Genomic DNA, 72,089 nt, shown 5'->3' with positions numbered 1-72,089 from the left:
ATAGGACTTACTCCAAACGTTGGAGACAAAAACGATACTTTACTCTAATTAATAAACATTACTATCGTATACCAAAGAGTACATACAATTTAATGAAAATTAATTCATAAAAAAAATTATCACAAAGAAGGTACTTTATTTGTTCCTTTTTAATTAAAGAAAAACACAGTTTATATCTTTTAGTCATTAACATATCGAAAATGATAAAATTAAAAGCAGAAACATATAAATAGTTTTTATTTTAAGATATTCATAGTCATAAACATGGAACATATTTGAGTAGTGTATAGCTTTTTGAAGATGAAAAAATGATTACATCATTCTTCACAAAAAACACGCTAACTGATTAATCTAGTACATTTTTTCATGAGTTATGTTGCAAAATAATTATTTAGACAAGCTAAGGAAGAATGATTCATGATTTAAAAACTATAATAAAAATAATTTACATAATTTCGAAAAAGGTTTAAAATCTTGTACTACAGATATGTACTAATAAATAATAAAGGTTTTTTCGATGATATTAAAGAGTACATGAGGATGATAAAGAATTAACTTAATGTTGAGAAAAATGCAAAATTGGGTTTAAATCCATTATTCACGTAGACCGATCATAATATAATGTCCATATTCAGTTGTAGTTTAAAGTTGAATCGGTTACCTTGATGATGTATCTATTATTTGTTTGAACAGTCTTTTTCTCTGCTTTGGCCTACTCTTGTCCATGAAGTTTACACAAGGGTCTTTTGATTCATTTGTGACAATGATGGTAGTTCTACCTCTTCTCTTGCTCGGCCTCCTACCTCTCCCTCTCGTAGACATAGTTTTTGTGATAATTGTTAACTCAAGTTAAAATTAACTAAGATTTCTCTCGTATGAAGAGATAAATTATAAAAACTTTTGACAATCTATGACCGAGGTGCTCCAAATTTATAGGGGCTACTGATTGAGTCTATGCCCAAAATTAGAATTTCAAAATTTGAACATTATACAAATCAATTTTAAAGTTTTGAAAATCAATTTGTTTTAAATCCATATATTTTTGCCCACATTTAAAAAACACACTAACTTTAAAATTTCTCAAAAACCGTACATGATACATGTCCTCTTTATGTTATAATGATCGCCAGAGGATAGGGTCCAAGAGGATCATCGACATTCTAAAATTATAGTATAAATTCAGTTTGTATTTTTAACAAGAAAAGATTTTAACATATATACAATGTCTATGGATATGATCATTGGATATATTTATATAACTGAAGTTTATATTTGTTTGATCTATGGATCATTATACTTACGTTTATATTTAAGTCTTTGTAAATTTTTTCAGTCGTTAATCACTTAATTAATTATCTTCCATCCAATAACTACCAAACTAACGGGATGCTTTATTGATCTCATACAACTAAAATATGAACTTGTTTAGGTTTTTTTTCACTAAAAAATTAAAACAACCAAGCAAAAAAGGAAATAAAGTATAAATGGACTAAGAAGACGCAGAACGATCCCTGTGAATATTTGTCTCAAACTCCTTCTAAGCATTAGTAGCTCTACATGTCGAGAATGCGATCTCAACGCTGTCTTTATCATGGTGTCCGCAATTGTGTTTGTATCTCGCAGAATCAATCAAAAGTCAACACGCCATTTCTAAATTATGATATACTTTAAACACCAAAAAATTTATACACCCAGTATTATGATGAGAATCGTTAACAATAGTGAAAATTTCTAGACAATTTGTTTCGCAAATTACATCCTTTTATTCTAAGTTATAGACCAACAAAATTTTTTCTCAAATATTGCAACTAGTTTATGGTATGTTGATTATTGTTGAAAACTAAGGTTTATTTTCTATTACATTATCACTAAAATAAATCTACCCTTATTTTTTATACGAATGAGATAAGACATTGATGACATAGCAGAATCAAGATTCCCTTTTAGCAGACAGTGTAAGACCGGAAATTAATTTTCTCCATTTTTTTAACACTTGAGAGAATAAAGTGTGATCTCTCACCTTTAATTTTATAAGTGGGATAAAAAATAAATAGGAGAGAGAGAGCAATGAAAGGTGAGATTAAACATTGGACACCATCCAGATTTTTAGAAAATAAATAATGAATTATTTATATTTATATATATATAATTTTATTTTTAGAAAGGTTATGAGACTTCGAATTTTAAATTAATTCAGTTTTATATAAATTTCAATTATAATTAGATATTTTTGATTTACTGAAATTAATAGTTTTCGTTTTAATTAAAATTCAAAGATTAGGTAATTGAAAATAAAAGAGAGTTTTGTATATAATTTAAATTGAAATAATTTAAAGTTTTGATTAATATTATGAACTAAAAAAATTTATTTATTTATCTATAATTTTAAATTAGAGTGTTTAATTACAAATAATTTATAATTTAAAAAATAAAATAATATTTTTAAAATTAATTATATTGATTAAATTTAGTTTTAAAATTAGAACTCTACTCAAACCCTAAATTCCAAATTCTAAATCCTAATTCACTAATCCTAACCTAACCGCCTCACCACCTCTCCGCCACTCACCTCTCTAACCCCACCCCTCACCCGGTACACACAAACACACCCACGAATACGCAGAGATGGATTAAGAGAGGAAAAGAAAAGGGAAACAGAATCAGGGAAGGAGAGAAGGGAAGGAGTGCCAAGGGAGTGAAGGATAAGAGAAGAGGAAGGAGTCGCGTCCTGTGCCTCGTCACGCCGTCGCGTCACCGCCGAGCTACGTCGTTCTGCCACTGCCTTCTTCATGCGCCATCGTCGAAGTCACTGGAGGGAGAGAAAGAGAGCTCACGATGCAGAAGGAGAGGAGAAGCCACCGTCGCGCGTTGATTCTGGTTTCGCCGCGCCATCTCGCCGTTGGGATCACAACCATCGTCGCCGTCGAAGCTGCGCGTGCATCCCTGGTTGCGCCGGCACCGAAGCTTGCTTCACCAACATCGACGCTGATCTGACCAGAAGAGAAGAGGGAGAATGACACGAGGAGAGAGAGACAGAAAGCATGCAGAGAGAGAGAAGGCGTCGCGGGGTGGTTTCCGCGGCCGTTTCTGCCGCCGCTGCTCTCGCCGCCATCACTGTCGGTGGAGCTCGCCACCGTTGGCGGTGAACCGGTGTCGTATCCTTGCTGCCCAGTGCCACTACTGCTCTGTTCCCACATTTTTTTCTTTGTTAAAGTAAGTACCTTTGTTTAGAAACCCTTACCGCTTACGAATATGTGTTCTGTTATAAGATCTGAGTTTTACACGATGTTAATATCTCAGGGATTGGGTTTCGGTTCTTGCATGCTATGTTTGATAAACTGTTGCTATTGCAAGGATGGTCCGAGTCTATGAAGCACGGACACTTTGTTTAATTGCCGTGTCGGTGTGTCGGACATATTTCGGACACGACGCACGGAGACACTCATCCGACACGTGTGTCTCCCGTGTCCAAACGTGTCCTGTCCAAAAAAACAAAAAAACAAGCCGGACACGGCCGGACATGGCCCAATGCCATTTTGGAACATCAATTTCACTTTCAGTCTTTCACCCTTCACTTTAACAAAAAGTTAAAAACCTAACCTTTCACCTCCACCCCTAAACCCGTCTCTGGCTCTGTGGCTCCAACCCACTCACCCTCTCCTCACCGCCAGTCTACCACCACCTCCAGCCATCGTCGCCACCTCCGGTCGTCACCATCGTGGATGTTCATTATCTCTCTCCACACCCACTCACTCTTAATCTCAGCATCTTCTCTTCACTGCCGTCACTTCTTCTGCGGTGCTTGTCATCGCCGTTCGCTGCCGTTCACTCCCCGGTTCGCCACCTCTTCATTGCCGTGTTCGCCACCTCCCCGGTCGCCACTTCTAACGTGACCGTTGCCCTGCTCTCGTGCTCTTCTGCATCCTCCATTTCAAGTAAGGGAGAATATTTATTTTTCCATCAATCAATTTTCTGGTTCTGTATTTCTATTTTTCTCTGACCTCTGTGCTTCTCTTTGGTTCTGATTTGTTTTGTCATTTTTGTGCTTCCATTTGATTTTGGATTTCTATTTTGTTATGTGCATCTCCTTGGTTTGGTTTTGTTTTGTGCTTCTGGAATTAGATATTGTTAGATACTTCTTTCATAATTTTTTACTTCTGCTATGAGAAGATTAGAAATTAGAAAGTAATAGAAAGACACAGAACTGATAGAAAAAAGACAAGAGGAAAAAAAACTGGATTGATTGTTAATTTATTTTTTAGCATACATAATATGGCAGTATTCAGCACTTATGTATATGAAGTGGAATATGCAGTGACTTGTAAGATTCCTAGAAATCAATTTATTTTGAGTTTTAGTGTAAATGTCTAGACTCTAGATAGCAATTTGTCTGTACTATAATTTGTTCTATATGCATTTATGTATATGCCGTTATTATATATATCATGGTTCTAATGCTAATCCTGATTCATAGCTTTAGGTTATGTTTCTCTTCTTAGTAATCATGTTCATATTGAAGGATTATTTGTTAAGGTTTTGTTGTGGTCATTGGTAATTCGCACCTTTTATAATATGTTTTTATTTGTTTCTTTTGTAGTAAACATTAAACAATAATAGCTGGGAATGAACTCAGCTTACTTACACAAATGTTTAGTATTATATAATAATTTTCTTTGGTTTTGTTTTCTCTTAATGCTTTTTTTGGTTCTGTTTTGCTCAAGAAATTGAATTATAAAAAAATAATTTTATTTCTTAAATTATTGTAGGATTGTGAGAGATGAGTTCAGAGAGTGTTCAAAATAATTTTGAAGAAAGTGTTGATAAGCCTTTATGGAAATTTGTAACAAAGAAAGATAAAATTGAAGGGGGCGGAAATCTTGAATTTCAATGTAAATTTTGCAAAGTTTTATTCAGTGGTTCTTATACTAGAGTAAGAGCACATTTATTGAAGATTTCAGGAAAAGGAATTAGATTTTGTGCAAAAGTTACATCAACAAAGCTTGAAGAACTTAAGAAACTTGATAGTGAAAGTACATTGTTGCATGAAAGTAAAAAGGCTAAGTCAATTCCTCTTCCACCCTTATCTAATGCAAGTGAAATTGATTCAAGAAAAAGAAGAGCTACTGGACCTTTAGAGAAAGCTTTTAATGTGAATGCAAGGGAGACTCTAGATTTACATATTGCTAGAATATTTTTTTCATCTGGATTACCTTTTCATCTAGCAAAAAATCCGTATTTTGTCAAAGCTTTTTCTTATGCTGCCAATAATTATATTGATGGTTATATTCCTCCTGGATATAATAAATTGAGGACAACTTTGCTTGAGAAAGAGAAGCAACATGTGGAGAGAATGTTAGAACCTACTAAGAATTCATGGAGTGGAAAGGGAGTGAGCATTGTAAGTGATGGATGGAGTGATCCCCAAAGGAGGCCTCTTCTTAATTTTATGGCTGTAACTGAAAGTGGGCCTATGTTTTTGAAAGCAGTAGATTGTTCAGATGAGATCAAAGACAAGGATTATGTTGCAAAGCAAATAAGAGATGTCATAAGAGAAGTCGGTCTCTCAAATGTAGTGCAGATTGTGACTGATAATGCGCCAGTTTGTAAAGCGGCTGGTTTATTGATTGAAGCTGAATTTCCATCTGTTTTTTGGACTCCTTGTGTTGTTCATACTCTCAACCTTGCTTTAAAGGACATTTGTGCAGCTAAGAATACAGAGAAGAATAATTTTGTTTATCAAGAATGCTCATGGATTACTCAAATTGCTGACGATGTTTCTTTTATAAAAAATTTTATTGTTAATCATCATATGAGGTTATCTATTTTCAATGAATTTAATACATTGAAGTTGCTTAATGTTGCTCCTACTCGATTTGCTTCTACTATTGTGATGCTCAAAAGATTTAGGTTGTTAAAGCAAGGCCTCAAAGAGATGGTTATAAGTGAGAAGTGGTCTTCATATAAGGAAGATAATATTGGCAGAGCTGAAGTTGTTACAGAAAAGATTTTGAGTGAAAATTGGTGGCAAAAAATTGATTATATTCTTGCTTTCACAAATCCTATTTATGATGTTTTAAGAAGTACAGACACAGATGCACCTACTCTTCATTTGGTCCATGATATGTGGGATTCAATGATCAAGAAAGTAAAAAGTGCTATATATCTCTATGAAAGAAAAGATGAACAAGAGTCATCGTCCTTCTACGATGTTGTGCACTCAATATTAGTTCAAAGATGGACAAAAAATATCACACCTATTCATTGTTTAGCACATTCATTGAATCCAAGGTAACTTTTTACATTTATTATTTATAACTTTAATTTATAAGTGAAGATAATTGAATCATTATTAATTTATGCTTAAACACTAATTATATAGGTATTATAGCCACCAATGGTTGAGAGAAGATCTTACACGAGTTTCTCCTCATCAAGATATTGAGATCACTAATGAGAGAGTTAAATGCTTGAAGAGGTATTTTCCTAATGAAGAAGAAAGGAGAAAGGTAAACATTGAATTTGCAAACTTTTCTGATGGTACAGGTGTCTTTGATGATTATGACTCTTTGAATGATAGAGGCATAGTTGATGCAAAGTCTTGGTGGCTAATTCATGGTAGTAAAGCAAAATTTCTTCAACCAATTGCTCTTAGGCTACTAGGGCAACCATCTTCATCTTCTTGTTGTGAAAGGAATTGGAGCACATATTCTTTTATCCATTCCCTGAAAAGAAACAAGTTAAAGCCTAAACGTCCAGAAAATTTAGTATTTGTCCACACTAATCTTCGTCTTCTTTCAAGAAAAACTCCACAATATAATAAAAGAGAAACTATGATGTGGGATATTGCTGGAGATGCTTTTTCACCAATTGATGAAGAAAATGGTGTTCTTGAAGTTGCTCACCTTTCTCTTGATGAACCGGAGTTGGAAAGAGTGACTTTTTCTAATGATGAAGATATCAACCATATATGATGGAGAAAGAATGACTTTAGATAACTTTTTTTTTGTGTACATGTGATGTACAAAATTCTTACTATCTTTATTAAGACATAGGAATTTAGAATTTTATCTTTTGAATACCTATACACTTTAGGAAAAATACATATCATATGGTTGTTTTTGAAAATATCTCTATTAAGACATATCTCTATTTAAATATATTATATTATTAATATATGTGTGTCTCTGTGTCCGACAACTTTTTAAAATTCGCGTGTCGCCGTGTCGCGTGTCGTGTCGTGTCCCGTGTCCGTGTCCGTGTCTGTGCTTCATAGGTCCGAGTTGACACTGCTGCTGTGAAATAAGGGTTTTAAAAGGAATTTTATCATGTGGTTATGTTGCGGTCGAGGTAGGGGATTTATTTTAAAATTAACTGTTTTAATTTATGAATGCCATTGAAGTTTAGTGAGTAACTGCAAATAATTTATAAATGTCTTGTTTAATTAATGGATGAAAATTGACAAAATTGAGATTGTTGGTGATTGTGAATATGATTGATTGTGATGAAATTGTGTTGAGATTGATTTGTGGCTGTGCTTGAGGATGATGATTGTTATTGCTTTTCTGATTATTTTAGAATTGTTGGAAATTCCGATTTTAGTTGATTATGTCAAGTTGGTTGCTATTGAATTGTTCATTTGATGACACTATGATGGTTGTTGATATTGGTTTATAACTAACTAGGTTTGGGTTTGAAAAGGGTTAAAGAATTTAAAGTTTGATTACTAAATTAATTTTCTTTAGATCAAAATTTTAAAGATAAAAATAGTAGTTTTGAAAACGAACTAGTAATTTGAAAGTGAACGAAATTGTGTGAGGCTAAACGCTAATTTTTGGGAAATTAATTATAACTTTTGACGTTGGACTGGGCTACTTTCAAAGAATGGTTGATGGAAATTCTGAATGTTATCTGATGAAAGAATGATAGTCGTTAAACTGGTTTTTGATGAGTTGTTTATTGCGATTCTATTGTTATGATAATTGCTGATGAAAAGGGCTGGTGATTTGTTGAAAAAGAGGGAACCCGAAAGGGTGGCATAGTCCGAGTTTTAGGCGAATTGCTGCTCAAATTTTTATAAAATTTGGGATCTTATTTGAAACGCTATTTTAAAAAGATTTTTATGAAAAGTTAAATTATTTGAGACTTATTTAGTTGGAAAAATATTTATTCTATTTTGAATTCGATTTATTAAGAAAAGTATAATGTTTTAAATTTTTTCTTTTGAGAAGGAATTTTCCTTTTAAGTTATGTTTTGAGTTTGGTTGATAAGAAAGAAAAGAAGAAGAACGAAAAGTAAAGGAAAGAGAGATAATTAAAGGGATATCTACCATAGTAGAGTAGAGAGCAAAGATTGAAAAGAAATTGAATGCTATTTGGGCCTTAGTGCCAAGTGTCTAGTGGGGACGGCGATACGTAACGATCACTTGACACTATAAGGACAGCTCAGTGAGGATGGTGATACGTAATGCTCACTGGAGACCGAAAGGAAGGTTACGGCTCAGTGCGGACGGCGATGCGTAATGCTCATTAGAGACCGAAAGGTAGTTCCCCCATGAGGACGGCAATACGTAACGCTCATGGAGGGGACGTTGGCTGAGATAAGGACGGCGATACGAGACGTTTATCTCAGGACCAGTGTCGGGAATCGGGCAACAAACTGACGCATGAGCTCATCGCTTGTATAGGACTAGACATGCATCATCCTTATTTGTGCATTTGCATTTGATTATGTTTGCTTATCTTGTTTCTCTGTGATTGTGCTGTTTGTCTTATTGCAATTTGTTTATGTGTTGATCTGTTTCTTGTGCTATTGTTTCTCTGTGATTGGGAACTGAGGTTGTGATTAAGATTTGCTTTAAGTTTGGAAATTTAAAGAAGGTAATTAATTATATAAAGTAAAAGTAAAAAGTATTTTCAAAGGTTTAACAAAATAATTTTATTGAGAAAGTTAATTGTTTGCATTATATTTATTACTTTTACGGTATTTTCATTTACTACTGAGAACGTGTGGTTTGTTCTTACTCCAAAATCTTCCACCATTTTAGTGACACAGATTTATTATTAACCAAGGTGAAGTAGTAGCACCAAAATCATTAAGCCATAAAAAATAAATGGCTTAAGAATAAAATACAGATACTCGTTTGAACCATCGTCGTAAAGGTACAAAAGTCCTCACAAGATGAACAATAAATATGAATATATATGCACACAAAATTATTTTTCAATGGAACATTAAGAAAAATAGAGCATCTCAACGTGTACACTCATGCACACACTAGCCTTTCTTATTTGAATAGTGGTAATTTTTTATTTTTTATTTACACTCCTATAGACATAATCAATAGCTCCCTCACTAACTATTCACTAGTTACTATATTATTAGGTTTGTAACATGTTAAAATTTCTAATTTGTTATTTTATTTTGTCTCTCAAATTGTATTTGATATCCCAATCCTTAAGAAATTTTAATCGAACATTTTAATTTTTCATAAGTTGAAATTATTAAATCAATCTCTAGTATTAGACAAAATCAATACTCATGCGAAAAGTTAAATATATCAACTTCTATTATTATTTAATAATAACTTAATCGTCTTTAAGAAATTTTAAAATTATTAATTCAATTCATTCACTTAAAATTTGTTAAGATTAAATTATTTGATTAAAAAAAATTATGAAACTATTAGAGATATGATGCTCTTCTAATTTAGCTCAAATGCCACCTAACATGCAACCATGTGTTTTTTTGGTGACTGAAATAAATTAAACAAAGAAAAACAAAAGAAACAAAACAAGGAACTGCTTAAATAGAGGGACAGTCCCGTTTAAGACTACTCTTAAACTCCTCCCAAGGTGAAAGAAGCTCCACATGCGAAAGTTGTAACTTCATCGCCATCTTTGCCATAGTATCTGCCACCGTGTTTGCATCTCTCATAATCAAACGAAAGTCAACACGCCAATTCCAATGCATGATATCTCTTATTTTGAGCACCAGTGGATCAATAAACCCAAAACCATCTTGAGTAACAAGATTAAATGCTTCCACACAATCCGTCTCACAAATAACATCTCGTTGACCCACATCCCAAGCTAAGAGATATCCTCTCCAAATAGCAAACAATTCTCCTTGAAGAATACTATTACTCTCAATCATTCCCAAACACCCCCTTTGCCAGCTCCCATTACAATCTCTAATAACACAAGCAAAACCAACACTATCACCCGAACCAAAATAACTGGCATCACAATTAATCTTAAAAGTACCAATGGATGGGGGATTCCAAAAACCATTTAGAGTAGAGGGAAGGGACATACGTTGTAATTCAAAAATATTTCTAAGCTCCTTTTCTGAAGTTAATGCCAGACAAATGACTTTTTCCGGAGGCCAAGTTTCATGGGGATTAAAGATGTCGTTATTCCTTGCTCGCCATATCCACCAAAGTCCCGAAAAGAACTTGAACGGGTGCTCTCTGCTATGATACAAGAACCAGTTCTTCAAATCCAAAGGATGACAAGGAATATCCAACCTTTGCCAGACAAGCTGAGCTTTTGGACAATCCCGAATACAATGTATAACCGATTCCTGGCTAGAAAGACATCTTGGACACCTATCCGATGACGACATCCCTCTTCTAAAGCGAAAACTTGCAGTAGGAAGAGCCTCCTTAAGACACAACCAAGCCAAAAACTTATGCTTTTCCGGAACAAGCTGACGCCAAAGCCAAAGCCAATTCTCCCTCTCCTCCCAACCAAACAGCTGCTTACATAACCACAAGTAACCATTGCGTGAGTCACAGACTTTGGCAGCAGACCCACTCCAATACCAACCCACTTCCGGACCTGCTTGTTCATCTGGATTGTAAGAGAGAATATTATCTTTCAGATTTTGAGATAAAGGAGAATAAAGAGTATCCAAATGCCACCTACCAACCGACCAAATATCCTGTATCCGGAGATTCGAATCAGAAATGTGGACATAATCCATCTCATTAGATAACCGTCCTTCTCTCCTCCAGCTAGAAAACCAAAAATTCTGGTTCAAATCTCCAATACACCAAGCAAACCCATCCTTCAACACTTTCCAAGCCTTGCAAAGACACCTCCAAATGGGAGAGTCCTTGTTCTTAGGATAACTAAAACAGTCATATAGAGATGATCGGTATTTGGCATCCAATAATTGGACCCATAGCTTGTTTGGCTGTTGGAAAAAAGTCCAAACTAGCTTCCCAAGAAGAGCAATATTTACACAATAAGGATCTCTAATCCCCAAACCTCCATATTTTTTTGGAGTAACCAGTACCTTCCAACTAACAAGATTCAATCCTCTTCCATCAACTTGTCCTTTCTAAAGAAAATTCCTCATCATAGACTCCAATTTACTAATGATTCCTTTGGGAAAAATAGAGACCTGCATCTGGTACGTGGGAATAGCAGCGGCAACAGAATTAACCAAGCAGAGTCTACCAGCCCGATTGAGTAAACTCCATTTCCAGCTTGCTAGCCTACTCCGAATCTTATCCAGGACACCATTGAAAGCTGAACGAGTCACCCTAGAATGGCTAAGGGTAACTCCAAGATACTTGCCCAAATCCTGGACAAATCTGATAGAGGATACCCCAGTGAAAACCTCTTTCCTTGTTGCAGAGACATTCTTGGAGCAAAGCGCTTTAGACTTCTCCACATTAATCTTCATCCCAGATGCTTTGCAAAAAGTCTCTAAAACCAACATCACATTTTGCACTTGTCTCTTTGTAGCTTTACAGAATAGAAGCAAGTCATCCGCAAACATTAAATGGGATATTCTTGGTCCCCCTCTAGAAATAGCAACCGGCTCCCACAAGCCCAAATCAACCTGATGACTAATAAAGCATGCCAGTCGCTCCATACACAACACAAAAAGATAGGGTGACATAGGGTCTCCTTGTCTAAGACCTCGGCTAGGAGTAAAGCCATTCAGACGACTCCCATTCCAAAGAATAGATAAGGAAGAAGCAGTGACACAATTCATAATCAAATTAAGTGTAGGAATAGGAAAACCAAAGCTCTTAAGGGTATGAGCTAAAAACCTCCAGTCAACTCTGTCATAAGCTTTCTCCAGATCAATCTTAAAGGCCAGTGTGCCTTTCTTTGATTTAGTCTTCTTCATAAAGTGGAGGACTTCTTGAGCAATAATGATGTTGTCAGGAGTTCCTCGTCCCGGAATAAATCCTCCTTGAAGCGGGCCAACAATCTCCGCAAGATGAGGACGAAGCCTATTAACAAGGACCTTCGTGATGATCTTGTAAACTACATTGCAGAGACTAATCGGCCTGAAATCTTTCATAGATACCGGTGATTCAACCTTTGGAATGAGAACCAGTAAAGTCTCCAACATTCTCGGATCAAGAGTAACACCGGAGAATGCCTGCTTAACCATCTTCCAAATATCAAGACCAATGATCTCCCAATATTCTTTGAAGAAGAAAGCTTGAAACCCATCCGAACCTGGAGCTTTAAAAGAGTTCATGTGAAAAACAGCTGTTTTGACTTCCTCCATAGTAACTGGTGCCGTAAGATTATTGCAAGCTTCCTCATTCAGAGAAGGAAGAGGCACATCACCAAGGCAACCCAAATCAACATCATCCAAATGACAGAATAAGCTTTTATAGAAAGACTCTGCTTCTTGACTCAGAACCTCTGGATCAGTTTCCCACACTCCATCCTTGAGAAAAAGGCCATGAATCTTATTATGCTTCCTTCGCGCAAGAGTTTGAATATGAAAGAATCTTGTATTCCTATCCCCGAACCTTACCCACTGCTCTCTGGACTTTTGGAACCATAGGAGCTCTTCTTGCACTAGAGTATTGGTGCACGAATTGTGAGTCACACTTTTCACAACGCGTACCACTAACCAGCAAGTGCACTAGGTCGTCCAAGTAATACCTTACGTGAGTAAGGGTCGAATCCCACGGAGATTGTTGGTTTGAAGCAATCTATGGTTATCTTGTAAATCTTAGTCAGGAAGTCAATTATGTTTATCAGTTGAATTGTGAATAACCAAGAGAGCATAAATTAAAGATTACTTATTGTGCAGTAATGGAGAATATGTTGGAGTTTTGGAGATGCTTTGTCTTCTGAATCTCTGCTTTCCTCTGTCTTCTGATTCACGCACGCACGTCCTCCTATGGCAAGCTGTGTGTTGGTGGATCACCGTTATCAATGGCTACCTTCCATCCTTCCAGTGAAAACTACGCTCACGCGCTCTGTCACAGCACGGCTAATCACCGGTTGGTTCTCGATCCGGTTGGAATAGGATTTACTATCCTTTTGCATCTGTCACTAATGCCCAGCCTTCAGGAGTTTGAAGCTCGTCACAGTCATTCAATCCTTGAATCCTACTCGGAATACCACAGACAAGGTTTAGACTTTCCGGATTCACATGAATGCCGCCATCAGTTCTAGCTTATACCACGGAGATTCTGATTAAGAGATCTCAGAGATACTCATTCAATCAGATATAGAACGGAGGTGGTTGTCAGGCACACGTTCATGGTTTGAGGAAGGTGATGAATGTCACTGATCATCACCTTCATCACAGTTAAGCGCGAATGAACATCTTAGATAGGAACAAGCGTGTTTGAATGGAAAACAGAAATACTTGCATTAATTCATCGAGACACAGCAGAGCTCCTCACCCCCAACAATGGGGTTTAGAGACTCATGCCGTTAGAGAATACAAAGTTTAGATCTGAAATGTCATGAGATACAAAATAAGTCTCTAAAAGTTGTTTAAATACTAAACTAGTAGCCTAGGTTTACAAAAATTGGATAAACTATGATGGATGATGCAGAGATCCACTTCTGGGGCCCACTTGGTGTGTGCTGGGGCCCACTTGGTGTGTGCTGGGGCTGAGACTTAAGTAATTCACGTGCAGAGGCCATTTGTGGAGTTGAACGCCAGTTTTTATGCCAGTTTGGGCGTTCAACTCCAGCTTTTGATCCTTTTCTGGCGCTGGACGCCAGAATTGGGCAGAGGACTGGCGTTGAACGCCAGTTTACGTCGTCTATTCTTGTGCAAAGTATGGACTATTATATATTGCTGGAAAGCCCTGGATGTCTACTTTCCAACGCACTTCGAAGCATGCCATTTCGAGTTCTGTAGCTCCAGAAAATTCACTTTGAGTGCAGGGAGGTCAGAATCCAACAGCATCAGCAGTCCTTTTTCAGCCTGAATCAGATTTTTGCTCAGCTCCTTCAATTTCAGCCAGAAAAATACCTGAAATTACAGAGAAACACACAACTCATAGTAAAGTCCAGAAATATGAATTTTTCCTAAAAACTAATAGAAATAGACTAACAACTAACTAAAACATACTCAAAATTATATGAAATTATCCCCAAAAAGCGTATAAAATATCCGCTCATCACAACACCAAACTTAAACTGTTGCTTGTCCTCAAGCAACTAGACAAATAAAATAGAAGACTAATAGGTTGAGAAGCAATAATATCTCAGAGTTTTTGATTGAAGCTCAGATCCTAATTAGATGAGCGGGGCTAGTAGCTTTTTGCTTCTGAACAGTTTTGGCATCTCACTTTATCCATTGAAGCTCAGAGTGATTGGCATCTATAGGAACTCAGAATTCAGATAGTGTTATTGATTCTCTTAGTTTAGTGTGATGATTCTTGAACACAGCTTCTTTATGAGTCTTGGCCGTGGCCCTAAGCACTTTGTTTTCCAGTATTACTACCGGATACATAAATGCCACAGACACATAACTGGGTGAACCTTTTCAAATTGTGACTCAGCTTTGCTAAAGTCCCCAATTAGAGGTGTCCAGAGTTCTTAAGCACACTCTTCTTTTTGCTTTGGACCTTGACTTTAACCGCTCAGTCTCAAGTTTTCACTTGACACCTGCACGCCACAAGCACATGGTTAGGGACAGCTTGGTTTAGCCGCTTAGACCAGGATTTAAGTCCTTTAGGCCCTCCTATCCACTGATGCTCAAAGCCTTGGGATCCTTTTTATTTGCCCTTGCCTTTTGGTTTTAAGAGCTTTTGGCTTTTTCTGCTTGCTTTTTTTTTTCTGCAAGCTTTGTTCTTTGCTGCTTTTTCTTGCTTCAAGAATCATTTTTATGATTTTCAGATTATCAATAACATGTCTCATGTTCATCATTCTTTCAAGAGCCAACATATTTAACAGTCTTAAACAACAAATTCAAAAGACATATGCACTGTTCAAGCATTCATTCAGAAGACAGAAAGTATTGCCACCACATTTAACCAATTAGAATTTCTTTTATTAAACTCGAAATTTTATTGCTTCTTATTCAAAAGATCTACTATTTTATTCATGTTTAATGATGATGAGAAAAATAAACTATAGCTTAATTGGAGATAAAATCAAATAGATACTAATTACTATTATATGACTTCTAAGGTAGACTTTTTATAAGGACACTGTCACAGAGTTAAGGCAGAAATTGGAAATTAACAACCTTTATTCTGGGGGTATGGGGGTTCCTCTGATCCTTGGGAGGCTTGGTATTATAGAAGACTTTTGGCGCTTCAGTTCCCTTAAGTCACGTCCCTGCTCCTCTTGTTCTTTAAACATATGGGTCAGCATTTGACTGTGTTCCTTCTGTTGTTTTATTATTTGCTCCATAGCTTCCTGTATCTTGGTGACAGACGTCTCAAGATATTCCCAATATTCCGCTTGAGGAATCTCTGGGAGGAATTCCTGTGCTCTCTTCTTGATAAGATCCTCCTGTGCTTGTTGTCTCTCCATTGATGCTTTGGTGATTGACTTTTCAATTAGGATATATTCAGTTATTCCCATCTTGACTCCAGCGTCCTTGCAGAGCAGAGAAATCACGCTTGGATAAGCCAACCTGGCCTCTTTTAAATTTTTGTTAGCAATCTTATAGAGCTCAGTTGAAATCAGCTGATGAACCTCCACTTCCTTTCCCATCATGATGCAATGAATCATCACTGCTCTTTTAACTGTGACTTCAGAACGGTTGCTAGTGGGCAACAGAGAACGCCCAATGAAGTCCAGCCATCCTCTGGCAACTGGTTTGAGATCCTCCCTCTTGAGTTAATTTGGGACGCCCTTTGTATTGGTGGTCCACCTGGCTCCAGGGATACATATGTCCTCTAGAATCTTATCCAGGCCAATGTCTACTCTCATCATCCTCCTGTTGAAGGAGTCTGGATGATCCTTTAGCTGAGGTAGCTTTAATATCTCTCTGATCTTGTCAGGGGTGGTATGAGCAATCTTTCCCCTGACCATGGTCCGAAATTCGTAGCAGGCAGTTCCAGATAGTCTTTGCTTGTCAGTCTGCCACATGTTAGCATAGAACTCCTGGACCATGTTCCTTCCTATTTTCGTTTCAGGATTAGCTAGGACTTCCCAGTTCCTGATTCGAATTTGCTCCTGGATCTCCGGATATTCGTCTTCTTTCAGATCGAATCTAACTTCCGGGATCACTGATCTCAGACCCATTACTTTAAGATAATGGTCTGAATGTTCTTTAGATAAGAACTTCCCTTGATTCCAAAGTGGTTTTGGAACGCTCTCTTTCTTGCCTCTTGGAGTGGATTGTTTTCCTTTGGGAGCCATGATCTTAGTGATCTCGAAAAAACACACCAAACTTAGAGGTTTGCTTGTCCTCAAGCAAAAGAAAAGAAAGGAGAGGGATAGAAGGAGATCGAGGGGCACTTGTTGATGGAGGAGGGGGGAGGCCGAACCCAATTTTAAAGGGGTGGGGGGGTGGCTTTTCGAAAAAATGGAAGAGATAAGATAAAAAGGTTGAGTTGAAAAAGATAAGATAGAAGATAGAGTTTAATTTTGAAAAGATAGGATAGATTTTTGAAAAAGATAAATCTGGATTTTGAAAAAGATAATATAAAAAAAAGATATTGAAAAGATTTTAGAGTGAAAAAGATAGATTTATTTTTGGAAAAGATTTGAAAAGAGTTGGATTGAATTTGCAAAGAGGGTGTGTGCTTATGAATTAAGATACATTTGATATTTTGAAAGTAGGATTTTTAGAAATCAGGGTTCTTGACATGTTTATGTAAATAAAATCATGTATTGAATCATAAAATTTTAAATTAGAATGGAAATACGTGTGGGATAAATGGATTTGGCTCCTCCCTGTCTTCCTGGCATTTGAACGCCCAAACACTGCTTGTTTTGGGCGTTCAACGCCCAAATGCTGATCTCCTGGGCGTTCAGCGCCCAGTTGCTGCCATTACTGGCGTTCAACGCCCAGATTGCTACCATTACTGGCGTTCAGCGCCCAGTGGATGCCCATTTTGGGCGCTGAACGCCCAAAATGCCCCTTTACTGGCGTTTTCTTGCCATTGAGCTCTTTTACTCTGTTTTGTGTGCCGATTCCTTCTGTAACCCTGTAAACTTATACAAATGATTCTGTACCTTAGTGTCAGTGAACTTTATATAAACAAATAAAAAATAAAAATAGGGCAAAAATGCTTAGAGGATTGATGCCCCATGGCTGGGTTGCCTCCCAGCAAGCGCTTCTTTATTGTCTTTAGCTGGACCTTGCTGAGCTTTTAATCTAGCTTCAGCCTTGAGCAGTCTTGCTCAATGTTGCCTTCAAGATAATGCTTGATTCTCTGTCCATTGACAACGAACTTCTTATCAGAATCAATATCTTGAAGCTCCACATAACCATATGGTGACACACTTGTAATCACGTATGGTCCCCTCCACCGGGATTTCAGTTTCCCGGGGAATAGCCTGAGTCTAGAGTTAAACAACAGGACCTTCTGTCCTGGTTCAAAGATTCTAGATGACAGCTTTCTGTCATGCCATTTTTTTTATTTTTCTTTATAAAGCTTGGCATTTTCGAAAGCTGTGAATCTGAATTCCTCTAGCTCATTTAGCTGGAGCAATCGTTTTTCTCCTGCTAATTTGGCATCAAAGTTTAGGAATCTGGTTGCCCAGTAGGCCTTATGTTCCAGTTCCACGGGCAAATGGCATGCCTTACCATACACGAGTTGGTATGGAGAGGTCCCTATAGGGGTCTTGAATGCTGTTCTGTAAGCCCACAGAGCATCATCCAAGCTCCTTGCCCAATCCTTTCTACGGGTATTTACTGTCCGTTCCAGGATTCTCTTTAATTCTCTGTTAGAGACTTCAGCTTGCCCATTGGTTTGTGGATGATATGGTGTGGCCACTTTGTGGCGAATTCCATACCGAACCATGGCAGAGTAAAGCTGTTTATTGCAGAAGTGAGTGCCCCCATCACTGATTAACACTCTAGGGACACCAAACCTGCTAAAGATATGTTTCTGGAGGAACTTCAGCACTGTTTTAGTATCATTGGTGGGTGTGGCAATAGCCTCAACCCATTTTGATACATAGTCAACTGCCACCAGAATATAAGTGTTTGAATATGATGGTGGAAAAGGTCCCATGAAGTCAATTCCCCATACGTCAAACAACTCAATTTCCAAGATTCCTTGTTGAGGCATGGCGTAACCATGAGGCAGATTACCAGCTCTTTGGCAACTGTCACAATTACGTACAAACTCTCGGGAATCTTTATAGAGTGTGGGCCAATAGAAGCCACATTGGAGGACCTTGGTGGCTGTTCGCTCACCTCCGAAATGGCCTCCATATTGAGATCCGTGGTAATGCCATAGGATTCTCTGTGCTTCCTCTCTGGGGACACACCTACGGATAATTCCGTCTGCACATCTCTTAAAGAGATAGGGTTCATCCCACAAGTAGTACTTTGCATCAGTGACTAATTTCTTCTTTTGTATTCTATTGTACTCCTTGGGTATGAACCGTGCAGCTTTATAGTTGGCAATATCGGCAAACCATGGTGCTTTCTGAATGGCAAATAGATGCTCATCAGGGAACGTCTCAGAGATCTCAAGAAAGGGGAGGGACGTCCCTTCCACTGGCTCTATCCGGGACAGATGATCAGCCACTTGGTTCTCTGTCCCTTTTCTGTCTCTTATTTCTATATCAAACTCTTGCAGAAGCAATACCCATCTGATGAGCCTGGGTTTTGAATCCTGCTTTGTGAGTAGATATTTAAGAGCAGCATGGTCAGTATACACAATCACTTTTGATCCTACTAAGTATGATCTGAACTTGTCAATGGCGTAAACCACTGCAAGTAGTTCTTTTTCTGTGGTTGTGTAATTTTTCTGGGCATCATTTAGAACGCGACTGGCATAATAAATGACATGCAGAAGCTTGTCATGCCTCTGTCCCAATACTGCACCAATGGCATGATCACTGGCATCACACATTAACTCAAATGGCAATGTCCAGTCTGGTGCAGAAATGACTGGTGCTGTGACCAGCTTAGCTTTCAGCGTTTCAAACGCCTGCAGGCATGCTGTGTCAAACACAAATGGCGTGTCAGCAGCTAGCAGATTGCTTAGAGGTTTTGTGATTTTTGAAAAATCCTTTATAAACCTCCTATAGAATCCTGCATGCCCCAGAAAGCTTCTGATTTCCTTAACATTGGCAGGTGGTGGTAATTTTTCAATTACCTCTATTTTTGCTTGATCCACCTCTATTCCCTTGTTTGAGATTTTATGCCCAAGAACAATTCCTTCAGTCACCATGAAGTGACACTTTTCCCAGTTTAAAACTAGGTTGGTTTCTTGGCATCTTTTTAGAACAAGTTTCAGGTGATCAAGACAGGAGCTGAATGAGTCTCCATATACTGAGAAGTCATCCATGAAGACTTCCAGAAATTTTTCCACCATGTCAGAGAAAATAGAGAGCATGCATCTCTGGAAGGTTGCAGGCGCATTACATAGCCCAAATGGCATCCTTCTATAAGCAAACACTCCAGATGGACATGTGAATGCTATTTTCTCTTGATCCTGGGGATTCACTGCAATCTGGTTATAGCCTGAATAGCCATCCAAAAAGCAGTAATAATCATGACCTGCTAGTCTCTCTAGCATCTGGTCTATGAATGGTAAAGGAAAATGATCCTTTCTGGTGGCTGTATTGAGCCTTCTGTAGTCAATACACATGCGCCACCCTGTAGCTGTTCTTGTAGGAACCAGTTCATTTTTTTCATTATGAATCACTGTCATGCCTCCCTTTTTTGGGACGACTTGAACAGGGCTTACCCAGGGGCTATCAGAAATGGGATAAATAATCCCAGCCTCTAGTAATTTGGTGACCTCTTTCTGCACCACTTCCTTCATGGCTGGATTTAGCCGCCTCTGTGGTTGAACCACTGGTTTGGCATTATCCTCCAATAGGATTTTGTGCATGCATCTAGCTGGGCTTATGCCCTTAAGGTCACCTATGGACCACCCAAGAGCTGTCTTGTGTGTCCTTAGCACTTGAATAAGTGCTTCCTCTTCCTGTGAATTTAAAGCAGAGCTTATGATCACTGGAAAAGTGTCACCTTCTCCCAGAAATGCGTATTTCAAGGATGGTGGTAGTGGCTTGAGCTCGGGTTTAGGAGGTTTTTCCTCTTTCAGAAGAAAGTTCAGAGGCTCTTTCATGTCCTCTGAATCCTCCAAATCAGGCTGAACATCTTTAAAGATGTCTTCCAACTCTGATTCGAGACTCTCAGCCATGTTGATCTCTTCTACCAAAGAGTCAATGAGATCAACTTTCATGCAGTCTGTTGATGTGTCTGGATGCTGCATGGCTTTGACAGTGTTCAACTTAAACTCATCATCATTGACTCTCAGGGTTATTTCCCCCTGTTGGACATCAATGAGGGATCGTCCAGTTGCTAGGAAGGGTCTTCCTAGAATGAGAGTAGCACTCTTGTGCTCCTCCATTTCCAGCACAACAAAGTCAGTGGGAAAGGCGAATGGCCCAACTCTGACAATCATGTCCTCAATCACGCCTGATGGGTATTTAGTGGAACCATCAGCAAGTTGGAGACATATCCGGGTTGGTTTAACTTCTTCAGTTAAGCCAAGCTTCCTGATAGTGGATGCAGGTATCAGGTTGATGCTTGCCCCAAGATCGCATAAAGCTGTCTTGGTGCAATCACCTTCTAATATGCATGGTATCAGAAAACTCCCAGGGTCTTTAAGCTTTTCAGGAAAGCTTTTCAGAATGACTGCACTGCATTCTTCAGTGAGGAGAACTCTTTCTGTTTCTCTCCACTCCTTTTTATGACTCAAGATCTCTTTCATGAACTTGGCATAAGAAGGTATTTGCTCAAGTGCCTCTGCAAATGGAATCTTTATTTCAAGAGTCCTTAGATAATCTGCAAAGCGAGCAAATTGCTTATCCTGCTCCTCTTTCCGGAGTTTTTGAGGATAAGGTATCTTGGCTTTATATTCCTCAACCTTAGTGGTTAAAGAAGCCTTTTTAGAGGGGTTGTTATCAGCACTTGTGTGTGTCTGATCCCTCACTGGCAATTGAGTGCCAGAGTCAGAAGCTGGAGTGACGTTAGACGCCAGCTCACTGTCTGTTCCTGGCGCCTGAACGCCAGAAATGTACCCATTTTGGGCGTTCAACGCTGGATTCTGCCCCATTTGGGCGTTCAACGCCAGATTCTTGCCCATTTCTGGCGTTGAACGCCAATCCTGCCTTGTTTCTGGCGCTGAACGCCAGTTTTGGGCATGGTCTGGGCGTTCAGCGCCAGCCTTCCACCCATTTTCTGGCGTTTTAGTGCCAGAATTATTTTTCCCTGGGCTCTTACTGTCCTCAGGTGAATCTTTGGTGGGTTGCTCATTTCTTGAATTTTTGATGCCTTGAGGTGGGGTATTTAATGTTTTCCCATTTCTTAATTGAACTGCTTGGCATTCTTCTGCTATTTGCCTTAATAGCTGCTGCTTTGTTTGCTTAAACTGTTCGTCCATATGTATATTAGCTATCCTTGTCTCCTGTAGCCTGTCCTTGAATTCAGCTAGCTGCTTTGTTAGAAAATCCAATTGCTGATTGAATTCAGCAGCTTGTTTTACAGTACTGAATTCAGCAGTTACTGTTTTAACCTCTTCATTCATGGAAGGGTTGCTGCTTAGATACAGATGCTGATTCCTAGCAACTGTATCAATGAGCTCTTGAGCCTCTTCAATTGTCTTTCTCATATGGAAGATCCACCAGCTGAGTAATCTAGAGACATCTGAGCTCCTTCTGCAAGCCCATAGTAGAAGATGTCTAACTGAACCCACTCTGAAAACATTTCGGAGGGGCATTTTCGTAGCATCTCTCTGTATCTCTCCCAGGCATCATAAAGAGATTCATTATCTCCTTGTTTAAAGCCTTGGATGTCCAGCCTTAGCTGTGTCATCCTTTTTGGAGGAAAATACTGATTCAGGAATTTTTCTGTTAGCTGTTTCTATGTTCTTATGCTGGCCTTAGGTTGGTTATTTAACCACCTCTTAGCTTGATCTTTTACAGCAAATGGAAACAGTAATAGTCTGTAGACATCCTGATCTATTTCCTTATCATGTACTGTGTCAGCAATTTGTAAAAATTGTGCCAGAAACTCTGTAGGTTCTTCCTGTGGAAGACCGAAATACTGGCAACTTTGCTGCACCATGATAATGAGCTGAGGATTCAACTCAAAGCTACTAACTCCAATGGAGGGTATGCATATGCTACTCCCATATGAAGCAGTAAAAGGGTTAGAATATGACCCCAGAGTCCTCCTGGACTGTTCATTTCCACTTATGTCCATGATGGATATATGGATATAACTTGGACTGATTTATCTTTTTATTTATTTTATTTTATAAGAAGTAAATACTTAAATAAAATAAAATAACTAAAAAGAATTTGAATTTTTGAAATTAAGATTTTTTTTTTCGTAAAAGAAAATAAAAATTAATTAGTTAACAAAAAAAAGAAATTTTTGAAAAAGAGGGAAGATATTTTCGAAAATTAGAGAGAGAGAGTTAGTTAGGTAGTTTTGAAAAAGTTAAGAAACAAACAAAAAGTTAGTTGGTTAGTTGAAACAAATTTTGAAAAGATAAGAAGTTAGGAAGTTAGAAGAGATATTTTGAAAAGATATTTTTGAATTTAGTGAGGAGAGAGAAAAAAAAAACAATAAGATAGTACAAGATTTAAAATTTTTAGATCTAATGCTCCTTGTTTTTGAAAATTTTGGAGGGAAAACACCAAGGAACACCAAACTTAAAAATTTTAAGATCAAGACACAAGGAAAACTCAAGAACACTTTGAAGACTCACAAGAACACAAGAACATGAAGAAAGAACACCAAACTTAAAATTTTTATAAAACCAAACCAAAATTTTCGAAAACCAAAGGGAGATCAACAAGAAAACACCAAACTTAAAGTTTGGCACAAGATTTAATAGAAAAAATATTATTTATGAAAAAGAAGGTTTTGAAAAGAATATAAAAGATTCTAACCCAATTATCAAGAACACAGATTAACGCTCTAGCCAAATGAGTTATGAAAATTTTCGAAAATTTTAAGAAAGATTATTTTTGAAAACACCAAACTTAAAGTTTGGCACAGGATTTAACAGAAAAATTATTTTTAAAAAAGGTTTTTAAAAAATGTGATAGCCAATTACCATGAACATAAACACCATGTTCTAATTAACTGAGCTATAAATTTAAAGTGTTTTAACAAGGGATAAATAATAAAAGACTCTAAACCAGAAAGAGAAAAAATTTCCTAATCTAAGCAACAAAATAAGCCGTTAGTTGTCCAAACACGAACAATCCCCGGCAACGGCGCCAAAAACTTGGTGCACGAATTGTGAGTCACACTTTTCACAATGCGTACCACTAACCAGCAAGTGCACTGGGTCGTCCAAGTAATACCTTACGTGAGTAAGGGTCGAATCCCACGGAGATTGTTGGTTTGAAGCAATCTATGGTTATCTTGTAAATCTTAGTCAGGAAGTCAATTATGTTTATCAGTTGAATTGTGAATAACCAAGAGAGCATAAATTAAAGATTACTTGTTGTGCAGTAATGGAGAATATGTTGGAGTTTTGGAGATGCTTTGTCTTCTGAATCTCTGCTTTCCTCTGTCTTCTGATTCACGCACGCACGTCCTCCTATGGCAAGCTGTGTGTTGGTGGATCACCGTTGTCAATGGCTACCTTCCATCCTTCCAGTGAAAACTACGCTCACGCGCTCTGTCACAGCACGGCTAATCACCGGTTGGTTCTCGATCCGGTTGGAATAGGATTTACTATCCTTTTGCATCTGTCACTAACGCCCAGCCTTCAGGAGTTTGAAGCTCGTCACAGTCATTCAATCCTTGAATCCTACTCGGAATACCACAGACAAGGTTTAGACTTTCCGGATTCTCATGAATGCCGCCATCAGTTCTAGCTTATACCACGGAGATTCTGATTAAGAGATCTCAGAGATACTCATTCAATCAGATATAGAACGGAGGTGGTTGTCAGGCACACGTTCATGGTTTGAGGAAGGTGATGAATGTCACTGATCATCACAGTTAAGCGCGAATGAACATCTTAGATAGGAACAAGCGTGTTTGAATGGAAAACAGAAATACTTGCATTAATTCATCGAGACACAGCAGAGCTCCTCACCCCCAACAATGGGGTTTAGAGACTCATGCCGTCAGAGAATACAAAGTTTAGATCTAAAATGTCATGAGATACAAAATAAGTCTCTAAAAGTTGTTTAAATACTAAACTAGTAGCCTAGGTTTACAAAAATTGGATAAACTATGATGGATGATGCAGAGATCCACTTCTGGGGCCCACTTGGTGTGTGCTGGGGCCCACTTTGTGTGTGCTGGGGCCCACTTTGTGTGTGCTGGGGCTGAGACTTAAGCAATTCACGTGCAGAGGCCATTTGTGGAGTTGAACGCCAGTTTTTATGCCAGTTTGGGCGTTCAACTCCAGCTTTTGATCCTTTTCTGGCGCTGGACACCAGAATTGGGCAGAGGACTGGCGTTGAACGCCAGTTTACGTCATCTATTCTTGTGCAAAGTATGGACTATTATATATTGCTGGAAAGCCCTGGATGTCTAATTTCCAACGCACTTGGAAGCATGCCATTTCGAGTTCTGTAGCTCCAGAAAATCCACTTTGAGTGCAGGGAGGTCAGAATCCAACAGCATCAGCAGTCCTTTTTCAGCCTGAATCAGATTTTTGCTCAGCTCCTTCAATTTTAGCCAGAAAAATACCTGAAATTACAGAGAAACACACAACTCATAGTAAAGTCCAGAAATATGAATTTTTCCTAAAAACTAATAGAAATAGACTAACAACTAACTAAAACATACTCAAAATTATATGAAATTATCCCCAAAAAGCGTATAAAATATCCGCTCATCAAGTATTATTATAATCATCAAGCAACTGTTGCTCTTTCTGACGCAAATAAATACTATCCACCACTTCCAAACGCTTTTGTAAATAATTAATCTGCTGCTCTAATTCACATTTCTTAACAAAAATGTTACCAAATACCTTCGAGTTAAACTCTAGTGAATTCTTCTGTACTTCTGAAAGCTTGCCATGAATTCCTCTATTACCAGACCACCATGACTGGTTCACAATATCTTTATACCCAGGATGAGTAGCCCAAGCAGCAACAAATCGGAAAGGTCGATTCCCTTTAGGCTGAGGACGACCTTTACAACGCACCAGAATAGGGCAATGATCAGACTGAAGCCTATTTAAAACTTCTGCATAAGCCTCTGGAAAGATAGATAACCAACTACTATTTATACAGACTCGATCAAGCTTTTTTGCCACGTCAACATAATTTTTCACCCTCCTGTACCAAGAAAATTGCCTCCCGATAGTCTTCAGATCAAACAAACTACTATCCCCTAATGAAGTAGCAAACATGTCTGCTCTTTGATGAGAAAATTGACAGCCCTTAGATTCATGAGAAAATTTGACTTCATTAAAATCACCAAGAACAATCCAAGGTCCTTGAAAAACCATAGATTGTGCAACAAGATAATCCCAAAGGAGAACCCTTTTATTAAATTGAGGACTGCCATAAATACCACTACACCTCCAAATTAAATTATCAAAGTGAACCTCAACAGTAACACCCTGATCAAAAGCATCAATGAACTTACAACAAACACCCTTCATAGAGGATAGAAACCAAATACCTCCCTTATGCCCCTCTGCCTCTACTATACCAACAGAGTGATACCCCAACCTTTTCCAAAATAATTTTAAATGCTGAAAAGGGGAGTGAGTTTCAACCACAATAAAGAAAACAGGTCTAAATTTCCTAACAAGTTCCTTACAATGCACCCGGGCTAACTTATTAGAAGCACCCCTAATATTCCAAACAATCATATTTAAACTATCCATAAATAATAGGGACAGAATAAATAAGAACATAAACTCTAAACAGAATCACCAACCTCAATAGGTGGTTTGTCCTGCGGTACTGGCACACTCTGATCCTCAATAATTGCCACCTTTGGACCCCCTGACACTGCACTTGCCATGCTTCCATCTACTAAGGTTTCCTCCGTTATGCCACCATTTTTATCAACTGGCGAGTTCTACAAGGAGGAAGGCCGAGGACGCTTCCGTAGAGAAATTCCACGACGTGCAGGAGTTCTGCACGATGGAGATGGCGCAATTTCATGTTTTTCTTGCTTCCCCATCCTAATGCCAGTTGATTTGCCTCCATCACCATGCAAATTGGGCCTTGGAACCCTTCTCGAACCAAACTTGTTCTGCTTTCTATCTTGGTCCTTCAAACCTGATGACTGGCCCATTGTAAATTTTTTCTTACGCAGCACTTGTTGCCAGCCCTCTCCATCATCCATGCATACCTCATTAACAAGACCATCAGGCACGTGAGGAGCCAATGATTTCGTAACCACATCCTTCCCTTTAACAACTCCTAATTTCTCACCCAAATCACGAGCTTCTAATTCAGCCTCTTTTTGAATCTCATGATTATTGTGTGGCACTAGTGTTGGGGCTTCATTATTTTTTCCATCACCAAAGGAATTTATGTTTCCTTCCAAGGACTCCTTCTCCATGCACAACGATTTATCATGCCCATACCGTGCACAAGTAGCACAAATCAACTGTAAACTCTCGTACTCCACTTCATAAGTCACACCCTCCACTATAATATGTTTGATTACAGGCAACTCAAGATTAATTTGAACACAAGCTCGGGCATATTTTCCTCTTTCTGCAAGCTTAGTAGCCAAATCTACTTTCACCGGAATCCCAATTGCAGAAGCAATTCGCAGCATTGCTTGTTCCTGGTAGCACCAAATTGGAAGTCCCGAGACTCGAATCCATACCAGGGTTGATCCAAAGGATTTTTCGCATGGCCTAAAATCCACATCCCATGGCTTTACTGCAACATAGTGACCGTCTATCAACCACGGGCCACCAAGAATGACTTTCTCACGATCCCCAGCAATATCAAATTTAACCAAAAAATATCCAAATCCCACATCCAACAAATCAAACCCTCCTTTGATGCGCCATACTATCCGGAGCTTATGCATGAGAGCCGTGTAGCCATAATACTTATCCAGCACCTTGATCACGACGGCTTCCTTATAAGGTTCAGCTAGACAGCTCTTTGCCTCCTTTGTAAAACTGACACTTGGTGGATGAGAATCACCCTGCTTACCTGTCACCGTCGCGATACCATCCCCAGATAAAGACCCTACTAATGCAAAGGCCTTAGACTTTTCTGCACCAATGACTTTATCTCTAAAAGAGACCTTGGATGGCTTTCCTAACCCCTCTCGAGAAGAACCCTCCTTAACACCGGATACACACCCACCCACGCTCTCCCCTTTATCTCTTCCGATGGCATGGCCATCTTCCTCACCGTGTTTCACCCTCAACCGCTCGCCCCCGCTTTCTCCTTCTCTCATTCTCTTTGAGTACGGAGTACGTACTCTTTCTCTGCTAAATGCAACCATGTGTTGAAAACGTACCATGGTCTTTAGAGATATCACGCTCTTCTAATTATAGTATACACTCTTAGGGTTTTTTTTTTCAACGTTTACTATTTTTTTTCAAAGCAATTTTTTTTTCAAAGCAATTACAGGTACACGATTGGAACGAATTGGAGAGATAAAAAAAAATTACAAAATAAAGTTGATTTTAAAGGTCCAGTAATTTATAAACATAATTTTAGTAGTGAAATTAACTTATTTGTTAACTAATATTATATATTCCTCTGAAATAATAAAAATTATAGAAAACTGATGTTTAACTTTTTTTTATTGAATGATCAATCTAGATTTTAATTTATCGTTAAATTAATCAAATAATTGATCCGAATTAAATTTAAAATTTAAATTAAAATTTGAAAGCCAACGTTTTTAAATTGAAATTTAAAAGTTTGCAATGTTGTGCAAAAAGTAATTTAAATTTGAAAATTATTGAAGTCCATCGTTGAAATCTTCTATCAAACTTTGTTTGTGTGTTTGCTGTAATTTAAAAATTTAAAAACTGAACTTAAACCTCCTATTATTTAGAAATTATTACTTTTTAAATTTCAAACGAGAGTGTAAAATACAAAACTCCAAATTTTTAAAAAATAAATAATGAATTATTTATGTTTATATGTTTGGTTTTATTTTTAGAAAGGTTATGAGACTTTGAGTTTTAAATTAATTTGGCTTCATATAAATTTCAATTATAATTAGATATTTTTGATTTACTGAAATTAATGGTTTTTGCTTAATTAAAATTCAAAGTTTTAGTAATCGAAGATAAAAGAGAGTTTTGTATATAATTTAAATTAAATAATTAAAAGTTTTGATTAATATTATGAACTAAAAAAAATTATTTATTTATCTATAATTTTAAATTAGAAGTATTTAATTAAAAATAATTTGTAATTTGAAAAATAAAATAGTATTCTTAAAATTAATTATACTGATTAAATTTGGTTTTAAATTAAAACTCTACTCAAACCCTAAATTCCCAATTCTAAATCCTAATTCCCAATTCACTAATCCTAACCCTAATTTTCACCCCCTCACCACCACTCACCCACTGCCTTTCCCTTCTCAATATACACACACACATACACTAAGAGAAAAACCCAAATCAGCCCCTGACAATTACCTCGAAAGACAACGAGGCCCCTGACAAAAAAAAATTCCAACCCGGCCCCTGACAAAAAAAAATAAACCCAACCCGGCCCCTGACAATTACTTCGAAAGGACAACGAGGCCCCTGTGCCAAAAAAAAAATCAATGTTATTTTTTTTGGCACAGGGGCTAATCAGTCCCCAAAAAAAATTATCAAGGGCCGGATTGGGTGTTTTTTTTTCTTGGAGGCCTCGTTGTCCTTTCGAGATAATTGTCAGGGGCCGGATGGGGTATTCACTCCATACACTAATGGTGGGAAGAAAAAGAAAGAAAGGGAAAGAGAAAAGGGAGGGACCGAAGGAGAAGAAGAGGAAGGAGGGGAGGAAGTTGCTGCCATGCTGCCGCGTCTATCTCGCCGTCGCGCCGCCACTGCACCACGTCATCGTCGGGAGTAGAACCGCGAGAGAGGAACGCGAGCCCGTGGTCGTGGAGAGGAGCCCGTTGTTGTGACGCTGGAGACGCGAGTCAGGGCCGAAAAGGGGGATGTTGCCGAGATTCCGTCATTTTTTCGTTGCTGCCGTTGATGGAGGATGCCGCTGACGAGAGGAGCCCGACACCGTCTCCGAGCTTCCGCCGCTGTCTGGATCATTGCGGTCAGAGCCGCCGCTGAAGGAAGGCCGTTCAGTCACCGTCATCAAGTTGCATGTGGCTGTTAGAGCTCCTTGTCACTGCTCATCGTCGGAAGTCACCGACAAAGTTGCGGTCACCCCATTCCACTATTCTTTTTAATTCTGTAAGTTGTCCTCATTCCAAAAACCTTCACTATTACCATTCTGTTTTCATGGTTATTGAGAACCTTGAGATATTAATGTATTAGGGCTGTGTAAATGCCACTGCAATTTGTTCGATGATATTGCTATTGTGGAGAGTTATTGGTGCGGCTAATGCCGCTGCTGTTGCTAAGCCGGTTTGAGGTTGTTGCTACTGCTGCGAGTTAGAACGAAGTTGGAGTCACACCTAACTTTGTGGGTCTCGACTAACTGAGGTAGGAGATTTTATTTTGAATTAATTGTTTTAAACTATGAATGCCATGGAAGTCTAGTGAGTATTTGCAAATAATTTATGATTGTTTAGAATGACTGAATGATGAGTTTGAGTTGTATTTGTGGCTGAATTTGATTGAATACTATGTAAAATGATTTTTCTTTTCTTGGTTTGGGGTTAATTTGGTATTGAAAATAAATCCGCACTTCGAACGATTTGAGATATTGGGAATGAGATTTATTGATTTATCAAAAAAGATTCTGAGGATTGGTAAAGATTTTGACATTCGAATGGGTTTGGTTTGTTGGTATTGAATTGAGATTTGAAAATGATTTCTGATATTGGAATTAGTTTGAGTTATTGGAAATGATTGAAAAGAGGTTGAGAATGGTTCGGTTGGGACCCTGAAAGTGTGGCATAGCCTGAATTTTAGAGAAAATATTGCCAAATTTTTATAAAATTTTAAAACTTTATTTAAAGTGTTATTTAAAAATATTATTTGATTTTGATTTATTACGAAAAGAGTTTTGTTTTCAATGCGATTTATTAAGAAAAGTATAATGTTTTAAACTTAATCTTTTGAGAAAGGATTTTGTTTTAAGTTATGTTTTGAGTTCGGTTTGATAAGAAAGAAAAAAAGAACGGAAAGTAAAGGAAAGAGAGATAATTAAAGGAATCTCTGCCATAGGAGAGTAGAGAACAAAAATTAAAGGAATATATTAATTAAAGGAATCTCTGCCACAGGAGAGTAGAGAAGAAAGATTAAAGAAAAAGCTTTGAAAGACTGTCTGCCACAGGAGAGCAATGCAACTTTGTTTGGGCCTTAGTGCCAAATGTATAGTTGGGATGCCCACACATTGAGAACTGTTTTCCAGATGTAAGCACATTGAAAGTCACACTGTATGCGGCCTAGCCGTAAGACTTATGTAAGCACACTGCATGCATCTGAAAAGCCTATCTGGGACTCGTGCCCGGGGTAATGTTGGGAGCGGGTAGGCAATCGACACATGAGCTCATGGCATGCATTAGGAATAGACATGCATCATGTTGCTTGCACATTTGCATTTGGTTGTGCTTGCTTGTATTACTTCTCTGTGATTGTGCTGTTTGACTTGTTTGTATGTTGGTTTGAATTCCTTACTTGTACTGTTAGTTCACATATGTATTGAGATGAGATGTTATAGTTGATAAATGATTATGTGGCTGAGAGATGGTTAGTATGATTAATTTTGTGATTAAAATCTGTTTTGAATTTAAAGTTTAAAGAAAAGTAATTATTTATCTAAAGTAGAAATAAAAGTATTTTCAGGGATTTAATAAAAATAGTTTTATTGAGTACATTAATTATTTGCATTATTTCATTACTTTTACGGCATTCCCATTCCCTACTGAGAACGTGTGGTTTGTTTTTATCCCAAAATCTTCCACCCTTTCAGTGACAGGTTCGAAGATTCAGTATGAAGCTGCGGACGATTAGTAGATTTACTTGTGGTACCTGTTGTTTTTATAGAGTTCCCTCGCCTTGTTACTTTAGCTTTTATTTTATCCAGAGAGATAGGTATTGTCTTCAAGATTTTATATTATTTGTATAGCATTTATTATTATTATTATTAATTATGTGATTATTATTATTTGAAGATTTTTGATATGTGATTTTAATTACTAAAAACAATTATATTAGAATTTTCTATAAAACTGAAACGCGATATCAAACTAAAGGCTCATTATTAATTAGTTAATAAGGAAAACAGGTTAGTAACTCCTTACTTTTGGTACGATCATGACGTGCTAAAAGTTAAGGTGTTACATAAAACATTATAAATAACTCTTCGAGTAATTTGTGTCAATACTAATCAGCATTTTCATTGAGTTGTTTTATATTTTTGTTATCCACCACCTTTCACTACTCACGTTACAAACAACGCGGCACCATGACTTTACAAACAACGCGGCACCATGACTGGTCGTGCAACTAGGAGTAGTTTAAAAAAGTCTTAACGTCAATTTTCTTTATATTTATTCGTTCCATACCATTACTGTTTTTTTATGTGTATGTATTAGCAATTATTTATCAAATTTTTTAATTGTTAATTTATTTAATTATCTATCTGACATTATTCATGTGTTTTTATTTTGAAGATTAAATTCAACATAAAAAATAAAGTGGAACAAAAAACCGCGCAGAATGAAGTCATAACCACTCAAGATGCTATTTGCGATGTATCTTTCAGGTAAATCTCAATTATGTATCCTTGATTAATATCGCAAATTATAAAAATAATAACTAAATTTTATATAATTCGTTCTAGGGTAGTATCGTTTACATTTTTTTACCTAAACCACTGTGGGTAGCGCGGTTTATGTGCAACTGACTATTCCCCACCGCTAGTATAATTAACATGTAACAATCTATCCCACACTACCAAAGTACAAATAAAAAGAATATACGTACGTTTTCTGAAGAAAACCATCCTATTATTTTTTAGTTAAAAGGTTGTGTTTTTCCAACATGATAAAAATAATTTATTTTATATTCTAAGATTAATAATGAATGTACTTGTATTGCTTTTAAAATGATTTACAATAACATGAGCATTTAGCATAATTTTAAAAATTTTAAAATAATAATAGGAAATTTATTTAAAATATTATAATTTAAATGTTTTAAATATATCTACTTGTATTTATTAATACGAATATATTTATTTAAATTAAACAATTAAACTAATAAGAGTACATATTTTTAAAAAATATTATTTTAAAAAAATATAATTGTATTTATTGTGTAGTTAAAATATAACTGTTTCAATTCGTTATATTTTTAAATTGACTAATTTAAATTAATGATATGAATACAATAATATGACTGTATATAACTTTATAAAAATAAGTTAAATAATTAATTTAAATTAAATCTATTTAAATTTTAAATAACACAATAAAAAATAAAATCCTAAAAAAAATTGTTATTTTTCTCTATTTTGAGAATTATTTTTTTTTCTTTTAAATTTACGATTGAATAAAAACCTATGATTAAACTGGTTTGATATACTATATAGTTTTGTTTATTCTTAACAATTTATAATATAATTTAGGTGTAAGAAAAATTTATGGTAAACATCTCATTACGATTTCTCAATTTAAATGGATCAATTTGTTTTTATAATAAAATATATATCTCAAGTGCTTAATCTAACATGATGGCTATACATAAATCCTAATAGATTTTTTATTTAAATAAAATAAAAGAGGATCAAATTTACTTGATTCTCCCAAATGAAAATCAAAAACGTGAATTTCTGAAATAAATTTAGGGAAACTCTAGGGGGCAGCAGATTTATTAAAATCTGGCCAGCATTTAGCCAGCAAAAGAAAAATGAGTGATTCTTCACCATTAGATGAAATCTCACACCATTAAATACACTATTGATGGCTAATTGATGGCTACAACTCACAAAATCTACTGCCCCCTAACACTCCTCATAAATTTATATATAAATCTGTTAAGGTAATATTTGTTAGATATTATATTGTACATCACATCCTAACACTATTTATGCATTGATAGCATTCTGGAATACAGCATAAGTTATGGCAGGGCATAGGGTGTCTCAGGATGTATATAAAACATGGTAAGGCATAAAGTTTTGTCTTTTTCTTTTTTTTCATCCTAAACCAGTATAGGTGAGCACATATACGTGCTACTAGCAAATCCATCCCAACCTAGCACGATTTACGTTTAATACATTATTTCAACTCACCTTAGCACGATTTATGTATATTCATCACTTATCTTACATAAACAAGTTTTCATAAATTTTATTTTATAATCAATTTTTCTACCAACAAACTTATCTCTACCTATTTTAATTTAATTTGTACATTAATTACTTAATAATTAAAAAAAATATTCACCAATTTTTTATGTTTAATCTCCGGTAACAATAATTTTTTTTCTTTATATAGTACTTTCAACAAGTTAGGTCAAACAAAAATTAAAATATAGTAATCTCATTGCTTTTTTATGTACAATATACTAACTTTTTTTTAATATATTCATAACGTTTAATATGGAGTATTATATTAAAAAAATATTATATAATTAATTATTTGGAGTACTATATATTTAATATGTTCATAATAATAAATATTAAATAATTAATGAGAGTACTATTTTATAATAAACATAAAAGGAAGATACAGAATTTAATCCAAAAAATAATGGGCCAAAAAATTCAAAAATAAAAAAACATTGAATTACAATAATTTAAAAACAAGAGGAGTATTTTGTATTAATTTTGAGAATATTTATATGTTTTAGATTTATTTATTTTAAAAAATAATATGTGTACAGTATAAGCCAATTTTTAAATAAATAATAATATATTTGAATACATTAAAAATATTTTTAATTTATATCACATTGTAATTATTTTTTTTATTACAATTTTTATGAATCGTTTATGAAAATACTCTATTTTATGATAAATTTTTTGTAACAGATTATGTATTTTATTATATTATATTTATCATAATATTTAATTTTGATAAAAATACATCATTTAAAGCTCATATAACATTAGTTAATTAATTAATACATTAATTTTTTAAGTATAATACTATTTATAATGTTATATTAATATAATTAATTAATTAAATTTTTTAATTATTAATTATATATAAAACGGTGGTATGTTGAAAAAAAAATTAACAAACTATCTCTTTATTCTTCTAAAAACATAAAATGTTTCATTCCAATACTTATTGTTAAAGAAATAATTGATACCAATAAACTACAACATGTCAATTAATCATGCTAGAGCATTGGGTTTTATAGATTTGTATGTAAATCGTTGGGATAGGTTTGTTAGTTACATATTGATTAGAATTTGTACTGTAATAAAATTTTTTATTCATAAATTTATTATTTAACCATGACTAAATATTTCAATTAACAAATATAAAATTTCACAACGATAAAGGTCAACTGTCTCATATTTTTTTAAGATCCTTTTATTAGTTTTATTTTTTACATATCAGGACTATGTTAATTAATTAATAATTAAATAGCTTCTTTTTATGGTATAAATTATTTTTTGTATTTTCTTTCCAGCAGAAACCTCTATGACAGTTTAGAACAAAAGAAACCATTAACTATAATTTAATTTCATACTTTTGCAGCCAAACTCTTTTTAAGGGGAACACGCAAGCCTCCTTTGACAATTTATTTGTCAGCAGTCAACATTTCAATTTACTCTCAGATCCTATGTATCAGTGTTCAACTGAATACATGAATTCAAAGATTTTGATGGTGAAACAAGAGGTCCAAATGACGATACGCCAAGAGATTCAGAATTTGGCCCAGGCATTAACTCCTCCTTCAATCAGGGTAATGTCTACTTCTGGAGGTGAAGAAGCAAATGGCAATAGTGTAAGAAATACATTTTTCGTTATATATGTTTTATGTATTTTTTAAACTTTTTCAACTGCGAATTTCATGGTTAATAGGAAGTGAATATAGTAACATATGAACAATAAAAAAGTGATAAAAAAACCTGAAAATTCTCAAAATATAGAACTGTAATGTATACATTTAATATGCAGGCAACTAAGCATGATGGAAAATAGTTTGAGTTGGATGTTGGCAAATGCGGAGTTGAAAGGTTGCGTTCACTGACAATACCAGTAAGTAAGATTTATTTAATTAGGATTTGGTTCAGCATGACACAAATTGCCCATGATGTCATATTTATTTATATTTCAGTTGACTTTTGAAATCCCTAAAGAAATGCTCATTAATGAAGAAGCAATGGTAGCTATATATTTATATAATGCTGATGGCTTCCCCGAGTAAGTGTCTTGTCAATATACATATTGATGCCATAATTATTTTTGATTTTATATCGTCATGTGTCAAGATTATTTATTATTTTTTTTTACAATAGTGAGGAAATAGTAGTACACAAAGGTGTAGATGGTTGTGGAAGAGCATTTGACGCACTTAAGCCTATGCGACATATAGATTCTAATGTAAAACTGTAAATTGTGCTTTAATTTTTTATTTTTTATTTTTAAACCTCGGATACTAATTTTATTTATTATTTTTTATCTTGGTAGATATTAACCATGGTTGCATGCACAATGACACACGAGGAAAAAACTCATTCCGGAGGTCTAAAGACATGGTTTCTTCCGCCTAGAGTCTCTGTAAGTCATATAAAGTCAATATTTACTGTATAGTTTAGTAAAACAAACAATTTTAATTGCAATTTATCCTGATTGTTAAAATTCTTAGGAATAAGCACTTTCGTTTTGCTACACCGTTAAATGTGGTAATGGACTATTCAGCATATTTGTCTAATGTTAGCCGGTTGTCAAAGATAGCTAATGTATTACACCCTTGTTTTGTTGAAAATGTTAGATTTATATACCAATTCAGGACAACTATAAACACTGGTGCTTACTATGTGTCGACGTGAAGAAGAGGAAGTTGATATGTGTAGATCCGATGCAACAAAGATCAAGAAAAATCGTACGGGAGCGACAGATTCGACAACTTGTGAGTTATTCATGCTTCCTTCTTACTCTGTTCCCAATAGCTCATATTTAATTCATACCAATAGTTACGTATAATTGTATTTTCTGTCAATGTAGGCAAATTTTACTGACTGGATGATTCATGAACAATTGCTTGATGAGAGATTAGACGGTAAGTCGGATATGGATGAAATTGCATACCAACTCGGTGAATTTTGGATTTACTATCCACAGAATCTTCCACAACAAGAAAACTCGTAAGACAAGTTTCTGTCTGAATTTAAACAAAATTCAAATAACATTTTACCAAAAGCGAAGCTAATATTTAATACGTATGAATCAGGTGCAATTCTGGGATGTGGGTTGCAAGATGGCAAGTATATGCTGAGGCCAGGAATTCCTTTATCATACAGGTTCGTACATAACATATTAAACTTGCTTACATTGTATCTTTATTAAATAAACTCTTCACTAATTTATTAATTTTGCTACATGCAGCTAGTGAACGATACTGCACGCATGCGATTGGCCTTAGATTTGGTGCTGAGTAATTATAATAAGGCCAAAGAAAACACTGTTGATGCTGCAAAGAAATTGGTCACCCAAAAAAGGGGATTAAAATGCAGACATTTGTTATCTTCCTTCTATGAGTTTTATTAATTTGTCTAAGTTAAAACTTTTTAAATTTCATACATGGATAGCGTTTGCTATTTTATTTTAGTAAGACTTTATATTAAAACTATTTTAATTTATTTGTTTCTGTTCTTACCATTTTTATTTGGTAATATTATTTTATTTGTATTGATTTTATTTTATATGCATTGTGAGTGGTGGAAAAAATTAGAACAACGAAGCACACAAGACCCCGGGAGGTGGGGGGGGGATATCTATTTAATATATAAAAAGGTTAAGCAGTCCAGTAAACGAGGCTCCACAGTATTCCCTCCAGTGCACCGAAGCGGGGATTTTCCCACATAAATCCATTCTCAAAATCAAATTGCTCTCCTCCGTTTTACGTTTGGTGACTGAAAATTAAAAAGCAACAAAAAAAAGGAAACTTAATTTTTTTCATCATCTCACCACCCCACCACCCCCACATCTGAACCTCCTCTTCCTCCTCATTTTTCTCTTTATGTCACCAACCGAAAATTATGTTTCAAGTCACCAGGATCGGCTGGGCAGTTGATGAGAGGAACTTTTGCGTGGTCCAGAAATTTGCAGATAAATCCTCGTTGCAAGTATATCTTCTAAACCAACAAAAGTCCTTTCATACAAACGTTTTGGTTGTCACAAGTAACAAACCCCTAAATAAATTGATAATCGAAGTATTCAAACCTCGGGTCATCTTCTTAAGGAACTGCAGGGAAGTATGTTCTTATGATTGGTTATGGAGATTGTAAATTGGGGTTTTGAGAATGAGGAGTGAATAGTTTAATTAGCAAACAAAGTAAATGAAGAACAAGTAAATTTAAATGGCAAGTAAAATAAATAAATGACTGTAAATAAACTTTTGGCAAGGTATGAGAAATTAGAGGTCCTATCCTAGCTATCCTTATCAATGATGATGAGAATTGAATCTTAATTCCACTTTGTTAACCTTTACTAAGATAAAGGAAGGTCAAGGGATTAATTGGTTTGATCTTCGAATCCTATTTATTTCCTAAGAAAAGATTGGGATTATTGAAGTTCATTTAATTAACAAGATAACAATTATCATTCATGTTTGAGTTTGATAACTCCTGAGTTACTGATTTCTTAACCAAGACCAAAAGGAGAAAAGTAAATCTACTGGAATAAAAATGTCTTCAGTTAGGAATAACAATAATGTAAATAAGAGAAAGCAATATTAAACTGAAATACCTCAAATAACATTAATTCAAAAGAGTAATCTGTAACATGAATGTAGCATAGGCCAAATAGGCAACATAACTAATATAAGCATTAAAGTATCTAAAAGTAAGAGATAAATATAAAGTAAAAGAACATTGAACCTGGGATCGAGAGTCACTCCTAAAACTAAGAGAAATCATAAATCCTAATCCTAAGAGAGAAGAGAGAAGAGAGAACCTCTCTCTAAACTAAATCTAAATCATGAAAACTAAACTAAAGTGGTGACTCCTCTTTGAATGGATGCATTTTCCACTTCATAACCTCTGGTCTATGCCTTCTGGATTTGGATTTGGGCCAAAAAGGGCTTCAGAATTCGCTGGGAGCGTTTTCTGCAATTTCTGGTGCGTGGCCTCTGTCACGCGTCCGCGTGGGTCACGCGGTCGCGTCATTCAGAGTTTTTCTTATCACGCAGTCGCGTCAGTCATGCGACCGCGTCATATGTGTTCTGCTTAAGGCGCGCGGTCGCGTCAGTCATGCGGCCGCGTCGCTGCTTCTTCGCGCTTGGCATGCGTCCGCGTCGCCCATGCGATCGCGTGGGTGCCAGTTTCTTCACAAACTCCGTTTTATGCTTTTCTTCCATTTTTGTATGTTTCCTTTCCATTCTTTAAGTCATTCCTACCTTAGAAGATCTGAAACTACTCAACACACTAATCACGGCATCGAATGGAAATAAAGGTAATTAAAATAATTAATTTTAAAGCATAGGAAACATGTTTTTCACATACATCATATAATAAGGAAGGGAAATAAAACCATGCAATTAATATGAATAAGTGGGTGAAGGATTGAATAAATCACTCAGATTAAGCACACAATATATCATAAAATATGGGTTTATCAGCAGTCCCATTCATCCAAATAGAGATGGAAGTTGCAAATTTCTTCATCTATGGCAGTAAGGGAAAGCCGTGTATCGAAGGAGAAAGAACTGAGTGAACCCAGATGAAGAAGAAGGTTTAGCAGCAGAGACTATGAGCACATGGTGTAGAGAGCAACGGAGGGCATCCCGGCAACTAGTAAGGTTGATATTATAGCTGTAGACTAAATGGGAAGGGAGATTTCGAAAGTCCAGAGAAGTAGGGGCGACCCAGAGATGGACGAAGCACGATGGGGAAGAACAAGGATATTCAAGAACGTGCCACCGTAGAAATAAATAGAGATTGGAGAAGTTGCTATCGGAAAAGTGGAATGGCGTTGGAATCTGTTGCATGTCACACGCTTGAAAGAATGAAAAGGTTCTTGCATACTTTCCTCCAAATGCATACTGTTTCTACTGTTAGTTATTTATTACAAAGTGGGATTAACACTATTGGGCTTCAAGTTTCAATAATTGAGTTTTTTTCTTTTGCTGACTTTTTCAAGTATTCATTTCTTTTTCTTTTTTTTTTTTTTGCAGTTTAGGGTTTCAGACATATTCAAACGAGTTACATCTTAAAGTGTTGTTGAAAATGGTTCTATAATTCATGGATAAACATAGGATTCTTGCAGAAATCAAGCGCATCGATCATTACATACAAATTCCTTCAGGTTCTTTCTTTCTTTCTTATAATTTTGATTTTCTTACTAGGAAAGTGGAATCTAATTTTGTTGCAAGCAAACATCTTTGTAAATTCTAAATTATCTGTTATCCTTCAGAATGTCTTACCAAGTTTATTGCTATCCATTTTTCTTTTAAATTTATTTCCTGTGTTTTCTTAAACTATGCAGGAAAAATTGGAAGAGCTTGAGAAAGCAGATAATGTATCAGTCATATGCATAGAGTAAGCATTTCTTTGGGTTAAAAAGAAAACAGTAACCACGGATATATGATATAAGAAGAATGTTGAAATTGATCATGAGATCTAACTCATGATTGACAATAATGTCTTCATGTTTTGTTGAATATTTTTTTTCAAACTTTTCAATATTAATTTTCTGGATGAAACTATCCTTTTCCATTCCTTCTTTTTGTTTATGTTCATTTGAAAAATTAAAAGATGGAGATGATTGGGCTATAAAGAAGATTGGGAATGTATAAGTTTATAATAGCTTTTTTCCCTATTTTGAACATATAGCTGCCATAATGCTATACATTTATGCAGTTAGAGAATTAAGGCTCCCTTTGACATCCTCTCATCACTCCTCATAGCACCTTTTTATTTTTATTTTTATCTTTTTTTTTTAAATTCTCTCTTGTACTTGTTCTCTTTTCTAATTTTTCCATGTTAATCAGTATCATCATCTAAACATAGCTATATACCCAGAGTTGATTTTTTATTATTGTTGCATTGCTTACTTTTTTAGCTTTATTTATTTATATTAATACTCTCATATTCTGCTGAATTCGTGGGACATTGACTTTATGTAGGTGAGAGAGCATTTAGAAATATTCGCTATATTAGAGGGTGTTGATGAGGACTCACTGGAGGCTGTTGTTACCTATATGGCCGATGAGGTGAGTTTGGTGATATTAACAATTCCTTTTTTTCTTTTGTCACAAAAAGTCTCCAACTATGATAAATATAGAGTCAAAGGGGCTGGTTAGGAGACAAAGGAATGTTTCTTCCAAATGTTTTACATTCTACAATAACATTTTGGGAATTTGGATGTTGTATGCCCAATATTAAAAGTTATAGGGTTGCCGTGGGACTTGTTTTTAGCTGTATTTGAAATTGACACAATATTTAATTGCTCAGGAGTTTGTGATCATGTTTTGATTACCCTTTTGCAAGGTAGACATTGCCCTGCATCTCCTGTCCCTAAATTTTTGTTTTTTAGCCTTTTATTTTGTTTAATTATGAACCAATACGGGATTCTAAATAACTGCTATTGCATGACCAGATGGGTCTGGCTAATAAAATTAACAGTGTTGTGAGAGCTCTTTCTGGTGGCATGAAGAGGAAATTGTCTCTTGGAATTGCATTGATAGGGAATAGTAAGGTAGTATGCATATCAAAAACACTTGTTTTATTTTTGTAATCATATATTGAACAAAACTGGAACCCCTTGGTCTTACCTGGCAGGTTATAACCCTTGCTGAACCTACCAGCGGAATAGATCCATACTCAATGCGTAAAATGACATCGCAGTTAATAAAAATATTTAAGAAGGGCAGTACAATATTACTAACAACTCATTCAATAGATGAAGCAGATGAACTAGGTGAACGGATAGCTACCATGGCCAATGGTTCTCTGAAATGTTGTGGAAGGTTTAATTTCGTTCTCACTTTCTACAATTATACCGTTCACTTGAAAGCTAATGATTGAAATGAAATATGAGGATCAATGGCAAAATTTATATATGAACATTAAGTTGTGTATATATGTATATATTTTGTTGAATGCCTTTATCCACTTTGTACTTTCCTTTCTCAACTAGTTTAGTTTCTTTTTCTACTATCCCTCATGGTGCACACACGCATGCATGTGCACCCATGGTGCACGAATTTCCACACTCCATACAGCTGAACCAGCAAGTGCACTGGGTCGTCCAAGTAATACCTGAGTGAGTCAGGATCGATCCCACGAGGAGTGTGATTTGAAGCAAGATGTGGTTATCTTGTGGATCTTAGTCAGGCGGATAGAAAAGTTGTTTGTTTGTTTAAATGCATAAAAGTAAAATAGGAATGAAATTACTTAATTTGAGTGAAACCAGTGATAAGAAGATAGCTAAGACTTCAGAGATGCTTTGTTCTTCTGGATTACTCCGGTCTCACTGTCTACTCCAACTGTGAATAATTTCTTCTATGGCAGGCTGTATGTGATCAACGCCTTTCTTGAGAGGTTGCCAATGGTCATCCAGATCTGAACCCCAAGGATAGTGCGGATCCAGTCTGATTGAAGGTGAAGCTCCTGTAGTCCATTCTCCTTAGTGATCCTACTCAAAACGCCACAGACAAGGTCGAATCTTTTGAATCAGAGAATGTTGCACCTTTGGTTCTAGACTCTACCACAAAGACACTAATCTCCCCGTGCCTCGGCTGAACTGGTGTCTCGAGAAGTCCCCAACGAAGTCGTGGATTAGCCGTCTAAGAGATGTATAATCAAGCTAGTGGTTCATTGTTGTCCAATGAAAGACTCACTCCAAACCCATATAGAATGAGATAACATTGTGCCGGTTCAACGGATTCATAAGGATGAAGAACGAAGATACATCTTAGAATAAAATCAAACACGAGTTGAGAATAGAACAGTAGTACTTTTATTAATCCATAAAACTCAGCAGAGCTCCTAGCCTTAACCTAGGAGGTTTAGAGACTCATACTGATAGAAAATACAAGATGAAAAACGTGTAAAGTGTCAAAGGTCTCTTTAGATGATGTAAAATATCCTTTAAATACTAAACTAATGACTAACGATTACATAAGAAGGGTAAAACAGTCTTTTAGTGCTAAAATCCACTTCCGGGACCCACTTGGTGAGTGTTTGGGCTGAGCTTGATTGAGATCCACATGCTAGGAGGCCTCTAGCGCGTTGAACGTTGGCTAGGGGGTCCTTTTTGGGCGTTGGACGCTGGTCTCTTCTCCTTTGGGCGTTGGACGCCAAAATAGGGCAAATGGGTGGCGTTGAACGATAGTTTTGGGCCTTCAATTCTGAATCAAAGAACGCTCTGGATGTTAGCTTTACATAACCGTTAAGAATGTTCCATTTGGAGTTCTGTAGCTCCAAAAAAACTCTTTTGAGTGCAAGGAGGTCAGATCCTAACAACATCTGCAGCACTTTCTCTGTCTCTAAATCAGACTTTTGCTCCAACTCCTCAATTTCAGCTAGAAAATACCTGAAATTGCTTAAAAACTCACAAACTGAAAGTAGAATTCAAAAATGTGAGTTTTACACTAAAATCTACGAAAACATAATGAAACTTAAACAAAACATGCTAAAAACTATATGAAAATGATGCCAAAAAGCATATAAAATATCCGTTCATCACAACACCAAACTTAAACTGTTGCTTGTCCCCAAGAAACTAAAAACAAAATAGGATAAAAAGAAGAGTAAGATAATAAATCTCAGAGTTTTCAATAAATGTCAGTTTCAATTAGATGAGCGGGACTTAGTAGCTTTTTGCTTCTGAATAGGTTTGGCATCTCACTATCCATTGAAACTCAGAAGTGTTGGCTGTAACACCCTAACTTTTAGCACATCATGATCGTACCAAAAGTAAGGCGTTACTAACCTAATTCCTTTTATTATATATTTAATATTGAGCCTTTAAGCGTAAGTCTATCGATGGTTTTACTAAAACTATAACTTTTCCAACAAGTACAAACAACACATATTCACATACTTAATATTAATAATGCGTTGTAGTGTTACATACAAAGCAATTATAGAACCTACCCCTCTGAGTAAAACTCTAACTAACAAGGCGAGGGAAAAATAACTTCTAACAACTCAACTCGTAAACATATTCTTCTGTACTCCCGCAGCTTCGCAATAAGCCTTCGCACCTGTAGCTGAAAGGGGTGGAGATAGGGGGTAAGAACTGGGGAGTTCTTAGTAGGGTCGGGGTTAGGAGTTAAATTCATTCTATATATACTTTGTCAGCAATAACAGTCAACAAGGTACCATCTAATTCAACAATTAAAGAACACAGAATTCAAACAGTCATTTAGCATACCCACAATCACAGAAAATTACACTCACAAACAAATATGCGCAAACAGGTATGATGCATGTCTATCCCTAGTACAGGTAATGAGCTCATTTGTCGGTTTCGACCCGCTCCCGACGCAACTCAGCAACCTTTGTCTGAGTTTGGTTTCCAGTGTCATAACCTTTGTAAGCAACCTCTGTCTTATAGGTGTGACTCTCTTGAGCCGATGTATGCAAACATAACCTCTGTAAGCAACCTCTGTCTTACAGGTGAGGCTCTCTCTAGCCAATGTATGTAGCGATAACCTCTGTAAGCAACCTGTGTCTTACAGGTGCGACCATTCCCTAGATTGGCCGATGTATCTCTAGAAGCAAAACTCGGTGGACTCACCACCACATCTCTGCTCGTTTTCAGCAGATACATAATTATCTCTGTTTCTCTCCTTTTCTTTTCATTCTTTCTTTCAAAAGAGAAAGGAAAACTATTTATTAGTTAAACCTGTCAGTAAAGCCTCTAGACTTTAGGGGAGCGACAACCAATCTCATTTTCTTGAGTTCATTATAAATCCTTACCAATCATTGTTTTCTTAAACTGAATTTAATCAAATAAAGTTTCTAAATCAAATCAAAATCAAATCATACAAATTAGAAGTTTCGAACCAATTTCAAAACCAAAACCAATCCCAATTTCATCCTTAAAACTAATTCTTTAACTTTTTTCAAGATGTTGCAAAATGAAATCATTCAATTACTTTTAAACTTCACTAACTCTTCCGAATGAAATTCTTAAGTCAAATTCAAAACATAAGCTCTTTTCATATTTAAATCAACCTTAAAACATAATTTTTTTTAAATAATTTAAATTCGTAAAATAATTCTTTCCAAAATAAATTGAACTCAAAACATATACTTTTCTTAAATGAATTAAACTTGAAACATAAGTATTTTCTTAATAAATCAAACAATATAGCTTCTCAAATCCAATCTTTTTCTAAATAATATTTCAAACAAAGTCTTAAATTTTATAAAAAAACTTTGGCAGTACCTCTCCTAAAACTTGGACTTTGCCACCCATCTCGGGTCCTATCCTAACTATTTCTCAAACTCTTTCAAATCATTTCCAATAAATCAAAATCATTTTTAATATCAAAATATTTATAAAATCAAACCAATTAAAAATCAAACCGCCTTCAAAATCAAACCATTTTCATGTCTTAAATCATGTTATCAATTCATCAATTCATTTCTTATTAAATCTCAATGCCATCATCAAATTTTACCAATTCTACTTGATCACCAACAACATTTCAGCGCGAATTCATCAAAATAATTCAATTCTTGGCTGCATTTAAACTGATCAAACCCAAACTAATCACAAATATCAATATATCACAAAAATTCAACATAAATTCAGTCAAATTCAATCAACAATCAATCATAACATCAATTCACTTATCCAACACCAATTTAACCGATGATAAATTACCAAAATCCTACCTCCGTACGAAGGTAAAATCACAGAAGCTCCGGAGAAGCCTTTTGACCGAGTTGCCGAAGAAGAAAACGTTTGGAATCGTTTGTGCCTCCTAGAACTCCAGTTGGTCGAACTCAAGGGGTAGGGGAGCTACGTCACCGTCAACGTCTACCGGACAAAAATAACGCCAAAGTGTAGAGGAGAAGGGTACGAACACTTTTATCAGATTAGATTTTTTATTGGAGTTACGGATCGCAAGAAATCAAAGCCGAAAATTCTTGGTGGAGTCACGGTTCTCTCTTGCAAGGTTCGGTCTCTCTCTCTCACACGCTCAGTTCCTTTCTTATTTTTTTTGCAAGTTCATTCGGTGGTTATGAATGAAGGAAATGAAAATATTGGAGGCTAATAGGTGTCATTATCATATATATATACATGTATATATGCCACATTTGGCTATCTTTGTTTCAATTACCTTAAGGCTTCGGCCAACTTCTTCCATCCTTTCTTTCCTTCTTTCTTTTTTTTTTTATAACTTTAATAATAATAATAATAATAATAATAATAATAATAATAATAATAATAATAATAATAATAATAATAATAATAATAATAATTAATTTAATATTTTTCTAATCAAAATATTTTTGATAGATAATTTAAATTTAATAAAATAAGTAATAATTAAATTAAACTTCAATAATCATAAAATTCTATTTAATTATTTTTGTTGAAAATAATTTTCTTAAAAATTATATCTCAATATAATATAATATAATAACTTATAAATAGTTAATTATTTAATTTTCAAAAATTTAGGGTCTTACATAGGCCTCTTTAGAAACTTAAAATCCAGATGATATTATTGACTCTCCTAACTAATTTTGTTCTTTTTAATTCTTGAACACAGCTTTTCAGAGTCTTGGTCATGGCCCTAAACACTTTGTTTTCCAGTATTACCACCAGATACATAAATGCCACAAACACTTAACTGGGTGAACCCTTTCGGATTGTGATTCAGATTTGCTAGAATTCCCAGATAGAGATGTCCAGAGTTCTTAAGCACACTCTTTTTGCTTTGGATCACGACTTTAACTGCTCAGTCTCAAGCTTTTTACTTAACACCTTCACACCACAAGCATATAGTTAGGGACAGCTTGGTTGAGCCGCTTAGGCCAAGATTTATTTCTTTTAGGCCCTCCTAACCATTGATGCTCAAAGCTTTGGATCCTTTTACCCTTGCCTTTTGGTTTAAAGGGTTTATTGGCTTTTTGCTCTTGCCTTTTGGTTTAAAGAGCTATTGGCTTTTTCTGCTTTGTTTTTTTTTCGCATATGAATATATATATTTTCTTTCTACTGTTTTTTCTTGCTTCAAGACTTAATTTTTGGATATTTCATATTACCAATAATACTTCTCCTTTTTTCATCATTCTTTTAATAGCCATCATTCTTAATTTCAATTTCAAATATGCACTGTTTATTCATACATTCAGAAAACAAAAACAATGCCACCACATAAAAAATAATTGACTATTCTTATTATAGAACTCGAAATTCATGTATCTCTCAATTCTTTTTTCAATTCTCCAATAGAATTATACAATTGGTCCCAACAGCCTTGAGGAGGAAATTGAATTCCTTGAGGCATCTCAGGGATCTCATGCTAAGGCGGTTGCACAGGCTCATGTGCATGCTCTCTAGTTTGCTCCATCCTTTTTTAGTGATGGGCTTGTCCTCCTCAATGAAGATATCTCCCTCTATGACAATCCCAGCTGAATTTCATAGGTGACAAATGAGGTGAGGGAATGCCAACCTTACTTTGGTGGAAAGCTTTTCAGCTATCTTATACAATTCTTGAGGTATCACCTCATGTACTTCTACCTCACTCCCAATCATGATGCAGTGAATCATGATGGCTCTGTCAATGGTCACTTCTGACCGATTGCTAGTAGGGATGATAGAGCGTTGGATGAATTCCAACCATCCTCTAGCTACAGGCTTGAGGTCAAGCATTCTTAGTTGAGTAGGCTTGCCTTGGGAATCCCTTTTCCACTATGCTCCTTCCACACAGATGTCTAAGAGCACTTGATCCAGCCTTTGATTAAAATTGACTCTTCTAGTGTAAGGATATGGGTCTCCTTGCATTAGAGGCAAGTTGAACGCCAACCTCACACTTTTCGGACTAAAGTCCAAGATTCTCCCTCGGATGATGGTGCTCCAATTCTTGGGATTTGGGTTCACACTAATGTCATGATTTTTTGTGACCCATGCATTAGCATAGAACTCTTGCACCATTAAGATCCCAACCTCTTGGATGGAGTTGGTTAGGACTTCCCAACCTATTCTCTGGATTTCTCTTCGGATTTCCGGATACTCATTCTTCTTAAGCCTAAAAGGGACCTCAGGGATCACCTTCTTCTCTGCCACTACTTCATAGAAGTGGTCTTGGTGGGCTTTGGTGATGAATCTTTCCATCTCTCAAGATTCAGAGGTGGCGGCTATGGCCTTTCCTTTCCTCTTTCTAGAGGGTTCTTGACGTTAGAGATTTTTGCCAGTAAAGAATGTCATAAAAACAGTCACGTTGTAGATATAGTTTCTAAACCAACAAAAATCCCTTTCGTGCAAACGTTTTGGTTGTCACAAGTAACAAACCCCTTAAATAAATTGATAACCGAAGTATTCAAACCTCGGGTCGTCTTCTCAAGGAACTGCAGGGAAGTATGTTCTTATTATTGGTTATGGGGATTGTAAAATTGGGGTTTCGAGAATGAGGAACAAGTAATTTAATGACGAGTAAATTAAATGGCAATTAAAAATAGACAAATACCTGTAAAGCAAACTTTTGGTAAGGTATGAGAAATTAGAGGTCCTATCCTAGCTATCCTTATCAATGATGATGATGGTTGAATCTTAATTCCACTTTGTTAACCTTTACTAAGATAAAGGAAGGTCAAGGGATTAATTGGTTTGATCTTCGAATCCTATTTATTTCCTAAGAAAAGATTGGGATTATGGAAGTTCAATTCAATTAACAAAGATAACAATTATCAATCACGTTTGAGTTTGATAACTCCTGAGTTACTGATTTCTTAACCAAGACCAAAAGGGGAAAAATAAATTCTACTGGAATAAAAATGTCTTCAGAGTAAAAGCAATAATAGCATAAATAAAAGAAATCAATATTAAACTGAAATACCTCAAATAGCATTAATTCAAATAATCTGGAACATAGGAGAATTCATAAATTAACTTGAAAAAGAAAATAAAAGGAACATTGAACCTGATCAAAGAGATAATCCTGAAAGTGAATAAAAAAATCCTAAATCTAAATCCTAATCCTAAAGAGAGAGGAGAGAACCCCTCTCAAAACTTAAATCTAAATCATGGAAAGTGAAAATTGGCGAGCTCCTCCATGAATGGATGCATTCTCCCACTTTATAGCCTCTAATCTATGTGTTCTGGGCTGAAAACTGGGTCAAAAGCAGCCCAGAAATCGCCCCCTGTGATTTCTGTTACGTTCATGTCGCGGGTAAGTGAGGCGGAGGCGTTGTCCATGCGGCCGCACGGATTGCTTTCCTGCCAGGTCACGCATCCGTGTGATCCATGCGTTCGTGTCGCCTGGCGTTGGGGCAGCTATGGCAAATTATATATCAAATCGAAGCCCCGGACGTTAGCTTTCCAACGCAACTAGAACCGCATCGTTTGGTCCTTTGTAGCTAAAGTTATAGCTGTTTGAGTGCGAAAAGGTCAGGCTGGACAGCTTAGCAGTTTCTCCAACTTCTTGTATTCCTTCCACTTTTGCATGCTTCCTTTCCATCCTCAGAGCCATTCCTGCCCTATAATCTCTGGAAACACTTAACACACATATCAAGGCATCTAATGGTAATAAGAGAGGAAATAATAAGCAAATATAAGATCAAAGAAGCATGTTTTCAGTCATAGCACAAAATCAGGAAGGAAAATGTAAAACATGCGAATAGTATGAATAAGTGGGTAAAGAATTGATAAAAACCACTCAATTAAGCACAAGATAAACCATGAAATAGAGGTTTATCAGTTCTCCAACCTTGGGTGCCATAAGTGGTAATGAAAAGTAAAAAGCAACGCTTTTTCCACACCAAACTTAAAAGCTTTGTTCGTCCTCAAGCAAAAATAAATAAAAGAGAAGAATGGAGTAGTAAAATAAGAAAATAGATGGAGATGGAGGGAGAGAGGCAATTTGACCAAGGGGGCTTAGAGTGTATGAAGTATGTGTATGAAGGGTTAGTAATAGGGGGTATTTATAGGAGTGGGTTAGGTTAGGGTTCAGTCATGGGTAGGGTAAATGGGAGGAAAATTTGATTTTGAAGTGGGTGGGGGTTGGTGGGAGTTATGATGGTTTTGGGGAAGTGATATGGATGTGATTGGGCTAGGATTTATAGGGAAGAGTGTATGGGGAAGTGTGAAAAAAACGAGGGAAGAAGTGGGGTAGGTAGAGATACTGTGGGACCCACTGGTCTTGAGAGGCGAAGACAATTGAATTCCCTGCCTTTTTTATGGGCGTTGAACGCCCAACTGCTGCTCCATAGCTGGCGTTCAACGCCAGCTTGCCTCCCATTTGTGGCGTTGAACGCACAGGAGGGATCTCCTTCCTGGCGTTCAACGTCAGGTCTTCTGCTTCCTTGGGCATTGAACGCCCAGCTACTGCTCCCTGGCTGGTGTTCAATGCCAGCTTGTTGCTCCCCAAAGGGCACTGAACGCCCACTCTGGCTCCCTTGACTGGCGTTTAACGCCAGCAAGGTCTCTTCTCCAGGGTATTCTGTTTCTACTTCTGATTGTTGCTGTCTCTGTTCTCACTAATGCACATGATCATAGACCTACAAAAAATAACTAGGAAAAACAAATTTAAAGAAAAAAACGTCAATAATTATGATTGGGTTGTCTCCCAATAAGCGCTTCTTTAACGTCACTAGCTTGACGGTTAGCTCCTTACGGAGATTGATAAGGGCTTAGAATTTTGCTCCTTACAGTGAACTTTCTTCCTGTCTTTTCATGAATGAGCTCCACATGCTCTAGAGACAGGATACGACTCACTGTATGTAGTATGACTGGTTTCTTGCTGAAGACAACCCTCATGCCAGGTGAAAGGCCTTCAGTGGGGACCTTCTTGTCCCTCCAACCTTTAGGTACTTTCTTCTTAGTACCTTTGTTCTCAGTGCTTGTTGGTGGCTGCCCAACATCAAACTTAGAATTAGTGTCTGGGGGCTCAGTAAAGCTCTGCACTGAAAGAGAGGGTTGGAACACTAGGTGTCGCACAATTATCTCTCTTTTCTCAGAGGGAGAGTTGGGGTGAGGCATCTTAAATAAGATGCGGTCTTCCCACAATTGTAGATACAAATCTCCCTTTGCCATATCAATGATAGCATTGGCAGTGGCTAGAAATGGTCAGCCAAGGTTAACAGAGTCATCCTCTTCTTCCCCAGTGTCTAAAATGATAAAGTTTTTAGGGATGTATTACTTCTCAACCTTCACCAAGACATCCTCCACTAAACTATATGCTTTCTTCATTAATTTGTCTACCATCTCTAATGAGATATTTACAGCTTGTACCTCAAAGATTCCCAACTTCTCCATTACAGAGAGGGGCATGAGGTTAATGCTTGAACCTAGGTCACATAGAGCTTTTTCAAAAGTAATGGTGCCTCTGGGTACAAGGAATCAAGAAGCATCCGGGATCCGGAAGATTTTGAGGTAGCCTCTACTGAGCCAAGGCATTTAGCTCCTTGGTCAGGCCTGGAGGTTCCTCCTCTAGTGTCTCAGTTCCGAATAGCTTGGAATTTAGCTTCATGAGAGCTCCTAGGTATCGAGCAAATTACTCTTCCCTAGTTTTTTCATCCTCATCAGAGGATGAGTGTTCATCAGAACTCATGAATTACAGAAGTGCATTTAGTGAAACCTCTACGGTCTCTATATGACCCTTGGTTTCCTTGAGTTCTTGGGTAGGGACATCCTCAATGGGCGTTAAACGTCTAGTAAGGTCTTCCTTACTGATGTTCAACGCCAGCTCTTGTGGTGTTTTGGGCATTGAACGCCCAGTAGGGTTTTCCTTACCAGCGTTCAATGCCAGAAATGGTGTAGGTTTGGGCGTTGAACGCCCAGTAGGGTGTACCTCACTGGCGTTCAACGCCAGGAGTGGCATATCCTTGGGCGTTGAACGCCCACTAAGGGCTTCCTTACTGGTGTTCAACGCCTGCACTTCCTCCTCAGTTTTGGCCTTAACTTGTATAGTGATGGCCTTGCACTCTTCCCTTGGATTAACTTCAGTGTTACTTGGGAGAGTGTTAGGAAGAATCTCAGGAATTTTCTTGCTCAGCTGACCAACTTGTGCCTCTAGATTCCTGATGAAGGACCTAGTTTCAGTTATGAAACTATGAGTAGTCTTAGAGAGATTAGAGACTATGGTGTCTAAGTCAGAGATGCTCTGCCTAGAAGTCTCTGATTGTTGCTGAGAAGGTGGGAATGGTGATCTGTTACTAAACCTGTTTTGGTTTCTTCCACCTTGATTATTATTGAAGCCTTACTGAGGCTTCTACTGATCCTTCCATGAAAGGTTAGGATGGTTCTTCCATGAAGGGTTGTAGGTGTTTCCATAGGATTTTTCCACGTAATTCACCTCTTCTATCATGGGTTGTTCAGGATAATAAGCTTCTTCTTCAAAGGAAGCTTCTTGAGTGCTGCCAGCTGTAGCTTGCAGTCTAGTCACATGCTGGGAGATCATGTTGACCTGTTGGGTCAAGATATTGTTCTGAGCCAGTATGGCATTCAGAGTATCAATTTCAAGAACTCCTTTCTTCTGAGATAACCCATTACTCACAGGATTTCTTTCAGAAGTGTACATAAACTGGTTGTTTTCAACCATGTCAATGAGTTCTCTTGCCTCTTCAGGCGTTTTCTTCCAGTGGAGTGATCCACCAGTAGAGTTATACACTGACATCTTAGATATCTCAGAAAGCCTATCATAGAAGATGTCTAGTGTGGTCCAGTCTGAGACCATGTTGGGAGGGCATCTTCTGATAAGTTGCTTGTACCTCTCCCAAGCTTCATAGAGGGATTCACCCTCTTTTTGTCTGAAGGTTTGAAGTTCCACCCTAAGTCTGCTCAACTTTTGAGGTGGAAAGAATTTGGTCAAGAATGCATTGACCACATTCTCCCATGTGTCAAGACTCTCTTTAGGTTGAGAATCTAATCACACTCTAGCTCTGTCTCTTACAGCAAAAGGAAAGAGCATAAGTTTATAGACCTCATGACTCACTCCATTGGTCTTGACTGTGTCACATATCTGCAAGAAGTCAGATAGGAATTTATTTGGATATTCCTGTGGAAGTCCATGGTACTGGCAGTTTTGTTGAACTAAGGTCACCAGTTGAGGTTTCAGCTCAAAGTTGGTGACATTGATAGCCGGGATGGATATGTTGCGCCCATAGAAATCAGAATTGGGTGCAGTATAGGCTCCAAGAACCTTTCTTGCTTCTTCTTCACCATTAGCATTGTCTGCCATGCCTGTATTTCTTGTTTCTTGTTCGAATAAATCTGTAAGGTTCCCTCCGGAGTGTTGTGCTCTAACTTGTTGTAGGCGCCTCCTTAGTGTCTTCTCAGGTTCAGGATCAAGATCAAAGAGAGGTCCTTTGTCTCTGTTCCTAGTCATAAACAAGAAAAAAAACAAGAAAGGAGAAGAATGGAAACTCTATGTTCAATAACAGATGACTCCTTGTGAGATGTGAAGAAGAATGATGATAGAAGAAGAGGAAGAAAGAATTCGGTTATAGAAGGAGAAGAATTCGAAAATTAGAAGTGAAACTAGAATTAAAATATTTTTGTTTTTATTATTTGTTGAATTCGAAAATTAAGGTTAATGAACTAAAAATATTTGAACATTAATTGATGAATTTCGAAAAAGAAGAGAGACAAATAGAATAAGAATTTTCGAAAATAGAAGAGAGAGGAATTAGTTAGGAAGTTTTGAAAAAGAAGAAAGAGAAAACAAGTAACTAATTAAGGAAAATTTGAAATTAAAATAAGATAGAAGATTAGAAAATATTTGAATTTAAGATTTGAAATTTAAAAAGATAAGATAAGAAATTAAAAAGTTTTGAAAAAGATTTGAAAGAGATAAGATTTGAAACTTGATTTTGAAAAAGATTTGATTTTGAATTTTGAGAAGAGAAAGATAAGATAAGGAAGTTAAGAAAAGTTAAGTTTTAAATTAAAAAAGATTTGAAATCAAATTTGGAAAGATAGTTTTTAATTCAAAATTATTTGAAATTTAAATTTTAAAAGAAAGATATGATAGTTAAGAATAAAATTTTAAAAGAAAAGATTTTAAAATTTGAAATTTGAAATTAAGATAAGATAAGATAATGATTTTGAAATTAAAATTTAAAATTTTTTTGAAAATTTTGAAAAATAAGGTAAAAAGATAGAAAATATATTTTTTTATTTTTTTAATTAATGAAGAAAGAAAAAAACAACCAAAAGACACCAATGTTAAAAATTTTTTAGATCTAAGACACCTAGTTTCGAAAATTCAATGAGAAAAGCACAAAGCGACACCAAGCTTAAAAATTTTAAGATCAAAACAAAAAGAAAGACAAGAACACTTTGAAGATGAAGAAGAACACCAAGAACTAAACTCAAATAATATAAAGAAAACAAGAACATTTAAAGGACACCAAACTTAAAAATTTTGAAAACCAACACTACTTTAGACAATTTTTAAAGAAAAATACTCAAAAAGACACCAAACTTAAAGATTGACACAAGATTCAAACAAAAGACACTATTTTTGAAAATTTTAAGAAGAAGGACTCAAGAACTTTGAAAAACTCAATTAGAACAAAAACAAAAGAGTCAAACCAAAAACAAAGATTAAACAAAGAAAAGAAAAATTTTTTTTTTTTGAAAAATTTTCGGATTTTTTTTTTAAAAAGAAAATAAAAGACTTAAACAAAATTAAAGACAATACCTAATCTAAGCAACAAAATAATCCGTTAGTTGTCCAAACTCGAACAATCCCTGGCAACCGCGCTAAAAACTTGTTGTTGTTACCTATATGGCCGATGAGGTGAGTTTGGTGATATTAACAATTCCTTTTTTTTTTGTCATAAAAAGTCTCCAACTATGATAAATATAGAGTCAAAGGTGGATAGTTAGGAGACAAAAGAATGTTTCTTCCAAATATTTTACGTTCTGCAATAACATTCTGGGAATTTGGGTGTCGTATGCCCAATATTGAAAGTTATAGGGTTGCCGTGGGACTTGTTTTTAGTTGTATTTTAAATTGACACAAATTGCTCAGGAGTTTGTGATCATGTTTTGATTAACCTTTTGCAATGTAGACATTGCCCTGCGTCTCTTGTCCCTAAATTTTTGTTTTTTAGCCCTTTATTCTGTTCAATTATGAACCAATACGGGATTCTAAATAACTGCTATTGCATGACCAGGTGGGCCTGGCTGATAAAATTAACAGTGTTGTGAGAGCTCTTTTTGGTGGCATGAAGAGGAAATTGTCTCTTGGAATTGCATTGATAGGGAATAGTAAGGTAGTATGCATATCAAAAACACTTGTTTTATTTTTGTAATCATATGTTGAACAAAACTGGAACCCCTTGGTCTTACCTGGCAGGTTATAACCCTTGCTGAACCTACCAGTGGAATGGATCCATACTCAATGCATAAAATGACATGGCAGTTAATAAAAAAATTTAAGAAGGGCATGACAATATTACTAACAACTCATTCAATAGATGAAGGAGATGAACTAGGTGAACGGATAGCTATCATGGCCAATGGTTCTCTGAAATGCTGTGGAAGGTTTAATTTCGTTCTCACTTTCTACAATTATACCGTTCACTTGAAAGCTAATGATTGAAATGAAATATGAGGATCAATGGTGAAATTTATATATGAACATTAAGTTGTGTATATATGTATATATTTTGTTGAATGCCTTTATCGACTTTGTACTTTCCTTTCTCAACTAGTTTAGTTTCTTTTTCTACTATCCCTCATGGTGTACACACGCATGCATGTGCACCCGTGGTGCACGGATTCCCACACTCTGTACAGCTGAACTAGCAAGTGCACTGGGTCGTCCAAGTAATACCTGAGTGAGTCATGATCGATCCCACGAGGATTGTGATTTGAAGAAAGCTGTGGTTATCTTGTGGATTTTAGTCAGGTGAATAGAAAAGTTGTTTGTTTGTTTAAATGCATAAAAGTAAAATAGGAATGAAATTACTTAATTTGAGTGAAACCAGTGATAAGAAGATAGCTAAGACTTCAGAGATGCTTTGTTCTTCTGGATTACTCCGATCTTACTGTCTACTCCAACTATGAATGATTTCTTCTATGGCAGGCTGTATGTGATCAACGCCTTTCTTGAGAGGTCACCAATGGTCCTCCAGATCTAAACCCCAGGGTTAGTACGGATCCAGTCTGATTAAGGGTGAAGCTCCTATAGTCCATTCTCCTTAGTGATCCTACTCAAAACACCACAGATAAGGTCGAATCTTCTGAATTAGAGAATGTTGCGCCTTTGGTTCTAGCATCTACCACAAAGACACTAATCTCCCCGTGCCTCGGCTGAACTGGTGTCTTAAGAAGTCCCCAATGAAGTCGTGGATTAGCCATCTAAGAGATGTATAATCAAGCTAGTGGTTCATTGTTGTCCGATAAAAGACTCACTCCGAACCCATGTAGAATGAGATAACCTTGTTCCGGTTCAACGCATTCATAAGGATGAAGAACGAAGATACATCTTAGAATAGAATCAAACATGAGTTGAGAATAGAACAGTAGTACTTTTATTAATCCATAAAACTCAGCAGAGCTCCTAGCCTTAACCTAGGAGGTTTAGAGACTCATACTGATAGAAAATACAAGATGAAAAACGTGTAAAGTGTCAAAGGTCTCTTTAGATGATGTAAAATATCCTTTAAATACTAAACTAATGACTAACGATTACATAGGAAGGGTAAAACAGTCTTTTAGTGCTAAAATCCACTTCCGGGACCCACTTGGTGAGTGTTTGGGCTGAGCTTGATTGAGATCCACATGCTAGGAGGCCTCTAGCGCATTGAACGTTGGCTAGGGGGTCCTTTTTGGGCGTTGGACGCTGGTCTCTTCTTCTTTGGGCGTTGGACGCCAGAATAGGGCAGATGGCTAGCATTGAACGCCATTTTTGGGCCTTTAATTCTGAAGCAAAGTATGGACTATTATATATTTCTGGAAAGCCCTGGATGTTAGCTTTCTATAGCCATTGAGAACGCTCCATTTGAATATCTATAGATCCAGAAAAGCACTTTCGAGTGCAAGGAGGTCAGATCCTAACAGCTTATGCAACACTTTCTCTGTCTCTGAATCAGACTTTTGCTCCAGCTCCTCAATTTCAGCCAGAAAATACCTAAAATTGCATAAAAATATACAAACTCAAAGTAGAATCCAAAAATGTGAATTTTACACTAAAACCTATAAAAACATAATGCAATTCATTAAACTTTATGTGCAATTACTTTCAGAATTTCCAGTTTTTTTGTTATTTACCTCTGATGACTTGATTTCTAGTGGCAAGACTGGTGGGAATTTAGTTTAACTTTTAAATGCACATCTAGGTATCATGATTTTATTATGCATTTTTTCCTCCTCTTATTTGTAGTATTTTTTGATAGCTCACTTTTCTTGAAGCATCATTATGGAGTTGGTTATACTCTAACTCTCGTAAAGGTTTGTTCTATCCTAAAAACTTCTTCTACAAAACTGGCAGGTGCTGATATTTCATGGCTAAAATGCTCTATTTATTTATGTATTTTAGTTTTTCATTTTTCTTTAATTCTTGTCCTTTCATTCAGTTCCTACTACTTCTATAGCTAGTGATAACATGACGATATACTTTCATGACGATATATTTTAGATTGGATTTTAGCTTTAGAGTAAAAGGAAAGAAACCTAATGCAGTGAAAGAAGAGAGTATGAAAGGAAGAGGATAAGAAATCTCAGAAAGGAGATAGAAAAATTTAAAACATAAGTCTAACCTTAGAGATTGAGCTGTGGTTCATATTACAGGGAACCCAGATCTGTCTTAGGAAAAGAATACCACATACGTCCTAACTTTAGATATTAGCCATGTAACAGGATATGCTCATATTTTTGCATATCTAGGCACGAAAATTCCCCAAAATAATGCACTACTAGAATATTTAGGTACGGAAAAACCACTCAATACCATATGTTGTGCAAAGATGAAAAAGTTTGCTTGAAATATCTGTCATTCTTTTTCAGCCAAAACCACCGAAAGTGGAGAGCTGAGGTGTAACAAAGGTAAATGTAAAAAACTTACATAAAATAGGTTGAATAGCTCCTTCCCAGCTCTGGTAGCATCACAGATTAAATGCAAACCATACATGATGTAAGATTGAACCTGGTTTCCTCTTTCTTTCATTGTTTTTAATAGTTAATTTTATTAAGGAGTTAATTGTCTATATCATTTGAAATACATAAAAGCCAAAAGGAAAAAATGGTAAGGAAGTTGGTTTTATGTTGGATTTCATATAAACAGTGCTTTGGTTATGGATAATTAAGTTCAAACTCAATTAAAAAACACTTCCTCTTCATACATTGTTTTTAAATTTGTTTTGAATGACGTTATGATGATTGATTCCATTTATTTAATCCTGCCTCACTGGATATGCATATGCTAGTGGGAACTGAGATTTCCTTTAGGCTTTCGTTGGCATCTTCTTCAGCTTTTGAGAGGATGTTTAGGGAAATTGAAGGTTGCATGAAAAAACCACTTTTGAACATGGAAATAAGTGGTAGTGGTAATGAAGACAGTCTTGATATTGAAAGCTATGGTATATCAGTCACAACCTTAGAGGAGGTATTTTTGAGAGTTGCAGGATGTGACTATGATGGTGTCGAATGCTTCAAGGGAAATGATCATTCTCGTGTGTCTGAATCTATGGCTTAGCTTGGTTCTTATGACCATCCCTCCACCAGAAAATGTTTTTTAAGAAATTATAAGAAGTTCCTTGGTTTGATATCTAGCATAGTGGCAAGAGCTTGTGGTTTGATTTTTTCTATATGGTTATAAGTTTCATAAACTTCGTGGGTATGCTTTGTTGTAGCTGTTGTCTCATTTCTAGGTCAACATTCTGGCAACATTCGAAAGCATTATTCATTAAAAGGGCAATATCTGCTCGTAGAGATTGATGAGCGGATAATTTATACGCTTTTTGGCATTGTTTTTACATAGTTTTCAGTATAATTTAGTTAGTTTTTAATATATTTTTATTAGTTTTTAAATAAAATTCACATTTTTGCACTTTACTATGAGTTTGTGTGTTTTTTTGTGATTTCAGGTATTGTCTGGTTGGAATTGAGGGACTTGAGCAAAAATCAGATTCAGAGGTTGAAGAAGGACTGCAGATGCTGTTGGATTCTGACCTTTCTGCACTCAAAGTGAATTTTCTGGAGCTACAGAACTCCAAATGGTGTGCTCTCAATTGCGTTGGAAAGTAGACATCCCGGGCTTTCCAGCAATATATAATAGTTTATACTTTGCTTGAGTTTAGACGACGCAAACTGGCATTCAACGCCAGTTCCATGCTGCATTCTGGAGTTAAACGCCAGAAACAGGTTGCAAAGTGGAGTTAAACGCCAAAAACAGGTTACAAACTGGCGTTCAACTCCAAGAGAAGCCTCTACACGTGTAAAGCTCAATGCTCAGCCCAAGCACACACTAAGTGGGCCCCAGAAGTAGATTTCTGCATCATTTACTTATCTCTGTAAACCCTAGTAACTAGTTTAGTATAAATAGGACTTTTTACTATTGTATTTACATCTTTAGTTTTATCTTTAGATCATGTTTGGGGGCTGGCCATTCGGCCATGCCTGAACCTTCATCACTTATGTATTTTCAACGGTAGAGTTTCTACACACCATAGATTAAGGTGTGGAGCTCTACTGTTCCTCATGGATTAATGCAAAGTACTACTATTTTTCTATTCAATACAAACTTATTCCGCTTCTAAGATATTCATTCACACTTCAATGTGAATGTGATGATCGTGACAATCATCATCATTCCCAACTTATGAACGCGTGCCTGACAACCACTTCCGTTCTACCTTAGATTGAATGGGTATCTCTTGGATATCTAATACAGGAGACCGAGTCCGAGATATTAGAATCTTCGTGGTATAAGTTAGAACCCATGGATGGCCATTCTTGAGATCCGAAAAGTCTAAACCTTGTCTGTGGTATTCCGAGTAGGATCTGGGAAGGGATGGCTGTGACGAGCTTCAAACTCGCGAGTGCTGGGCGTAGTGACAGACGCAAAAGGATAGTAAATCCTATTCCAGTATGATCGAGAACCGACAGATGATTAGCCATGCAGTGACAGCGCATTGGACCATTTTCATAGAGAGGATGGGATGTAGCCATTGACAACGGTGATGCCCTACATAAAGCTTGCCATGGAAGGGAGTAGGAATGATTGGACGAAGACAGCAGGAAAGCAGAGGTTCAGAGGAACGAAAGCATCTCTATACGCTTATCTGAAATTCTCACCAATGAATTACATAAGTATCTCTATCCTAGTTTATGTTTTATTTATCTTTTAATTATTAAAACTCTACAACCATTTGAATCCGCCTGACTGAGATTTACAAGGTGACCATAGTTTGCTTCAAGCCGACAATCTCCGTGGGATCGACCCTTACTCACGTAAGGTTTATTACTTGGACGACCCAGTGCACTTGCTGGTTAGTTGTATCGAAATTGTGAAAAAAGAACTAAAATCATGAACGTGCATATTTAGTTTTTAGCGCCGTTACCAAGGAAGGAACGATCACGATGTCGTGCACCAGAGATCACAAAACAATTATATTCTAACTAATTATTCCTACTGTTTTGTTGTTTTTTGGCCTTCTTTTTCTCAGGCTCGAGCCACATCCTGATAAGCAGGGCCTGATCCTTTCAACTTCTTATTTTAATCCTCTGTTGACTGGTGGGGGTGGGGAGGTCCAATCCCTTTTAATCTATCTTTGCCTATTGCTGAAAAGGTTAGTCACTCACTATTGTTTCGATTTTTGCCTCATGAAATTATGTTGTATCATGTCTCTTTGGCTGCGTTTGGAAAGGAGACTAAGATTGAGAGACTGAGACTGGGAGACAGAGACTGAGACTGAATTAAGTCTCTGTATTGCGTATTTAGTTTTTAGCGCCGTTACCAAGGAAGGAACGATCACGATTTCGTGCACCAAGTCTTTGGCGCCGTTGCCGGGGATTGTTCGAGTTTGGACAACTGACGGTTCATCTTGTTGCTCAGATTAGGTAACTTTATTTTAATTTTAACCTTTTAGTTTTTATTATTCTTATTTTCGAAAAAAATAAAAAAAATATAAAAAAATAAATATTTTCAAAAATATATTTTTATTCAGAATTTTTAAGAATGAATTCTAGTGTTTCATGAAGCACGTTGAAGCCTGGCTGGCTGTAAAGCCATGTATAATTTATTTGGACCGAGGCTTCCACTTATCAGCATATGAAGTTGCATGAAGTATTAGCTGTTGTATGTCTGATTTGTATCTGCTGAAGCTTGGCTGGCCATTGGCCATGTCTAGTGTTTTGGACCGGAGCTTTCACTGAAAGCTTGACTGGCTAGTGAGCCATGTCTAATTCCTGGACCGGAGCTTTAGACTAACATTGCAAGATTCCTGGAATTCCTATTAAAAATTTTGAAATCCTTATTTTTCTTTTTCAAAATAATTTTCGAAAAATTACAAAAAATTAATAAAATCATAAAAACCAAAAATAATTTTGTGTTTCTTGTTTGAGTCTTGAGTCAAATTTTAAAGTTTGGTGTCAATTGCATGCTTTTAAAATTTGTGCATTTTTCGAAAACTCATGCATGTGTTCTTCATGATCTTCAAGTTGTTCTTGACAAGTCTTCTTGTTTTTTTTTTTGTTTGATCTTCATATTTTCTTGTTTTGTGTCTTCTGTTATTTTTCATATGCATTTTTGCATTCATAGTGTCTAAACATGAAAAATCTCTAAGTTTGGTGTCTTGCATGTTTTTCTTTTCTTAAAAATTTTCAAAAATAAGTTCTTGGTGTTCATCTTGACATTCATAGTGTTCTTGCATGCATCATTTGTTTTGATCCAAAATCTTCATGCATTGTGTCTTTTTTGTGTTTTTCTCTCTCATCATTGAAAATTCAAAAATAAAAAAATATCTTTCCCTTATTTCACTCATAATTTTTGAAAATTTGATTTGATTTAGTCAAAAGTTTTAAAAATTTAGTTGCTTCTTATGAGTCAAATCAAATTTTCAATTTAAAAATTCTATCTTTTTCAAATCTTTTTCAAAAATCAAATCTTTTTCATTTTTCTTTTATGATTTTCAAAAATTTCAAAAATTATTTTCAAAATCTTTTTCTTATTTTTATTTCATTTTTTCGAAATTAATGCTAACAATCAATGTGATTGATTCAAAAATGTTAAGTTTGTTACTTGCCTAGTAAGAAAGGTTCAATCTTTAAATTGTAAATCATATCTTTTTGTTTTTTGTTAAGTCAAGTAATCAACTTTAATTTTCAAAATCAAATATTTTTAAATTTATTTTTCAAATCTTTTTCAAATTAAGTTTCAATCATATCTTTTTCAAAATTAATTTCAAAATCTTTTCTAACTTCTTTTCTAACTTCTTATCTTTTCAAAATTAATTTTCAAATCCTTTTTTTTTTTGTAATCTTATCTTTTTGTTTCAATCATATCTTTTTCAAAACTACCTAACTAACTCTCTCTTTAATTTTTGAAAATCCCTTCCTCTTTTTCAAAAATTCCTTTTTAATTAATTAATTGTTTTGAACTTAGTTTAATTTCATTTGTCTTTTTTATTTTCGAATTTTAATTCTAATTTTAATTAAAAACAAAAATATTTTTCTTTTCTTTTTATTTAATTTTCGAAATTCTCTCGCCCTCTCATCTTCTTCTAATTATTTTATTTATTTACTAACACTTCTCTTCATCTAAGAATTCGAACCCATTCCTCACCTTTGTGTTTGGATTCTCCTTCTGCTATTCCTATCTTCTTCTACTCCCATAAAAGAATCTATATACTGTGACATAGAGGATTCCATATTTTCTTTGTTATTTCCTTCTTTGTCATATGAGCAGGAACAAGGATAAGAACATTCTTGTTGAGACTGATCCTGAACCTGAAAGGACTCTGAAGAGGAAGCTAAGGGAAGCTAAAGCACAACTCTCTGGAGAAAATCTGACAGAAATTTTCGAAAAAGAAGGAGACATGGCTGAAAATAATAACAATGCAAGGAAGATGCTTGGTGACTTTACTGCACCTAATTCCAATTTACATGGAAGAAGCATCTCAATCCCTGCCATTGGAGCAAACAATTTTGAGCTTAAACCTCAATTAGTTTCTCTGATGCAACAGAACTGCAAGTTTTATGGACTTCCATCTGAAGATCCTTTTCAATTCTTAACTGAATTCTTGCAGATCTGTGATACTGTCAAGACCAATGGGGTTGACCCTGAGGTCTACAGGCTCATGCTTTTCCCGTTTGCTATAAGAGACAAAGCTAGAATATGGTTGGATTCTCAACTTAAGGATAGCCTGAAATCTTGGGAAAAGCTGGACACGACTTTCTTAGCCAAGTTCTTTCCTCCTCAAAAGCTTAGCAAGCCTAGAGTGGATGTTCAAAACTTCAAACAGAAAGAAGGTGAATCCCTCTATGAAGCCTGGGAGAGATACAAGGAACTGACCAAAAAATGTCCTTCTGACATGCTTTCAGAATGGACCATCCTGGATATATTCTATGATGGTCTGTCTGAATTATCTAAAATATCATTGGACCATTCTGCAGGTGGATCCATTCACCTAAAGAAAATGCCTGCAGAAGCTCAAGAACTTATTGACATGGTTGCAAATAACCAGTTCATGTACACTTCTAAAAGGAATCCTGTGAATAATGGGACGCCTCAAAAGAAGGGAGTTCTTGAAATTGATACTCTAAATGCCATATTGGCTCAGAATAAAATATTGACTCAGCAAGTCAACATGATCTCTCAGAGTCTGAATGGATTGAAGGAATCATCCAACAGTACTAAAGAGGCCTCTTCTGAAGAAGAAAAACTTGTATATCCCCAGAAACAAGCATCTACCTGGCGTTAAACGCCAGAAACAAGCTACATTTGGGCGTTTAACGCCAGAAACAGGCAGCAGTTTGGCGTTAAACGCCAGGATTGCATAGCAAGGGCATTTTACACGCCTAATTGGAGCAGGGATGTTAAGTCCTTGACCCCACTTGATCTGTGGACCCCACAGGATCCCCTCAGGATCTGTGGACCCCACAGGATCCCCACATTTTCTTCTCTCCTCTTCATACCTTTTCATAACTCTCTTCCCCAAAATAACCTCCACTAATCACCTCCAATTCCCTTCCAAAACCATCATACACCCACCTACACCTACCCACTCAAATTCAAACCATCACTCCTTCCTTTTCACACATCATAACCACCTTAAACCCCCAGTGGCCAAACAATTCACACACCTCCATCTCCTCCATCTCTTCTTCTTCTCATCCTTTCTTTCTTCTTTTACTCGAGGACGAGCAAACATTTTAAGTTTGGTGTGGAAAAAGCATTGCTTTTTTGTTTTTCCATAACCACTAATGCCTCAAGGGATGCACTTCCCTCCACAAAACTATTTGGAGCAAATCAACACTTCCCTAGGAGAATTAAGTTCCAACATGGGACAACTAAGGATGGAGCACCAAGAGCACTCCATCATCCTCCATGAAATTAGAGAAGATCAAAGAGCTATGAGGGAGGAGCAACAAAGGCAAGGAAAAGACATAGAGGAGCTCAAAAGCACCATTGGTTCTTCAAGAAGAGGAAGACGTCACCCTCACTAAGGTGGACTCATTTCTTAATCTCCTTGTCTATTTATTTTACTGTTTTTTTATTTTTGAGCTTTATGTTTTATTTATATTTGTGTCTTTACTATATGATCACTAGTGTCTGAGTGTCTATGCCTTAAAGTTATGAATGTCCTATGAATCCATCACCTTTCTTAAATGAAAAATGTTTTAATTACAAAAGAACAAGAAGTACATGGTTTCGAATTCATCCTTGAAATTAGTTTAATTATTTTGATGTGGTGACAATACTTTTTATTTTCTGAATGAATGCTTGAACAGTGCATATGTCTTTTGAAGTTGTTTATGAATGTTAAATATGTTGGCTCTTGAAAGAATGATGAAAAGGAGACATGTTATTTGATAATCTAAAAAATCATAAAAATGATTCTTGAAGCAAGAAAAAGCAGTGAATACAAAAACTTACAGAAAAAAAATGGCAAAAATAAAAGAAAAAGAAAAAGAAAAAGCAAGCAGAAAAAGCCAAAAGCTCTTTAAACCAAAAGGCAAGAGCAAAAAGCCAATAGCCCTTAAAACCAAAAGGCAAGGGTAATAAAAAGGATCCAAGGCTTTGAGCATCAGTGGATAGGAGGGCCTAAAGGAATAAAATCCTGGCCTAAGCGGCTAAACCAAGCTGTCCCTAACCATGTGCTTGTGGCGTGAATGTGTCAAGTGAAAACTTGAGACTGAGCGGTTAAAGTCAAGGTCCAAAGCAAAAAGAAGAGTGTGCTTAAGAACCCTGGACACTTCTAATTGGGGACTTTAGCAAAGCTGAGTCACAATCTGAAAAGGTTCACCGAATTATGTGTTTGTGGCATTTATGTATCCGGTGGTAATACTGGAAAACAAAGTGCTTAGGGCCACGGCCAAGACTCATAAAGTACCTGTGTTCAAGAATCAACATACTGAACTAGGAGAATCAATAACACTATCTAAATTCTAAGTTCCTATAGATGCTAATCATTCTGAACTTCAATGGATAAAGTGAGATGCCAAAACTATTCAAGAGGCAAAAAGCTACAAGTCCCGCTCATCTGATTGGAGTTAAGTTTCATTGATATTTTGGAATTAATAGTATATTCTCTTCTTTTTATCCTATTTGATTTTCAATTTCTTGGGGACAAGCAACAATTTAAGTTTTGTGTTGTGATGAGCGGATAATTTATACGCTTTTTGGCATTGTTTTTACATAGTTTTCAGTATAATTTAGTTAGTTTTTAATATATTTTTATTAGTTTTTAAATAAAATTCACATTTCTGGACTTTACTATGAGTTTGTGTGTTTTTCTATGATTTCAGGTATTTTCTGGCTGGAATTGAGGGACTTGAGCAAAAATCAGATTCAGAGGTTGAAGAAGGACTGCAGATGCTGTTGGATTCTGAACTCCCTGCACTCAAAGTAGATTTTCTGGAGCTACAGAACTCCAAATGGCGCGCTCTCAATTGCGTTGGAAAGTAGATATCCAGGGCTTTCCAGCAATATATAATAGTCTATACTTTGTCCGAGTTTAAACGATGCAAACTGGCGTTCAACGCCAGTTCCATGCTACATTCTGGAGTTAAACGCCAGAAACAGGTTGCAAAGTGGAGTTAAACGCCAGAAACAGGTTACAAACTGGCGTTTAACTCCAAGAGAAGTCTCTACACGTGTAAAGCTCAATGCTCAGTCCAAGCACACACCAAGTGGGCCCTAGAAGTGGATTTCTGCATCATTTACTTATCTCTGTAAACCCTAGTAACTAGTTTAGTATAAATAGGACTTTTTACTATTGTATTTACATCTTTAGTTTTATCTTTAGATCACGTTTGGGGGCTGGCCATTCAGCCATGCCTGAACTTTCATCACTTATGTATTTTCAACGGTAGAGTTTCTACACACCATAGATTAAGGTGTGGAGCTCTGCTGTTCCTCATGGATTAATGCAAAGTACTACTATTTTTCTATTCAATACAAACTTATTCCGCTTCTAAGATATTCATTCGCACTTCAATGTGAATGTGATGATCGTGATAATCATCATCATTCCCAACTTATGAACGCGTGCCTGACAACCACTTCCGTTCTACCTTAGATTGAATGGGTATCTCTTGGATATCTAATATAGGGGACCGAGTCCGAGATATTAGAATCTTCGTGGTATAAGTTAGAACCCATGGATGGCCATTCTTGAGATCTAAAAAGTCTAAACCTTGTCTGTGGTATTCCGAGTAGGATCTGGGAAGGGATGGCTGTGACGAGCTTCAAACTCGCGAGTGCTGGGCGTAGTGACAGACGCAAAAGGATAGTAAATCCTATTCCAGTATGATCGAGAACCGACAGATGATTAGCCATGCAGTGACAGCGCATTGGACCATTTTCACAGAGAGGATGGGATGTAGCCATTGACAACGGTGATGCCTTACATTAAGCTTGCCATGGAAGGGAGTAGGAATGATTGGATGAAGACAGCAGGAAAGCAGAGGTTCAGAGGAACGAAAGCATCTCTATACGCTTATCTGAAATTCTCACCAATGAATTACATAAGTATCTCTATCCTAGTTTATGTTTTATTTATCTTTTAATTATTAAAACTCTACAACCATTTGAATCCGCCTGACTGAGATTTACAAGGTGACCATAGTTTGCTTCAAGCCGACAATCTCCGTGGGATCGACCCTTACTCACGTAAGGTTTATTACTTGGACGACCCAGTGCACTTGCTGGTTAGTTGTATCGAAATTGTGAAAAAAGAACTAAAATCATGAACGTGCATATTTAGTTTTTAGCGCCGTTACCAAGGAAGGAACGATCACGATGTCGTGCACCAGAGATCACAAAACAATTATATTCTAACTAATTATTCCTACTGTTTTGTTGTTTTTTGGCCTTCTTTTTCTCAGGCTCGAGCCACATCCTGATAAGCAGGGCCTGATCCTTTCAACTTCTTATTTTAATCCTCTGTTGACTGGTGGGGGTGGGGAGGTCCAATCCCTTTTAATCTATCTTTGCCTATTGCTGAAAAGGTTAGTCACTCACTATTGTTTCGATTTTTGCCTCATGAAATTATGTTGTATCATGTCTCTTTGGCTGCGTTTGGAAGGGAGACTAAGACTGAGAGACTGAGACTGGGAGATAGAGACTGAGACTGAATTAAGTCTCTGTATTGTGTTTAGTGTAAAATGTACTGAACTGAGTTATGTTTTCGTATTATGTTTAATTTGAAATAAATATGGAAATTGTGGGGTAGATTCGGAATTTGAAAAGTTAAAGATATTTTTGATAAAAAAATATTATTGAAGTTTCAGTCTCCGTCTCCAAAATTTCAGTTTCCTGTGTCCCCACAATCTGGAGGTACTGAAGGGATTGAAATTTTGGAGACGGAGATTGAAATTTTGGTTCCAGTCTCTTACCACCAAACACAATATTGAGTCTTAGTCTCCAAGCCTTAGTCTCATTTTCAGTCCCCCAAACCAAACGCTACCTTTAGTCGTAGAGGCTGGTGGTCGAAAGTTGACTCTAGTGCATTCTAAAGGGATTTCACTGGAATTTCTATGATGTTGAAGGTATTACAAAATGTTAATGGAGGGTGGATTCAAATATATAAGCGAAGCTCATACGAGTTCCCTAATTCAGGGAAGGCATTTGCTGATGCAGTGGAAGCAGCAGGACCAATTCTAGGACTTGCTCTACTTTTAATGAGTGAATATTTGATGTCTAGCTTCAATGAATCCTACCAAGCTAGGTTCGTAAACTTCAACTTCTTGGTCCACTCTTGGTTTGTCATATTTTAGAACTGTAAGCATTTGTGATAAGAAATTATATCAGACTTGGAAAGAAATGTATCATTAATATAGGGAGAATGGCACAAGATGGGAGGATAACAGGCCTGTCTTACAAAAGAAAGAAAAACAGAGAGAAAAGAAAAAGCAACCAATGAATCATAGCCTTTCGATCTCATAATATGTTTAAGCAGGGAAGTCCTCTAAAATGATACGAGTCTTTGCACCGTATAGAAGCTAAAAATCTAGTTCTGTCCCATAAAATTTGTTTAACCGAAAATCTACTGTTGAAGGTACATAAATTGCATTCCAATCAAATACATGTATAAATTTTCTAAAATAACTACAATGAAAAAAATTGCTATACCTAATTTACTTAAATTAGTGAGAAATTGAAATAAATTGATCTGAACTAACTAGTGCAACCATTGACCTTTAACACAATTTCTGTTATGGGATGATTTAGTTTTCATATTTACACATTTTCAATATCGATTTGAAAGGCATCATTAAGGATACCATCTATGTCTAGCAGGTAGTGATTTGCTTTAGCTTTCAATTTTTTTATTGAAGGATCTAAATCTTTTCCGTTTTCTTTATTCTTCAAGGTTTTTTTTTATAGTGGCCACTCTTCTCTTTGAGGCAAGAATTCACCAACGAGAAAGAATTATTTTTTTATTCATTAGATTCCAACATGTTTTAGAATTTTTTTAATTAATATCAGAATTCGAATATGAAAAAAATGTTTGACATTGACAAATAATTTATTGAGCATAAAATTCTCTTCTAAAGACAAATATTGTTAAATCTTTTCTTTTTATAAATCTTAAACCTTCTAATAATACCATGTTTGATAATTGACTGTCTACAGAATGATTTTTTGGTCAAAGATAACCAAATATTATCAAGTTTCGGTTGTTGGAAATTACATCGAAACTTTAACCCTATTCCTTTGAAAGGTAATGGGTTTATGTTCGATTAATAATATTTTACTAACTGAAAATATGCTAATTAAGAAAAGTAGCATTGATGTTTCAGGAAGGAGTTTTATGCACATCACGTGAGCAACCCTATTAACTCCGTCACTGCTTCTGTTTTTTTATGATTCAGTTTTTGACTTGCTCCCTTTTCTGCTGGCGATTTTTTTCTCATGGCTATGGTGATGCGTGTTTTATACTATTTATAAACGGTATGGCCTTAATTAGTTAGTTATTGACTACCATTTTTGTTTCAAGTTACTTTAGAAATAACAAAATTCAATTTTTGTATGAAGCTAACCAACCTACGTGATAAGGCATGCTAGTTTAAAGTTGCGATTCAATTTCATGTCAAAACTTTGGACTATAATCAACTTTATGATTAGGCTTGTTGGCTTCAGCATTGTGCTTTTTCTTCAGTCATATCACTATTCTTAGTTAAGGTAGGGGACCATGTACGAAAAAACAAAATTCCATTTGGACATTTGGCTATGGACTTGGTGGCATTATTTCAAAGGATCCAGTGAAGAGTTCCTGAGGGGTTTACTTGGGTACTACAATGTAATAAGTTCACAATCCATCCAATAGAGGTAAGATCTTTGCCTACATTTTTAAGTATTGAATATGTTAGTTTTTTTTTATTTTTTGTTAATCGAATTAAGAGTTTTCAATTCTGAAAATGTATTAAATTTAAATTTCTCGATGATGATGAGAATATGTTGTTTTGTTTGTTGGCCCACAATTGATGATTATCACTTCACTGTTTGAAGCATCACCATTTTCCCCATTTGCACCTAAACTATCTTCCTTTCCTCTTCTTCCAAATCAGATCATAAGGGTAAGTCTATGGCATTCTCAAGCTTCACCCTCTCCTTGTGATATTGGGTTTTTTAGGGTCCTGAAGAGGTTATCTATTACTTTCTTATGTTACGAATTGATTGATGATTTTGGGTAATTAAATTACTTCTGATCTTAGCTATGAAGGTTTTGATTATAGAGTATCTAATAAACTCAACGCCTAGTAGCCATCGATTTCCTTTAGCTGATGATTTTGAATGTGACTGTTAGAATTAGGAAATGAGATTGATATAAAAATAATTTGAGGTTTCAATTTTCAACTTGAGCCAAGTTTCCAAGGATGTTGGGATTTCGATACTTGTTTTTCGAATAAATAGTTGCGTGCTCCAGGGAGCAAGCAACTATTTCTAGTGCATTTGTTGTGTTCAAGCTGTGTGCTGTGCTATGGCATTTTATAAAAGATTGCCTTTCAAAGCAATTATAAGCTAGAGTTTTGGATACTAGTTTGCCAATTTTCTGAATTCATGGATTGGTTAGCTTTGTTCTTTAAATCCTTTTACCGTTTAACGTAGCATGTTTGTTCAGCAAAACTTTGTTATTTTAAGACGAATCTTTTAAAAATTTAGGTGATGTATGGTTGGGGTGTAAACTTTTATAACTGAGCTCATTTGTTAAGTTACATATTAAATTCATCCATGAAAATTCTTCCCACCATGTTACAACTGAACCAAAAATACTCTTAAGATGTAAATTACTTGAATCAATGAACTTGTTATTGTTTTTATCACTGACAATGTGCAAACTCTCTTGCAGAATTCAATTCTAAGAAAGAATTTTCTGATTATTTATGTATCTATTCCGTTTTGCCTTTTGGTTACAAAGTCTGTTGTAATCATGCCAGACTTTGGAGTATAGCTTGAAACTCACTACATGAGGTATGGCTTTAGTTAATTGATTATTTATTCATAGTTCAACAAGCTAGTAAAGACAAAGAGAAAAGCCAAGCGTAATATGTAATTATTCTGTAAAATAGTCTTTTCAAAGAAAAGGTTGAGAAAGTTGAACGCTGGCACTGGTTTTCCAGCCTTTTGTAAATGTTCATGCTTGAGACATTTTCAATGTATACCTCTGCTTGCATCTGGATTGTACATTTAAGAATACTTTGTCTAGTTTGATTTTAGTTATCAGCAATCTACATCAAATATAAATATTTTTGAGTTCATTTTATTAGTTATCCAGTATGGTGTTTGTGTATGTCACCCTTATTTTTGTCGTTGGATACTTTGTCACAGTGGAAAAAATGTTAAATGCTTTGTCCCCATTGACAAGATGCTGAAAACTATTTTAGTAGAATGTATGACACTTGTGACTTGTTATGTAAAATCCGGTTAATTAATGGCTAATTAACCAATAAATTTAAAATATATTCTAGAAAGTGAGAAATGAGGTTTTTATGGTTTAATGTGATAGAGAAATTAAAAACGAGAATTTTGACACTAATTTTTAAGAAATCGGCCCAAGATTGGGTCGAACGGGCCAACCGGACCCAAGTTGGGCCCAAGGGCCCAGCCATGCCTCATTAATTAATGAGAGCTCAGCTCTCTCCCTCCCTAAAACAAGCACACACACTGAAACACAGCCATGGGAGGAGAAAGGAGAAGCAAACCCTTAGTTTGATTCAAGGTGACATCACTTTTCGCTCCGAGCTCCGATTGACGCCCCGTTTGTGGCCACGTGACCGCAACGTCGAGCTCTACAAAATACATATAATCAATCTTGAGGTAAGTCACATTTTTTCCTTCGATTCCTAGCCCCTAATTTTGAGTTTATTGGACAAAAATATTGAAATTTGTGAGCTCCTTGTGTTATAGGATCAAATTAGCTTGAAGGGAAGGCTTGTTCTAGCTCCCTTGGTCCTTGGGTAAGGTGAGATTCTCAAACTCTAGTGAAAATATTGAATTTGAAGTGTTAGGTATTGAGTTATTGTGTTTGGATGTGATATTGTGGCTTAGGCTTTACATATATATATATATATATATATATATATATATATATATATATATATATATATATATATATATATATATATATAT

At 36.0% G+C, this 72,089-nt stretch overlaps 1 protein-coding gene, 2 non-coding genes and 1 pseudogene across 3 annotated transcripts; 3 read left to right on the top strand and 1 right to left on the bottom strand.

Moving 5' to 3' along the window:
• Positions 1-4,777: 4,777 nt before the first annotated feature.
• LOC148581296 (uncharacterized) lies at positions 4,778-6,971 on the top strand. The gene is made up of 2 exons (XM_088489451.1): positions 4,778-6,288; positions 6,380-6,971. Exons 1-2 carry the CDS (start codon positions 4,778-4,780, stop codon positions 6,969-6,971), a joined length of 2,103 nt encoding a protein of 700 aa, XP_088345577.1.
• Positions 6,972-34,810: 27,839 nt separating this feature from the next.
• On the top strand, positions 34,811-60,702 carry LOC148581294 (uncharacterized; annotated as a pseudogene).
• Positions 52,511-52,619, top strand: LOC148581295 (small nucleolar RNA R71). Its single transcript, XR_015896807.1, has one exon. It is a non-coding gene; the product is annotated as a small nucleolar RNA R71 (small nucleolar RNA).
• A 2,520-nt stretch (positions 60,703-63,222) lies between the features above and the next one.
• On the bottom strand, positions 63,223-63,330 carry LOC148581293 (small nucleolar RNA R71). The gene has a single exon (XR_015897334.1). It is a non-coding gene; the product is annotated as a small nucleolar RNA R71 (small nucleolar RNA).
• Positions 63,331-72,089: the final 8,759 nt, after the last annotated feature.

This window comes from Arachis ipaensis, chromosome B10, assembly GCF_059453495.1.
Source record: "Arachis ipaensis isolate K30076 ecotype BB chromosome B10, ASM5945349v1, whole genome shotgun sequence".
In the NCBI taxonomy this organism is placed as follows: Eukaryota; Viridiplantae; Streptophyta; class Magnoliopsida; order Fabales; family Fabaceae; genus Arachis; species Arachis ipaensis.
The sequence above is the reverse complement of the archived record's forward strand: the minus strand, read 5'-3'. Positions and strand labels throughout refer to the sequence as shown.

Coding starts and splice junctions, on each gene's coding strand:
- LOC148581296 (XM_088489451.1), top strand. CDS start 4,778: ATGAGTTCAGAGAGTGTTCAAAATAATTTTGAAGAAAGTGTTGATAAG. Junction 6,289..6,379: donor GCACATTCATTGAATCCAAG/GTAACTTTTTAC, acceptor CTAATTATATAG/GTATTATAGCCACCAATGGT.